Below are 72,089 nucleotides of genomic sequence, written 5' to 3'. Positions count from 1 at the left end.
AGACAAAGCTAACGCTGCAGCGCCGTGTCTTTTAATGAGAGCTCTTCAGTTCCACTGAGCGTCCTGGACATTAGAGACAGTTTATAAGAAGCACGGAAAAGTGAATGAAACGTATTTTCCGTAAAAAAATAAATAAATAAATAAATAAATAAAAAACTTTTGTTGTCAGTGCTGAGAGCAATTCGCCCCTTGTGCCGCCTTTGATCCTGGCAGGTAAAGCTTTGAAGGTGAAATAAAGCTTTGACAGTGCCTTTTGATGTTGGCTGTTTCCCCCCCACCTCTCCTGGGACACTATTATAAAACCACATTATAAACCACCCCCCCCCCCCCCATGCCATCCCATCCCTTCCCCTGCATGGCCCACAATTTGGAGCTGGTTGAAAACAAACCAAGTTCAGTGTGTCAGGGTAGTGTGTGTTTGTGGCACGACATAGGGAAGATGGCGGGGAGGGGGGGGGGGGGGGCGTTCACTCTACCTCCATTTTGGGGATTGTATCCCACAGCTATGTCTGCTTATATTATTAGTCATGGAATACAGGGCTTCATTTTGCATGGAGTGGGAAATGGCCTTTTCATGAGCTGAGGGTAATTTATTTAGATTGTGCAAATAAATCGTGGCGCCGTCAGTCGAGAGGCAGGCAGACTTATTTATGGCAACAGGAACAAAAAAAAAAAAAAAAAGAATCAGATCACTGACTCTGCTTGCCGCTGGTGTTTAAAGTCAGTTTATATATAACAAGGTCAGTCTAGACAAACGCCTCGATTTTTACGCCTTAAATGAGCGTCTGTGATTGTTTGGAGTTAGCAAGTGGCGTAATATTTGGGGAGACAACCTCTTTTTTGCCGGAGTGCAAGAACTGTCGTTGTGACGCGGGACAGAGCGTATGACCTCAGAATCCCCGACCGTCCCCGCCCCCCCGCGAATATCGCCTCGCGCGAGTCATAATGATGCACATAATGGCGCTGCATAAAATGTAAGTCAGAGCTATTTCAGCGCGACGCGGGATTATTATGGACTGGGAGAGAGAGCGGGCCGCTCCGGGCCGCTCCGGGCCTGTGATTGGGACTGTACGCGACGGCGCTCACCGCCGCCGAACCCACGCAGTCCGTCAGTACTGGCAGTTATTTTCGAAAACTGCGCTTTCAATCACGGTTAATGTGTGTGTGTGTGTGTGTGCTGGCGGGAGGGCTGAGAGGGAGAGTGAGATGTGTGTTTGTTTAAGACATAATGTTTATTTTCTTTTTTCTTTTTTTGGCTGTGTACTCTGTACAATTTTAGATTTGCAATCCAAACAATTCACACATGAAGTGAAGTGCGCATTAAGGGCACTTTTTATACACTTTGGTTTCACCATATAGAAATTACAGTGCTTTTTATATATGCCCCCCCCCCCCCCATTTCAGGCTACCATAATGTTTCCCTACCACTGCTCAGGTCGTTTCCTGCACCTCTTCTAAATGTGTGTTATGATAAATCCCGACCATACAAATAATATTTTTTGCATATTGTTTAGAGTATAATGTTAAATGTTCACTTTTGCCATTCTGTTGTTCTCGAACCCTTTCATTGATATTCACCAGTTCCCCCGGTCCTCAGTTACCCTAACAAAATCCCATTATACATGAAATAACCTGGAAAACACACACCATTTATTCATGCTGTCGTCGTGTCCGTTGTTCTTATTTCCCACCTCAGCTTCGAAAGTTCCCCCTCTATTAGTATTTAGATTTATTTATGAGCACTTTGGGCAATATCTACAAATGTACTGCAGCTCCTGCCAGTGGTGCAGCAACCTGAGAGAGAGGGAGGTTTCTAACGGAAACGGGACAGAACAGATGGGGCGCTCGTTTTGTTCCCGACCTGTGTGTGGGCCAGGTGACGCGCTGGCTAGCGTTTGCGAATGGCACCTTGCTGTAGCGCAGCGATGAAAATAAGGTGCTGTGTGGGAAGACTGGAGTCAACCGAAAGCGCCAAAAAAAAGTTTAAAAAAGTGAATTTTAAGGGAATAAAAATGAGATCCCGCTGGATTTTAGGAGGAGTTTTGGTGACGTGTGACCCCCAGCATTCAGACTGTACTGCAGGGGGGTACGCGGCCGCCAATCAAAACGGGTCGAGAGGCCAGAAGTTAATCTGCGGGGGGGCACTGGCTCATCGTTCGCTGTATGTTGTGTTGGAGACGTTTCCCCCGCCTCATCAATTTGCAGATGAACACGGACAGAGCCTAATTCGGGTTAAATCACTCTTATCACTCCAGATAGCGGTTACAGGGTATTTTATTGGGGCTGACATTGCTTAATAATTACATTAATAAGGTGGGACACATTGACGTTGCCTTTACTTCAGGAGGCTGGAACGCCCCGGTCTTGGTGTTTGTGCTCACGTGTGTCCCCCCCCCTGCCCCCCCCCCCTCTCTGTTTCAGAACACCGACGACCTGCTGGTGGCATCGGCGGAATGCCCCAGCGACGACGAGGACCTGGAGGAGTGTGAGCCGGGAACCGGTGAGTCCGTTCGGGCGGTTCCGCGGTCCTCCATTGCGGGCCCCGCCCGGTCCGACAGCGGCCCCCCCGGGGCCCACTTTGCCGTGACCCCCGCCTTCCCCTTTCCGCGTGCAGCTGTGATTGGTCGCGCCGCACACCTGGTCCAATCGGGGACCAATCGGTGACCACTCTGTGCCATCCGGAGGGCCAGTTCTTAGTCCTGAAAGGGCTAGCTGTGATGTAATTGGCCAGCTTTTCTGGCTCACCTGACAAAAAAAATTATCCAATTGGGTAAAACACTGAACTTAAGCCACCGGCAGCCTGTTGTGGGACAGGAACTGGTCACTAGTGTTCCGGATTGTTCTGCACAGTTAACTTCCTGCTCAGTGTTCATCAGGCGAACGTTCGGGCAGAGGGAGGGTGTTTCATTTCAGGGTACATTGCCTGAAATGTAAGATTTTATTTCAGAGCAAGGTGAACCGGCTGCCTGTTCGAGAACCGCCAAGACTGATCATGCAGAAAAGGAAGCAAATTAGGATTTCAACATCTATATTCCGTGTTTCTTTTCTTGTTCTCTCTCTCTCTCTCTCTCTCTCTCTCCTAGCCCTCAGCTAGCACTGACTATGGCCTACAGTTTTAATTGAGGATTTCATATTTGAGTCTGACATTTAAAAAAAAGATCTGATGTATGAAATTTTTATATTTAACAATATAGAAAATATTTCAGTAATTGACAATATGAGGAAAAACATAGCATTTTCACATAGAGCTGGATGGAGAAGAAATGACTACCTCTCCTAAAAATGCGGGTTAGTTATTGTGAGTGAGAAGGTTGTGGAATAACTGGGTGCAGGGGTGCCACCAGGGATTTTGGGCCCCATCACCCCAGAAAATCCTGTGTTCTAATATTTTTAGAGGGCCTTGGAATCACTCTAACCCCCACCACCCCTTTTTGGGGGGTCTATTTGAGCCCTTTCTGCCACAGCTTTGTGTTTTATGCTGGTGCACAGGTCCAGCATCAGCTTGGCATAGGCCTGGCATGGGCAGCTGTGCCCACCGATGATTCTCTCAGCGCTTTTCTGGTGTAATCTGTTCACTTGGGGCCTGGTTGTTTTTCATCTCCATCCTGTCCGGGGAGAGACATTTTTTCCAACACTGAACACAACAAGACAACCCGAGTTCCCCACAGAGGAGAGAACAGGAGCAGGGATGGATGGATGGAGGGAGGTGGGGAGGGAGGGAGGGAGGGAGACACAGAGGGAGACGCGGAGAGAGGAGTGGAAAGAGTAGTGAGATGGATCACAGTCAGAGGTCAGAGGAGGAGTAGAGAAGAGTGAAAAAGGGATGCAGGGAGAAAGAAAGTAGAGAAGGGGGCAGAGGCATGGGTATGAGAGAGAGGGAAAGAAGGGAAGATCGAGACGATGGCAAAAACAGAAAGAATAAAGGAAGAGTGTAACAGAGGAAGAGACAGAGAGTGAAAGGTATGAAAATAATAGATGGGGAGAGAGAGAGAGAGAGAGAGAGAACACAGTTGTCTCTCTCTTACAGAGCCGCAGCTCTAAAGTATGGTACGGTTGAGATCTGCGTAGCGTCTCTGGGGAATGAGGACGTAGCCGTCAGAGCGGCTCAGACTCGGGAATCTCTGGGTTCCCTCCCAAACGTGTAACGGCCTCTCTGCCCGCTTCCCTACCCAGGGGACTAATTAATCTTTGCCCTCGTTAGGCTCCCCCTAACTACATCATCCAGAAGAGGGCTGGATTTTTTTTTTTTTTTTTTTTAATGAGCTGAAATAAGAACGGAATGAACACGAGAGAGAATCTTTCTCTAAAAAAACCAGATGGAACACGACCCCGCCCCCAGCCCCCCGCCCCCCCCGCCTCCCGCACCCCCTGCGTCAGCTCAGGACGAAACAAACACAATTGCAGTGCACAGCAGACAGAGAGGGCAGCGCTAAATTAGAAATTAAATTACTGGTAAACGTTATAAGCTGCGCACCCCTGCCAGCCTGTGCAAGGTCAGGGCACCTTATAAATGAATGTGGGCAGCAGAACATGCTGGAGCAGAGTAAACGGTGCTCAAACAGCAGGCTGGAAAGCCTACTTTCTGCCTGTTAATAAAGGAGGAAAACATGGTCAAATAAGATAGATATACTCTGAGACAGCCAAAACAGACAAACTCTATGTTACACACACACACACACACACAAACAGCATGACTGGCTTTCTCCTATGGTCACAGTTATCTCAAACACACACACACACTGATGTGTGCATGCACATACACACACACACACACACGTGCACACACACGTGCACACACACACATACACAAACAGCCTGACTGGCTTCCTCCTATGGTCACAGTTATCTCAAACACACACACACACACACACTGATGTGTGCATACACACACACACACTGATGTGTTCATGCACACACACACACACACACACACACATGCACACAAGGCCATCACCCAGCAGGTGCCTCCTTGACTTTAGTGTAGCTGTTGTGGTACAAAGCATCAGATTATTGTTTTAAAAAGTATCTACATCAGATTAAATCTGTTCGTAGCAAACAAATAAATATTTGCCCGTTCCACCAAATAACGAAAACTCTTCTCCTTATCTCGTTCACGGCCCATCCTTGTCCCCAAACGCAATCAGTGTCGTGGCCATCACACCGTGAAACGCTGTTCCTCCCCATCCCTGACCTTTGACCTCTCAAAGGTCAAATCGATCGGAGCCGGGCAGTAACAGCGAAACGGGGCGCATGCAAACACACAGGGATTAAACAGAGGGTTCCGGTTCTGTCATTCTCCCTTTCACCTGCAGGGGGCTCCATCACCCAAACCCCTCTTACTTGCCTTCTTACATTTTTTTACATCAATTATGTTGCAATTAAAAATAATAATAACACTAGAGATTCAACCAAAGTATTTGGTGTTACCCTAGTAACAGACTCAGTGCATAACTGTATTAGCACATATTTTGGTTTCTCCAACATAACAAGGTCAAGACTTTTTATTTCTCCAAAATAAAAACAACATCCGTTATCTTTCAGAGTGAATTTCTAAAACTTCTGGAGAGATCATGTGATCCGTATTTGAACTAAGCTGAGTACAGCTGAGGCTCTTCCAGTCTTGTATCAGTACTGGTCAGACTCTCCAAAATGGATGCATGTATGGACTGGCAGTTAACTAGCCAGGTCACGTGACTAGTAGTCTCCTCTTTAATAATGCACTTGCCTCAGTGGTAAGTGGACTGCATTTATATAGCGCTTTTATCCAAAGCGCTTTACAATTGATGCCTCGCATTCACCAGAGCAATTAGGGGTTAGGTGTCTTGCTCAGGGACACTTCGACATGCCCAGGGCGGGGGATCGAACCGGCAACCCTCCGACTGCCAGACAACCGCTCTTACCTCCTGAGCTATGTCGCCCCAGTGATTTGAGATGATGTCATATTTGTAATAAATGCTCAAAAACCTGTATAAATTATAATAATGATAATAGTGAGGATACTAATAAAAATTATACTTAGGATAATAAAAGTAGTAGTGTTTGTTGTGACGATCACAGAAGTACACGTAGTGAAAAAAACATGGACGGACTATTCCAGACTTTCTCCTGGTGCTCCGTTTTCAGGCGGTTCTCGAAGCAGCATGAGGTCCCTAGCCGCCGAACGAGGTGTGGCTTTGTTGAGGTTTGGAGTGAAAACCTACAGAATAGTAGATCCCAAGAGACAGGGTTGGTTTACCCCTGGTCTAACATGATCAAAACAGACCACGCCTACCAGGGACCAGGGTCGGCCAATCACAGCTTGCACACGGGGAAGCGGGGCGTGTCCTTGTGATTTGTGTGTGAGGGAGGAGTACTGTTCCCCTGCCTTCACCAGGGCCTCTTCCGAGCCGGACGTGTTCATACGTCCGCTGAGGTGAAGGAATCAGAATGGTGGGCTTGATTGGGCCGGGGCTTGTTAGACGAATAGAATAGAGCGGTGGTCTCCAACCCTGGTCCTGGAGAGCTACAGGGTCTGCTGGTTTTCATAGTGACTCTGCACTTCATGAATCAATTAGAGCAGTTGATTACACGGTTAACTCAACTCACCTGGTGTCTTGGGTCTCAGTTGGGTGCTGATTTTGAAAACAAAAACCAGCAGACCCTGTAGCTCTCCAGGACCAGGGTTGGAAACCACTGGGATAGAGCATAAGGGTAGATGATGATCTATGCAAGCATGCTCCTAATGCACTTTAGAATTTACCGTCGTAGGCACAGATCAGGTGAGGCTTCTCCTGGTGTCGGACCTCCCCTGCCCGTTCGACCGTCCTTTAAATTCCCTGCAAGTGGAGGGCCCCCTTGTGGCCGGAGGACTCATTTTGTAACGACAGGCTCGCTAGCGACCGTCGTAAATGACAAATAATTACATTCAACACTCAAACAACGATTCAACAAGTCGAATCCTTTCGAGGGGATAATATTTGCTTTACATTTACATATTTCCGCCATTACGAAGATGCTGTTATCGAGAGAAATTCACACGCGTTTTTTTTTCTTTTTTTCTTTTCTCAATTCAATCCATTTACGCGCCGGCGAATAGGTTTTTAAGTACCCCGCTCCAGGGTGCGACAGCCGGACCCCAGCAGGGCTCGGATATGTGAGATACAAGCCCTGTTCCCGAACCCCTGTGCTCCACTGCCCCCCTCCTCCTTTGCTTCTAGCAAACATACATTTTCCAGGAAACTGTACCAGCAGGGAGGCGTCCAGTGTGCTTTAGGGAGCCAGATGCGTAATTAGTGGTTTGCAGGTTTGAATCCTGATGGCATTGGCGTTGCTCTTGGTTGTATCCTTGAGCATGGCCCTTAACTCAGCTTTTCGTCTCGTAAATATCCAGCTACATGTCCGTTTTAAATAGAAAATATGCAAAATGCTATGTAGCTCACCCTGGATAAAAGCATCTGGTATGTATGTAAATGCTTTGCATTACCGCCATTTAACAGACGCTCTTACCCAGAGCCAATTTACACAACTTGTATTTTAACGCCATTTAAAATATAACGGGATATATATACCATTATCCATTTATATAGCTGGATGATGTTTACTAAAGCAATTCAGGTTAAGTACCTTGCTCAAGGATGCAACAGCAGTGGCCTACCCGAGAATCAGTAAGGCTGTCTGCAGTCTTTAGATCACAAGCCCAGCTTCCTAACCATCGTACCTTTATAGTACACTGCCTTTATTTGCATTAAAATACTTAAGTATTGTACAAATCGAGTGTCCATTTTACTGTACGGGTAGTCAGATGATTGCGATCTGGGTCCGCCCGGCCAGTCTTTCTGAAAGGCACAGACGCAGGTGCTCCAGCTTATTCTAGAAACTTCCTCGCCTCCGCCAGAGGGAAGCTCACAGATAAGAGAGCGGGGCCTTTGCTTATCTCCAGCGACGAGCTGAGCGTATCTACGAAGCCGCAGACCTGGAAAATGTACTCCCCCCCCGTCCTGGATCGAACGGTCACACGCACGTTCGCTCGGCGACCGAAAGGAGAGGGAAGCGATCCCAGAGCGCGCTCATCTTCGTTTGACTTCCGGTTTATTCACCCGCTCTCACTTTAAATGAGATCTGTCTTCCTTCGCCCGGGCCCCTCCCTCCCCCTGCAGTGACAGGTAGGGTTCAGTGCTCCCCCCTCAGACGCTAACTCACCATCACGGATCGCCTGATCGTTGTCATGGAAAAGCGGCCATTTTGGCTGCAGCAGGTTTCTTTCTGGGGAGGGTGTGGGGGGTGGGTGGGTGGGGTGGGGTGGGGTGTCTTAACTTCTTAACACTTGACTAACCAATTTCTTTTCAAAAGTGCTTCTCGTTCTCAAAAGTAAGTATATCTCTTGCTAGGGCTACAGCAGCCAAGTTCTAGTAGTGATCAAACTGTTCTGTGTCTTCTATTGACATTTTTTTTTTTTTTTGAGAGGATTTGCAAACCTTTATGAATAACCACCCTCACATGAAATTCTAAAACTGTGGAGCTTCTGGTTCTGTTGTGTGTGGGGCGTGCAGTCCCATTAATGCTAGGTCTCAATTTGGGGGGGGACCAAGACAGCCCAAAGTTTCCCTTTCGCACCCAACCCTGCCCCCCCTCGCCCCCCACCCCGTATCCCTGCTAACTGTTAGCTGTGCTGATTGACCTCATCAACATGGAAAGGAATCTCAGAAAAAAAATACAGACATACATACATATACACACATACACAACACACACACACACACCCACAGTATCCACATTCATTCCATGTATAGTATTATTCCAAACCCAGTACATTTTTAATGACTTATAAGACTAAGAAAATAGGTCATAATTAAAAATAATTGAATTCTCTCTCCCACTTACCTTTCCTCTGTGTTCAAAATGAAAATCATTTCTCTGTTAATTAACTAAAACATTATTATAGACTTGCAGGATGTTCTCCAAAGCAAATCGTGTCGCAGTGTTGCAAAGCAGTGCAGTTTTAAGGCTCGATATTCTTGACTGTTTTAAGCAACTGACCCCATATTATGAGTATTATATATATACCTGCTGTAGGCAGTCCTGCAGTTGGGTACTGTATACAAATGCTCCAAGTTTACTCTTAAGAGAATGTACCAGTTTAAGGTTCATTTTGCTCCAGAATTATTATGTTTTTTGATCTGTATGATAAATTGCACATTGTTTTAAAAATGTTTTCGCGCAGAGCCGCTCGGTAGGACGGTAGAATATCCGCCCGGCCCCTCAGAGCGTTTGGGCGCATGGTCGCTGGACCGCGGCGAATGGGCCAAACATTACAGAGACGGCGCAGGCCGTGCTGATTTCTCAGATGAAAAAGCGGCGATCTGTGCAGCACCGTGATAACGTTTGGTTTAAGAAAATTAATTTTAATGCCCTCCCACCAAAGCGTTTTCAATGCTTGCTTCCAGGGAAGGTGCAGCGTTACTGAAGGTGCATTCAAAGGGAGGGGTTTTCACATTGTACTGGGAGGTTATTGAGTAGTTTTCTGTACTGGGGGAGATCATGTGGTTGGCAGGTCATCCAATAATCTCTGATTGAACCTGTTTGTTATTCCAAGATTAAATAATTAAAAGTGAACGGCAACAGCATCAATAACAAGAAAGAGGGAATATGTTGACATTCTGTAAAAACACACACGCACACACACATACACACACACACACACACACACACACAAATGAAGTATAAAGAAAAATACATTTTAAAAAAGGCAGTGGGGGGAAGTTGTTTTTTTTTCCTTTCCAAGAACAATCTTACACAGCTTTGTTTTTTGTAATTTTTTTTTTCATGCTAAAATCATGCGGCCAATTTGTTGATGTAAGTGACCTGAACTCCGTGGTTTGCTATCTTATTTAACCAAGCAAAACAAAGACAACTAGGCTGAAGAGTAGCCAGAGAGCCCAGGAAGTACCAGATAATAGCCGTTGAACTGTTTATAGTAGTCCTTAAGAATTTTGTCTAAGTACAATAGAAGTGTACTTATGTAAGTGTTAAGTAGTCAAGGGATAAACTGTAGCTTGTAGATGTTTCCTTTTTAATACATATATATGCCTACATACATATCTATATATCTGTTAGCAAGCTGAATGTAGTTAGCTTATCTCCTTAAATAGAACACTAGAAACTAAATTGAATCTAACTAGCTGTATAACTAACCAGATTGATAAGTCTAATAGTGCTGTTCAAATGAAGGCCTTACTGTGCTGATGTTTTTCTTTGGACTGTTGCTGTTCCTGTTTGGTCCAGAGGGGGCGCTCTCAGTGCACTACTGACGCTCTTTTCCTCTGCCCTCTCTGTTCTTGTCCTAGGAGGCGAATTAGTGTTGCCCATAATTACAGTGGACTCCCTAGACCCCCCGTCTATCGCCACTCGCTACCCTGTCATTCCCCCGCCCCCCACCTACCGCCCCTTCCTCACCCTGCTCGAGACCACCAAAGAGTCCCTGACCCTGGCCAACGGCCGGCCCCCCTGCCCCCTGGACCAGGAGGACTGTGAGGACCCCATCGAGGTGTCCGCCTACGGCTCGGGGGAGATGACCGAGTCGGACGACGAGGACTATTACAAAAACTCGCCCCTCGTCACCGACAGGACGGTCCTGCCCCCGCCCCCCGCCGCGGAGGGCGGGGTCCAGAACCCCCGCGACCGCCACTTCTCCCGCCCCCCCGACTCCCACCGCCCCCCCTCCAGCACCCCCACCGCCAACCCCGACCAGCTGGCCCGCCACAAACCGGGCAGCAGCACCGGCGGCGGCGGCGGGGGGGGTCGCATCCCCGCCGGCAAAATGAACACCCGCGACCAGGTGCTGCTGCCCCCAGCCCCCCCCTCCCGCGACCCCGACCACGGCGGCCGCCACCGGCACGCCCCGGGAATAACCTACCCCCCGAATTTCCACCATGTGCCCACAGCCAACCCCACGGCGCCGGAGCGGGGCCCCCCGGGGGCAGTGGAGGTGTTCCGCGAGTCCAGCAGCACCACGGGCATGGTGGTGGGCATCGTGGCGGCCGCCGCCCTCTGCATCCTCATCCTCCTCTACGCCATGTACAAGTACCGCAACCGCGAGGAGGGCTCCTACCAGGTGGACCAGACGCGCAACTACATCAGCAACTCGGCCTCGCAGAGCAACGGCGCCGTCGTCAAGGAGAAGCAGCCGGGCACCGCCAAGACCGCCACCAAGAACAAGAAGAACAAGGACAAGGAGTACTACGTCTGAGACCGGCCCCCGGGGAGAGACGGAGAGAGAGGGATGGAAGGGAGGGAAGGGAGGGGAGGGAAGGAGAGAGACAGAGAGAGGGACAGAGAGAGAGAGGGAAGGAGGAGGAGAGAGGCGCACGGGCCATGGTATTTTCGGAGCAATCCACTTTCACCTCAGCCATCCCACTCCCCGCGGTACAATCTTCCACGGTCGCCAAAAAACTCCTCCTTCCCTGTTTCTCCACCCCTCCGCCTGCTTTGATGGAGAGAAAGGGGGAGGAGTCGTAGGAAGAAAGGAGAAGCTCTCATTCTTTGTTCATTCAGATTCCCCCCCTTATTTTGGCATGTGCGCCACCCCACCCTTCACTACCACTTCCCCCCCCGACCCCCCTGACCCCCCCCGACTCCACTCTAGCCCCTTTCATCTTCAATAAATTTTCTTTTTTTTCTTTACTTTTATTTACTCTTTTGAATGCAGATTGACTTATGCATTCCGTTCACTGACTCACTTAATCATGCACCATTCTTTCTTTGTTTTGTTTGTTTTTCATTACAACTGTCATCCAACATCTGTTTCGTGCACAAGCTCACATGCTCATCTTCTCAGTAAGTACAATGCCGGGTTGGCATTAGGTGGGCAGAGAGAGAGAGAGAGAGACCTCGAGACCAGGCAGGGTTCGTTTGTGCCAAGGGCCACGCCCGTTTCCTGTATTTTGGCAGAGCGATTCCATCGCTGTTTGGAGAGAAATATTCGGGCGAGAAACAAGAGGATGTGTACAAAGCCGACCGATAGCGGTGAGAGAAATAGGCAGAGAGCTTTCTCACGAGAAAAGCCTTCGCTTTGGCGCTGAGGACACTTCCTGTCCAAACAGGAAGCACAGAGACAGGCAGAAAAGAGACTGGACAGCAAAATTCCTGGCAGAAACACACACAGGAGGAAGAAAAAAGTATAAACTAGATCTTGGATTTTACACAGCTCTGCCACATCAAAGTACTGCCAACAACAAGTGTCAAATAACCTAGCACGTTAGCTTTTTTGTCCTCTCTCGCAGTCTCTCTCTCTCTTCCTCTCACTCTCCCATTCTCTCTCTCCCTCCTTCTCCTTGTTCATGGTGCTAGGGAGCTGATGCAACGTTATCCTGCTGTGTTTCGAGCATGTAGTATTCATTTATGAAAAGAACATACAACTGTCTTCTGTGCAAAAATCAAAAATAAGTGACAGCGTTAACACAAAAAAAAAAAAAAAAGTACAAAAGTGAGCACAACTCAAAATCGAGGAAAAGCTACATTCAGCCACCAAACTTCGAGGCCAAACCCTGCTCTGGCAGCGCTCTTCGATGTCCAATCGGGCTCTTCGTCGACCCATCATCGAGCCCAGGAGGGAAAAAAAAAACGTGTTTCAGAACTTACCTATCACAGAAAAACAGACCTGCAGCCGCAAATGAATTTGTTCTATATAATTATATATATGTATAGACGTTTGAGGAATCTATGGATTTACCAGAAACGGAAAATTAATATTTGTGTGTGTGCGTGTGTGTGTGTGTGTGTCACCAAACGGGAAAGGAGAGAAAGACTGGTTGAGGGTGTGAGACTTATTTCCCCTTGCGCACACAGTGAAAATGGAGTCGTTTTTGACGGAAAGGTAGGGGACGGAAAAGAAAATGGCGGATTGTTTTTTTCCGGAACACGGGGCGAAAGACTTTTTTTTCCGGAGATTCTTCAGTTCGCTCACTTGCGTCTCCGCAGAGGGTATACTGTACTTAACCTTGCATCGAGAAAATGGCCGTCTCTCGCTTCTCCTGTCGAGACTAAAGACAACCGAAGGGGGGAACAAAAAGGTTGAACAATTTCAACGAGGAAAAAAAAAAAAACAAGAAAACAAACACAATGAAGGTGAGAAGTAACACCTTTGGAGATCAGATTGAACTCTAGTATTCCAATTTTCTCGTCTCCATAGAAAAAAAAAACTGTACCATGGCAACAAAAGGAAAAAAAAAATATATAAAAAAGTTTGTGAAATGTCTAAATATTTGAATCTCTCATCCCATTACTACAGATAATGTGTTTTCCCTGTTAACATTCCTCTTTGGAAAAAAAAAAAAAAAGAAAAGTCTGGGGATATGAAATTTGTATGTTTTTTTTTTTTCTTAATTGAACGACGTGACTTGGGTAATGAATATCTTAAACCATTTTCTCCCCGGAAGAGGGAGGACAGATTCTCTCTCCCCAACATGAGTACCCCCCCCCCCCCCCCCACCCACCCCCTCCCCAATCCTGCCATTCCCCCATTTTCTATTCTCCATTCCCTCTGGCGGTCTATGTGTAACTCCAGTCAGACTGAACCAGCAGGGGGCCCGTTTCACATTGTTTGTTTTCCATTTTATACTTTTAAAAATTATTTTATATTTATTACGGAGATGGAACAAAAAAACCGGTTCTGCGTCAGGAGTCTTAGCTGTGCTCATTCATCTCTCAGTCTATCCCTCCTCGTTCATTTCGTTTAGTTTTACGCCCTTGACATCGAAGACATAACTCTTCCCAGTAGCTTCCTGTTCTTACTAAATGTTATTGTAAAGTGTTTCAGTGAGATGAATCTAAATCTGTGTACATTAAGAGGGGAAATACAATTGGTTATATACTTCTTACCCCTTGTGTTGTGTGCTTTGTGTCTCGATCCGGCCACGTACGGATGTTTTATTGGGTGGGTGGTATGCGTCGTTCGTTCTTCATATTTAAAATGGCTTTGCACTAGTATGCACCACAGTGCCTACCAGACCATTCGCACATACTGCAAGATTACCTGCTGCTGCTTCTCGCATTTTGCATTAATTGTTTATTATACAATTTTCATATTTTCAAATGTATTATTCAGCAGCTGTTTATTATTCAGCGGCATGGTGTCAGGCATCACGCTGGATATTAATGGGGAGTTCCCTTATGGGGATTTTCTCAGTCAGCTATCTACCTTGCAGGTATGACATCAGCATCTAAAGTCCTCTTCTTGCTGTGAAGTCATTCCATGCTGGGAAAGTGCTCAGCAACACCTCTTCTCTTCACACACACACACACACACACACACACACACACACACATTCGTATACACATGCGTACACACCCACACACACACACATACACACTCACACACACACACATGCACACACATACAGATGCAAGTAAGCGCACTCTCAGACACACACACACACACACACACACACTCGCATATACACATACATACTTACCCTCATACCCTTGCATACACACACACACACACATGCACACACACATTTGTGCATGTGGCTGCTGCTGTTGTGTATGCGCTGTCCCGCTCTGGGGAGATCCAGTGTCCCTGCAGCCCGTCCATCTGCCAGCCTAAAAATTGGGGGGATTTCAGGCTTCCGGACGAAGATCCAGCTGTCACTCCGCGCCTCGGGACCGGCTCCAAACGCGGTCTCGAAGTTACCAACCCCCAGGGCGGGGCTTACGACACCCGGGCTTCAACCAATCAGGATCCAGGGAGAATTTCGACGAGCTCCGGTTCCCTCATCCTCTAACCGTCACGCGTCTCTCCAGCTCACACCGCTGCTTCAGCTGAACGTCGTAAACGCTCACCTTTCGCAGCAAAATGCCAACCCAGACATTACCCAGATAAACATCGCCGACTGTTGGCAGAGATCTCCTAATGAGCTAATTAGGCCCCCTTTTAATTTAATTGGACGGAAGGTTCAGAATCCTAACGGGAGCGTGAGTGAACGGAATTTCTTCGCGGCTGTTTATTGACGTCCTGATATTGAGGCAATATTTGCCGTGGGACTGGGAATTAATTACAAGCCGAGCCGGTCTACGTGTATCGAAACATATGCATTATGTATGAATTGTGTAAAACTATACGTACTGTGAGGACGCAGTGCCGGAGTCGCTACCGTGCGAGGTGGTGTGTTCGCTGCACGGGGCCCCAGATGGCCTCTTCCACTGTAATTCTTATTACTGTCTTCTTGCATCATCTCTATTTCATGAATAATAAACTCCCAGAGGAAGGCCCTGAGACTTTCAAATGACGCGCAAGGCAGGAATGTTGACTTCAGTTCCAGGATCAGGGGGCCTCGGCTCTGCAGTGATCGCAGTTCTCCTCGTTCGTGTCTGCATTTCATCACCAAAAAAAAAAAAAAATTTAATTTGAATAAATTTCATTATTCGGCAAGGCTACAAAGTGGCCTGAGATTATGATAGGGCCACAGAAAAAAAACAAGCCAAGGGCAAAGGCCAAAATCTCGTAATCTTAATAAGAGTCACGCAGCAGAGCTCCGTTCTTTAATGCATATTAATGCACAGCCATGATTTTATAATCAATTCATTCCTTAGTGCTCTCTGAATTTTAACTGAACTCCCCTGGCACAGGTGGGAGAGTCAGAACACAGTATTTAACCTTTTGAAAAATAGTTTTTTGGAATGTTTTTTAAAAAAAGTCAAGTGTTCTGGAACTCTCTTGCTTTGAATTACCAGTAATGATTGTTACATCAGCATTAGAATGCTCAGTTAGCAACATGCTAATCACATAGTTGTGATTTCACAAATAGAAAAATTGTTTTCAGAGCTATGAGGACAGTGACCTCATCTGCCGTCAATACCTTTTGTGGGGTGTGGAGGGTCTCACCTTTCAGTGGGAACCTGAAATAAATTTCATCATAGTCTGAGCTGTATACCTCAGCCATTCATTCTGCTCACACAATGCCATGACGTTTGAAAGCTGGCCAGCTTTTTCCAGATTGATTATAAATCATGTTTATTCAACAACTACATTTAAACAAAAACAGTAAAAATGTGTTTGGAGGCATTTAAGCAATTTCACAGGGAAATCACAAAAATACGTAAGACTTATGTCTAAAAATGGAAAAATCATGAATATTCATTTTTATTTCAGATTTATTACAAATTGTGTTTATTCCACAACTACATAAAAAAAAATAGTAAAAATATGTTTGGAGACTTTTATGATAAAAAAAATCAATTTTACGGGAAAATCAACAAAATACATAAGACTATAGTTTTGTTATATGTCCAAAAATGGAAAAATCATGAATATTCTTTTTTTTTAATCATGTTTATTCAAAAACTAAATTTAAACAAAAATAGGAATTTATGATGAAAAAGCAATTTCACAGGGAAATCACCAAAATACATAAGACTTATGTCTAAAAAGTAAAGAACGACGAAAATGCTGAATGTTTGTTTTATCAATTCAGATTAACAACCACAATTAAATACATTTGTTTTTAATGTGTTCGGAGACATGGAAATAAAACAATTATCTTACTGAACATCACCTAAATACAAAATACTTTAGTTTTATGTCCATAAAGTGAAAAGATGGGGGGGGGGGGGGGGGGGGGGATCCAGAAGAATTACTAATACATCAGTATATAGCGGAATGGCATAAGAGTGCAAAAATGTGGTTGTCCAAATCAACAAGTAACTCTTGCTCTAACCCATTCTCTAAGTGCTAAACAAAAACTTAGCCCTATCTCAACCCTGACCCTAACCATAATTCCAGTCATAACCCTAATTCTAACCATAACCTATATCCTAAACCCTTACCCTAATCCTACCCACAACCCTAACTATAATTCTAACCCTAAGGTAATTCTAACCAAAAGAGTCATCTTATAGGTGTGATATATATTTTCTCTTTCAAGCAAATGAACAATTTCCTTAATTTTTCATTTTTGCGATTGCGATCATTTTGTCTTGTGTATTATAGCGTGACCAGCAGGCAAATCTGTGTCACATTTTAATGTAGGCAAGAGTTCAGCCATCTAAGAAAGCATGTCAAGTTCGGTAAGGCAGAACAGCAAGAAGAAATTAGAGGTCAAAGCCAAGTAAAGAGTAAAGAGAAAAGAAAAGAAAATCCTAACTAAAACAATAGGGTCCTGGCACCCACAGTGCGTAGACCTCTAATTATTTTTCTCAGGGGCAATCATCCCAGCTGGAAATTCCAACTCAAAAGCTGTTTGTGGGTTTTTTGGGGGTAAATTGATCTCGTTCTGTTCGTGAGAAACAAGCCAAAGTGTTTTCAATCACACGCAACCCAAAATCAGTCAACAGCCAAAGGTGTAAATTCTATAATACAAGCTACATAAATTCTATAATACAATACATAAATCATACAAACCAGCGGATGCATAAGCATTCTGCTGCTCCCCGTTATATGTTTTATGAAACTGTGAACGCACTGCAGGGTGAGATATTTTCCAGATGTGCTGCAATATAATTCCTTCTCCAGGAAGCTATTTAAAGTGCATTAAACACTATTGTCTGTATTGCTTGCACTTGGCCCATGTTTGATTTGGACAAATATTAATTTTGATAAGCCACTGTTTCATTCTTTCAACAGATTATATTTTATGAATTTAGTCATTCAAAGCAAACACCCACAAAGCCCTGTTAGATGAATCACTGAATTTCTCTGGAAACAGCACACTCGACAAAAATAACTGAAATTCATAATATTAGTTGGTGGGTTGCCTTAAAAAAGGGAAAAATTTATTTATTTATTTATTTATTTATTGGCAATGCATGGTTTTAATCTTGTGTAGCCTACTCTATAGCACTGAAAAGAAACACATTGAACAAACTCATTTTTGTTATCCAGTTAAGAACGTGTATGGATGTGGAATAAAGCCAGGCGTTCCTAAAAATGCGATCAAGCAAACAAAAAAAATGTTGGGAAATAAAAAAATAAAAAATTATTTATTTGGGCTTATAATGCACAAGGCGAATGACCAGCCGTGCAGCAGAGAAAGCAACTGCACTGCCGTCTATGCACTGGCGACGTGTTTCGAGAACCTCTTTCTCACGCAGCACGCCTACATTCCAAAATTCAATTTTTTTCAGCGCTTCAGTGTTTTCCCAACTTTTCTTTTTGTCGTTATCTATTCAACCAATCAGGGTGTCCTATTTACAGCTTCATCCAAAGGCACTTTTTTTCAGTGAACGCTGAGGAAAACACCAGCACTGTGATCCAAGCCGGAACTGCAAAGAGCTTTTTTTTTTTTTACTCGCTTCCAGGAGTCCGTCACCCTTTCGTTTTAGGCTAATAATTCTCCGCGAAATAACTTGCTCGCTCCAGGCTAAGGGGCTGTTCGGCCCGACGTTCGGCACTGCTGAGTGAGCTCGCACCGTTCCCTTTGCTGGCTTTGCTGCTCCATCGCTTCCTGAGCACCCGAGAGCTGTCACTCACCAGCCTGTCTTTCTTCCCCGTCCTCTACCCCTGATAGGGGAACAACCTTCCCCAGTCAGTCAGGAAGATGCATTTTCTGGACGTGAGGTGGTGTCGACGCATCTTCCTGGAAAATTCAGTGAGAAAAAATACACAGAGAGGGTGTCTAGTCCATGGAAATGAAAATGAAGTTATGAGGAATAAGGACAGCACTCTTCTTGAAATAATTTATTAAGTCAAGGGCGGGTGGGGATGTGAGTCTTTTATTTTAATTTCTTCCTGAGGATATAGTAAATTATTCCTAGAAGAGTGCTGTCCTTAAGCCACTTAACTTCATTATCTTACTGACTGTTGTCTGCAAACATCTGAAAAATAGCCTTCCAGATTATACCTCAATGTTTCTTTTTTTATTAACCATTCTCTCTGTTCAGCATGCAAGACTTATTCCACCTGCATGGCACACTTATATGTTTTGTAACTTTGTCTATCGCTAGCTGTAGTGATGTTTGCTTTGGCTAAAAGAGTCTGTCAAATGGCTACATTGCAAATTGTGCAACCAACACTCATCCCTATAATAATATTCTGTGAAATAATCTTCCAGAGAGAATGGATTTATCTTAAAATATGTTTTAAAAAATAAACTGAAAGAGCTGAGGATCATCAATTCTTTCGGGGTCTGTTATTTTGAGATAAAAAGATCTCAGGATATGTATCCTATAAACACAGTTATCTTGATTACGATCAGGATATAATCAGCTCACAAATTAGAAATTTAATACCAAAATTTCATATCCCGATCATGAAATGCTTTACTCAGAATTTCAAACTCATCGAGAAAAAAAATAAAACATTGTAGACACTAAAAATATTTAATGATTATTTTACAGTGGCTATTATGTGCTGACATTAAGCAAAAATATATAAATAAAAATATTAAAAAGCTGGAAGAATAATCCAGCATTCTAAAAAAACTGGACATAAACACTCGCAGCACAACAATAGGAAACAATTAGCTAAATCCTACAGTGCTTTGAATTGTTTCATTGGGGTGCAAGCATTAAGAATGATGTTTTCAGCCAGAAAAGCTGCAGTAATAGCACCATTCTCACTGGAAACATTACAGAAGCACACAATTCGTAGGCGCGCGTGTGGCGTTACCCGCACAACAGAGACCCAGAGGGTTCTAGCATTCGTTCCGTAGGGCAGAATGCGGTCCAATGGGGATTCAAGGAGCGTGCTCTCGTGTACAGAGATCATATGTGATTGGTCCCAGTAGGACGCCTGCGATCCTATGAGCACGCTCGGTTATTACAGGCTACACTAATTAGCCCGTGAGCCTGGTTGCCGCAGTGACGTACAGTATGGCATTCAGGAACGGAACACGTTTGCTGCAGCGGTTCAGAACTAGCCCCCCCCCTCCCCTCCTCTCCCCTCCCCTCCCACCCTCCCCCCCACCCCTCACTGTTACTAGGAAGGGGAGAAGTTGGTCCATGTGTGCAATGCTCCAACGGGCACGCAGCCCACACCCGTCAATCAAGGGAAAGGCCGCCCCCCTCCCCCCCCCCTCCCCCCCCCGCCCAATCCGGTGTCGGCGGGCGTGCCGAGGCAGACGGAAGTGATTAGCACGCCCTCGCGGCCGCGGTACAACCAGACCCACAGTTTACCAGTCAAACAGCGCGCTTCCCACAGGGGCCCCCGCTGGGTCTCTGCGACTGCGAGATGTGAGAGACCACAGCAGAACGCACGCGTCTGAGCATGGGGGGGCGGGGGGGGGGGGGGGATGCTGCAGAGGGATGTTTCTTACACGCACAAACACACCCACGCACGCACGCACACATGCGCACACACATATACACGTACACACACGAACGCATGCACACACACACACACATATACACACACATACACACACACGCATGCACACACATTCACACGCGCACACACACACACACACATGCACACACACACCTTCCTCCTCAAGGCATGACTGACATGGGGGCCGCTTGGCCAATCTGTCTGTCAATCAGCCTGTCAGCACTTGAGTGAAAGGGACTGGTCGACTGCCCTTATCAAGACATAATGACAGGAAATGCATGGGGATGAGAGAGAGAGAGAGAGAGAGAGAGAGAGAGAGAGGGAGGGAGAGGCAAAGACACAGAGAAAGAGAGAGATGAGAAAACAAAAGAGGTAGTGAAAGAGGGAGAGAGAACTGATGAAGAGAAACATCAGAGGCTGAGAATTTTCCTTTTTTCTAGCACACCATTTTTCCCCCTCTATATCGTGGTTGTCATGGGAACTGAGCCCCGTCTCCTTCTCAGTGTTATGGTCAAACAGGCTACAGCAAACAGCAGTAGACAGCAGCAGACCTGCGGATATGGACATCACAGACACTGCACCACAGACAGAGTATCACAGACATAGTACCACAAACACAGTACCACAGACACTCCACTACAGATACTGCACCACAGACACAGTACTACAGACACAGTACCACAGACACTCCACTACAGATACTGCACCACAGACACAGTACTACAAACACAGTACCACAGACACTGTACCACATACACAGTAACACAGACACTCCACTACAGAAACAGTCCCACAGACACAGTACTACAGACTCTGCAACACAGACATAGTACTACAAACACTACACCACACACAGTGCACCACAGACACAGTACCACAAACATAGTACCACAGACACAGTACCACAGACACTCCACCACAGATACTGTACCACAGACACTGTATCATAGATACTGCATTGCAGACACTGTGCCACAGACACTACTGTGTATACTGTAGCTACATAAATGTCATATGAACACAGTAGACAATATACATCCAATAAAAGCACGTATACTAGCAGATTCCCTGGATCTCTTCCCCCTTTACTGACTGAACAGGCCCGTGACTGAATACACATCCAGCCTCATCTCTGAAGGACTTGGGAACACATCTGGTCAACAGAACCGCTCTGCACATGGTGAGCACGCCCTCCACAGCCTGGAGGTTACAGACGAGGAAGAGGAGGAGGAGGAGGAGGAGGAGGAGGAGAAGGAGGAGGAGGAGGAGGAAGTAGAGAGCCTAGTGCCGAATGCAAGAATTGCGAGCGACAGCAAAAATACTGAGACCTGCGGAGGGAAAGAGAGGTAAATATTTTCAGAAAAAAAAGGTGAAAGAATGAGAGAGACAGAAGGAGAGAAAGGAAAAAAATGAGTTACCCTTTTAATGGGGATTGTGGATCCTGCGCCCCCACACCCCCCCCCCCCCCTCCCAACGCCATGACAACAATTGATTATCAGGTGAAGGCTGTGAACGAGCAGCTCAGATCTCATTTGGATAAGAGGTGAGGCCGGGCGCGAGGGGGCCGGTCCGTCATCACTGCCAGGCCAGCGAAACGAGCTCAGAGAATCCATTTTACTAGGCCCCGCCCACAACGGCCTGCGGCGCCTCCCGCCGCCGCTCCCCAAGAACGGTCAGCCGTCGGCAAGCCGTCCGCCGTGAATCACAATAAAGAGCGAAGACCCTTTGGAGGGGGCGTCGCCACGGGGGAACACAACAGGGTCCGCACGGCGGTTTCACACGGATAGAGATTCGTATCTGCGCGTTTACGGAGATATAAATTCACGTCCGTATCAGACACCAGCTCCTCGTGAGCGCTTCTCACTCGCTCCGTATTCTAGGCATGTCCACTGCCTCCTGTTTATTTATTTTTGTTTTTGTTTTTTTGTTCTGTGTTTTCTTTCTCTTTCTCTGTGACATTCAAGTTAGTATTCCTCCTTCGGTACGCTACAATAAGTTGATTTCCCGGGAAGCACCAGTGCCACATTGTGTTTGTAAATGGCGGAGGAAAAGCAATGTTTTTTGTTGCTTTATTTTTTTTTTTCTCCACAAGCTCATTTACATTATAATCGATATTCTGAACTCAAAACAATATTCAGAGGGTGAATGGAGACAAATGACAATGTTTTATTAGTCATCCGTCCCCCGTCCCTCCGTTAGGTTCACCAGGAGAGTAGCCACAGAAAAAGGCTTTGTGCTCTAAGTGCAGAATCAACGCTGGAATTCATAAAAGACATAAATTAACCAGGTCACAACCAGCGAGTGAACACAGACCTCTGTCTAGCCTGAAGGAGACACTTTCTGCATCGGGCAACTGAATTAATGGGTTCCTGTGGTGGGTCCACAAGAAAATAAGTCAAGGGCAAGTGTCTATTTTGGCTGTCCGTTTATTTCAAATTTATGTTTTTGTTCTTTTATTGATTCGTTCATACATTCTGGAGGAGCACATAGAGCATCACCCCATGTTATTTGAATGTGTGTGTGGGCAATATTTGCAAATGTTTTTATCTATCATTTAATTTTAAGTTGCTTTAGGTTTTTAATGTGAGATTTTTCCATGGGGCTCCTGCCCCTTGCCTCGCCCTGAGTCCACGGGATCGCTCCAGCCTTGTCCCTCGCTCCACGATCTTGGACTGCTTCAGCCCTGTTCCTCCCCTGCCCATGCCCTGACACAGTCTGGAGCTCCAGATGCATCACCCAGCTCCTCTAAACTGCACTACACTGAACTACACCATTTGCTCTTCTAGTATTCCTGTTAGCTACCACCTCAGCTGTAACCTGCTCAATTTGTTAATTTATTTACAACCACGTAGGCCAAAGAAACCGGATGAGGTGAGTTAACTGTGTAATCAACTGATCTAACTGATCAATTAAGTGCAGAGTAAAAAACCAAAACCAGCAGACTCTGTGGCTCTCCAGGATCTGGATCTGGCCCCCCCTGCACTGTGGCCTACCATGGAACCCTGAGCGCCGTCAACGCTGAGCAGTGACTGACAGCCTGGGTCGTAATGTTACCGCGGGGGGGGGGGTCAGGCGCCCGTCATCAGGGTTTTCCCCCTTAGCCACCCTCTACCTGCAGCTCCTCCAGCTCCTCGCTATCCGCCGGCAGTCCGACGGCACGTCAGCGAGCCGTCAGCGAGCGAAATCGGTCCGATCTCCCCTCCCCTCCCCGCCCTCACCCCGCATTACACTCGGTTAGCAACCGCTTTCATCCCCCGCCACTTATGAATACAAAGAGAACGCGAGCGCGTCCACCTGAGTCAGGGCAACGGAGTCAGATCTGGCTAATGGCATTCTCAGAGCAGGGGAGTGCATCCGCACCCGCGAACGTAAGCAAGCAAGTCAACTACGCTGAACTAGAGCCACAAACACAAATCATTTACATACGGAGGTATTGCGATTTATGGCATAACTAGCCATAAAAATTAAGATAAATAAAAAACAAATGGCATGACATGAATTGGTTACCTAAGAATGGGAGGATTTTGGTGATTAGAAGGGAGTCTGGGTTTTCAGTCTATGTCAAACCAGGTCAAGCAGAATTTCTTCAGAAGCACTTTTCCAAAGCATCTTTTCCTAACCGATGACCACATCTTACAGTTTCTGTATACAGGCCAGGTCTCTTTTGAAAACAAGATCCTCAAGAGAGATACCTGGTAAAATAAAGGTCAGATAAGAAATAATAATAGTGAAGAACAAAAGAAAAGAATTAATGTATCTTTGAATATCTGTAGCCAAGACACACTGATATTTTTTCTACAGCTAATTTCTCTAAGCTCTTGGATCAGATGATACAGGATTATTTTTTTCCTGTTACAGCTTGACTGCATTTGCTCAGTTCAGAAGAACACGCTCTCTAAATTCCTCCCAGTTTTTCCAGTCTGTCCCGTTCCTCATCGCAAAATCAATTTTAACGCTCTTGTTATTTCGGCGTACGAACGGAATGAGGAACATCCGCACGCACATAAAGGCTTTCTTTCGGGGGATCTGGGCTGACGAGGTGACCGGCGTTGTTGGACCTGCCTAACTTTTATATGGCATTGTTATCGCTTTGTCGATATTTCACGGCGTATGATGCTGAATGAACCAGTTTACAGCACACAGGGTCTTCACTAGAGACTGGGCCATGCCACACATCTCTCTCTCTCTCCCTCTCCCTCTCCCTCTCTCTCTCTCTCTCTCTCTGTCTCTCTGTCTCTCTCTCTCTCTGTCTCTCTCTCTCTCTCTATCTATCTCTCTCTCTCTCTCTTTCTCTCTCTCTCGGCACATTTAATCATTTTTTTTTAATTTTTAGACGTGAAGCACCTCATGAACCACCTCATGAACCTGGCTTGTAACTCACTCACTCCCTCGCTCACTCGCTCATTTGCTCACTCGCTCACTCACTCATTCACTTCATTCACTCACGTTCAGCAGGCTGAAGATTGTCCACAAGGGGGAGCCATTAGCAGTCATAGGTGCTTTGCATGTGTGCCCTTGTTATTTAGCTCTTGTCTGCACTGGGCAGGTCGACGGAGCCCACATGCCCTTTTGCAGTAATGCTCTGTTTTCACATTCATAAGGTGAACAAACATTGATCACTGCCCTCACTCACCACTCAGTATGGTGATGCATTCTGCATAATTTCCACCTGCATTAATTCTGTACCGAAACAGATTTTGGGTTCTAGACACCCACACACATCCTTCACAGACTAGCATTTTTTAAAATTCTCGCTTCTTCAGGTTCTTGCAGGCTAGACGTTGTGAATGATGTCACTTCCCTCAGTTACCTTCCAACAGTCCCTTTGGCAATTTCCTGGCATTACGAAAAACTGCCCAATTTGGTCTGCACACATATGAAAGTGTGTTCAAAGGCATGCAACCACACAGGCATGTGGAAAAAAACAAGCATGCACTCAAACAAGTATCTACATGCATTTTCGCAAACATGCACAAAAGCATTTTCAAAAGCACGCACACAAACATGCACATACACACACAGAAGCACATGCACACACACAAGCACAAGCACACACACACACACACATTATCCATAAGGCTGGAGAGATATGGCTCGGGGGGAGGGAAAAAGGGAGACTGACAGACGGTAAACTGTGTTTGCTCTCCCCTCATGCCCCGGGGCGGGGGTGTCAGGGGGCGGGGACGTCTGAGTTATGTAGGGGTTCTGTAATCAGGGGCGTAAATTCTTCCCTCTATCAGCCAGAGAGCTGTCATCCATGCTAATGGCCTACTCACTCTCCCCCTCTCTCCCCTGCCCAGGAAATGAACCAGGAAGATGGAGGAGAGGAGAGGAGAGGAGAGGAGAGGAGAGGAGAGGAAATAAGAGGAGAGGAGAGGAGAGGAGAGGTGAGGAGGGGAGGTGAGGGAAGAGGTGATGAGAGGGGAGGAGAAGAGAGGAGAGGGGAGGAAGGGAGGGGAGGAGATGGGAGGAGAGGAGAGGAGGGGAGAGAGGAGGAGAAGAGAGGAGAGGAGAAGAGGGGAGAGAGGAGGAAAAGAGAGGAGAGGAGAGAAGATGAGAGGAGAGGGGAGGAAATGAAAGGAGAGGAGAGGAGAGGAGAGGAGAGGTGAGGAGGGGAGGTGAGGGAAGGGGTGATGAGAGGGGAGGAGAAGAGAGGAGAGGGGAGGGGATGGGAGGAGAGGAGAGGAAAGAGGAGGAGAAGAGAGGAGAGGAGAGGGGAGGAAGGGAGGGGAGGAGATGGAAGGAGAGGAGAGGAGGGGAGAGAGGAGGAGAAGAGAGGAGAGGAGAGGAGAGAAGAGAGGAGGAGAAGAGAGGAGAGGAGAGGAAAGGAGAGGAGGGGGTGTGATGCTTGAAACTGCAGCTCAGGCTTGCGCTGCTTGGTATGTTTCAGGCCATAGTGTCATAGTGTACACAGGCCCGTGGTTCTCAAAGTGAGGGACAAGTTCCGGTGGCACAGAGGTGAACAGAATTAAATAGGGTGTGACAGTCTCTGCGATGAGACAGGTGTAACTAAAGGCACATTTCTTTCCAGGGAACTGCTTTGGTATACAGAATATGAAAATGTAGTTAAACTGATTTCCGAAGTGAATTCCCCTTTGAATAAGAAGGGGCGAATGCAACATCTCGTCGCATTAGGTCAGGGGTGTCCAATGTTACCCGAAAAGGGCTGATGTGGGGGCAGGTTTGCGTTTCAGCCTAGCACTACAACACCTGACTCAGCTAATTAACTAATCACGGCCTTCAATCAAGACCTTAATAAGTGGATTCAGGTGTCGCACTGCTGGGCTGAGACAAACACCTGCACCCTACCCCAGCCCTGTTTCGGATAACACCGGGGACCCCCGGGTTAGGTACTTGTGCTTAAGCACTTTGATTTGATTTGGTGGAGAGCCTCAAAGGGGGAGTGCTGCCCGGCCATCTGAATCATTTGGGTTTCTGGCTCAGCGAGCAGCGCCGAGACAGAGCCGGGCGCAGTCAGTTCCGCGTTCAGCCGAGTGGTTCAGTCCCGATTAGGAAACTCGAGCCGCTCCCTCTGAAGCCGAGCCAAAGTCCACATCCTGCCGCGGCTAATGTTTCCAGCGCTAGCCGTACGCCCCCGCGCGAGTGACAGGCGATTTTGGCACCGATCGTTTTTAACGGGGCTGCACCGGGTTTTCTGAAATGCGTTTCTGTCCGGGGTTGCTGTACTACTCCGTGTTCTTTCATTGCCAGCCACAGAGGAACCGCAGTTTTCTGACAACTTAGAGGATGAGTCAATCTATCACCGCGGCCCTGACAACACTATGCTAAAAAAACACCAAAAAAAAAAAAAACCCACAATGCCCGAGCAATGAAGAAAGTGCTGATGCCACAGTAAAGACAGAACTCCCTCTATCCAGTACCCCAAACTTTTCCTTTGTCACACGACATATATCATTATCTTAAATAATATTCCAAAAACGATTCCCCTGTCGACATCTTTGGTACAAGCTTTGCAGCTTTTTTTTAATGCTTCCCTCCTCATTTTCTTCTTAAATTTGGTTTAGAAGGAGACTGTAGACAAGCACACGCCCTCCTCTGAAGCACACAATCTCTCATCAGCGTCGTTTTTTCACACCACAGCCCACAAGCCAAGCTTGCACAGACATGAGTTGCAGGAAGACACTTCATATGCAGCTTTACCAAGCAGGCTGCAGTCACCCTATTGACCAGCAGGGGTCACTAGAGAGTGATGAGATGAGGAGCTTGGCCAACCGGATTCACCCTAACCCTGGGCTGCAGCTAATTATATGTCCTTCTGGAGGATCCGTGTGTGCACTGGGGCAGTGCCTTAACAGAGTGATCCACCCAACAAACCCCTTATGTTTCATTTTTATAAAACTGAATGGATTTAAACCATGTGCATATCAAAGGGATCCATCTGACCTAGTTTAATGTTGAAACTGAATTTATGAATGTGAATTCTCATTTTTTCAATGTATTCATAAATGTACTTTTTATTTTAGGTCATCTAGATTTGACATTGTATTTTCTATTGTAATATCCTGTGAATTATAAGTTCTCCTTATTATTATTATTATTATTATTAGCAATAATAATAATAATAATAATGGCTGATGATAATGGCAATGATGAGGATATGAATCAGGAAAAAACCATCAGCATCGAAAAAGCATCACCATCATCATCAACAGCATCATCAGCATCATCAACCTCATCATCAACATCATCATGAACAACAATACACAGATACAAAGGAATCCTTAGTCATAAGAACCTGGGCAAGTACAGAAAGCTGAACATGTCTGTGTGTAAAAAAACACGATGTTCACGCCCTCAGAAGCACAGACATGTCCCAGAACACAATGTTTGAGTGTAAAGACAGTATGATCAGGTCCCCATTAACACACGGGTATGTCCCTGAACACAATGTTTGAGTGTAAAGACAGTATAGTCAGGTTCTCAGAAGCACAGAAATGTCCGTGAATACAATGTTTGTGTGTAAAGACACTGTGTCCAGGTCCTCAGAAGCACAGTGTCCCTGTCCCTCTCTCCTCTTGTCACCCTGCATCGGTGGATACCTGCTTAAAGCTCTCAGCACACACAGTCCAGCATCTCACAGCCTTTCCTTTTAAAGACACGTTCTGTCAGCACGATTTCATTTTGCCACACAGACGTCAGGGTTAGTTATTTAAGTACCGGGGGGATGCGCAAGAGCGTGCACGCTTGGTTTAATTCCGGGAGCGGTTTGTAACGTCTTAATTAAATCCACCATCGCGCATGACTGGATCTCTGGGCCTCTCTCATTCAAGGCTGAAGACGACTGGGAAAGAAAAGAAAAAATAACCTGAGAGGCCTCGACCAAGGACTCTTTTCTCTACCGCACTTTTCTTACACACACAGCTCAACGCGCCTTCGGAAACTGAGCTTTGCCACCGGAACAACGAAAATAAAGATTCCTAAATCATCTACCTCATCTCTGTTTAGGTCATGCGTTCGCCTACACCAGGTCAAAGCAGACTCGCCAAATACCTGTTTTCTTACCTTATAAGGAAAATATGACAAAATAAAGTGGGAAAAGGCATATAAATGAAACATGGGTTTCCATGGGACCTGCTAAATCTGCTGGCTGAGGGCTCCCACTTCTATAACAGGGCTAACTGACACATTCATCCAACAGTCAGCACACAGTTAGCAATGCTGTGGTCATTTAACACACAGGAGTGTGTAAAAACCTTCTGAAGGTTTGAAATCAGGAATTTATTTAGTACAATATTAATATGAAGGCTAATGAATTGCAATGAATATTTGTGGCTAAGTCAATTGGCATAACCATCCAGCAAATCTCACAAAGTCAGAGGCTTCTGTAGTTTACACACACACACACACACACACCTGTAATAGACTACTCAAAGATAATATATATATATATATATATATATATATAATTGCACCAGGCCTAATAAGTGAGAATGCAGGGTGCTAAAATACAATCCGGAGGAGTATTGAACTCAAGGACAAAAGCATTATGCTGGAAAGGCAAATAATCATAAAAATTCAGAAACAGACTGAGCAACCTGGTAAAAGGCTGACATTTTTCACACTATTCAAAGGAATTATAAAGCCAGATATCTCTTTGAATTCCAAATAACATTGAGAAAAAATGTGCTGCATGATAATGAAGCAACATTGGCCAAATGAATTATACTCATCGTCCAAAAAAAAATGTTAGTTATCGTGAAATGATTAGGCCAATATAATAGCACATAATATATTTGCCAGCATCCCAGAACTGGGATTTATGTTTGTTTCACCCTAAAATCAACAACCAATTCAGACCAAAATGATTTTCACTTTGAATAAATTTGCAAAAGTTTGTAAAGTTTTCACTTTGTCATTATGGGGTATTGTGTGTAGATTGATGAGAATAAAAATGAATTTAATCCGTTTTAGAATAAGACTGTAACGTAACAAAATTGAATACTTTTCGAAGGCACTTGATGGCATGTTCTCCATGGTACATCACATCCTTATGTTCTTCTGACTCATCTCAGCTGGACCCACCAACTACTGGCACTGGCTCCTCAAAGTAAATATCCTGGGCACCTCAAACTATAGCACTGAGTAAATATGCCCTATTTTAGCCAATTGTAATGTATGAACTGTGAATGTGAAATGTGAGATGTCTTGTTTTTCTTTTTTGCAGTATGATATCTCTGATCTAAGACAATTTGCTCCCTTGGGAGACAATAAAGTCAACCTTAACCTTATCTCTGAATATGACTGACATGCTGTAATAAATTAATTCTACTATGAACATATAATAAAGAAAATATATACAGATTTTTTTTTCCAAGTTGAATAATGTTCATCTGTGTCTGTGTTCCATGAACCTCAAAACATTCCACAACAGCTTTGGAAAAAATGTCTGCAAACAGCAAATTCTGATTTTTGTATTTTTTATTTTTTTAACATAGGCTATCTCACCATATCTATGACCGCATTAGAACATCAAAGCAAAATTTACCTTGGAGCAATATTTGTCTTGGTGGATCTTGGCTTCAAAGCACCCACTTTCACAAACACCCACCAAGACAAATTCCAAATTACTTTGCCAAGCAAGCCCAGAATCATGTGACTCACAATGACCTGAATTCATCATTCAGATACATTTAGCTAGAAACGTACTCCAAAGCGAAATAACACGGACCACAACATATATTTGTTTTTTCATTAAAATCGGCCGTTCTAATTGTTCAAAGCACAAACAGAATGACTGCTAGAACTGCAGACAGGAACGTGCTTAATTTTCAGTCTCAAACGCATGTACAGTGTGTCACTTAATTTGCACGTTCATGCGAAAAATTTCCACCATTCCACCTCCCAAATCCCGTTTTTGTCACGGTTGTGCAGTCGCCCCACAGAACCTAACGGGACCCAAGGGGCGAAGCCCGCTACTGCCAGAGTGAGCAACGGAGTGAAAAATAGCACACGAACGGGCCAAGATCTGTCTGAGGCTAAGTCAGGAGAGATAAGCGATGGCGGATGTAGCTGATGGCATCGGTGCCGCTCTCTCATCGCAACACATATCCCGGCGGAGCGATAGCGCAGCCGTCTTTCAGAAGAAATCACCGTATGATATTTCAGCCTTCGAGGATTACTGATTACGCCGTTACCTTCGCTCCTTAAAAACCCAAGTTAGGCTAAATATAAATTTTTTTTAAAAAATGTGAAATAGAGTTAAAGCCTTTAGCGGATGCTCATATCCGCTACAGTGCCACGAACAAGTATTTGCCCTCTTCCTGCTTTCCTCTGTTATTGCAAATTTGTCATATTGAATGGTTTCAGACCTTTGGAGAAAGTGTAATACTAGATAAAGGGAACCTGAGTACGCATGAAACATATTTTTAAAACATTATTATTTCATTTATTTAATGAAAAAAAAGTTATCAAACACCCACTTCACACATGTGAAAAAGTAATTGCCCCTGTAGTTGCTCAGTCAACCACTTTAACCAAATTTTATCGTTAATTACATACAGCTGATTGAACACAGACGGGTTTGATTGCAGCCTGCCCTGTTGAATCTACACCTCACGCATATTGACCCTTACCATCAGAGTGAAGTAGACACCACTAAAGTTTCTAAAAGCACACTATGTCATGATCAAAGGAAATTCCAGAAGGTTCCAGAATTCCAGAATGCAGCGTCACACTGAGGGGCACTATAGCAGGCAACAACAGGATGAAGCCGTCTTTGATTGGTCCTTTCTTCTGCTCAGACTTTCACAACTGCCCTGGATCACCTTATTGAGGTGTCAGGTTTACAAGCTCCACAGGGTCAGAATGCACGTTGAGTATGTACAACTGGGCCATGCGTTTGCAGTGCATCAGCCTGGCGTTGTCATTTGCGTTTGTGTACTTGGGTAGGGTATGTTTCCGGCTTCACAGAGAATAATAGGTATTTTTAGTTTATTCTTATTTTTTATGGTCGAAAAATAAGCACAGTCCTACAGAAAAGGGAACATGAACATTGTTTCATTGAATATTCTGTTTGTAAATCAGTATCTGATATGTAAATTTTATGTTTAAGGACATCAGTCTGTGGTATCCATGTTGTGATGGCAACAGTGCCATCTGCTGAATATTTTTTTGTGGGGAGTACAAAAATTCACTAATTCTTCTCAGGACGTAGTTTAATACCTTGCATTTCCAATCATTAAAATGAAATGCATCAGAACTACTACTTTTTATTCCAATATGAATTTGAATTAATGTAGTTGTTAATGATGAATTAATGATGTACAAATACATTAACAAAGCTGTGCATATTAACTTTTCAGTAGTTATTGGTTAACAACTACATTAGTTAATGCCAGTTTGTGTGACCTTATTGTAAAGTGTTACCCAGCTCATAATGAGAAAGGTTATGTGCTGCTCCTAGACCTGATCCTAGACCAACAGTCCTACCTGGAGATGCTTTGCGAATACTGGCCCAGATTTCACAACAATGTGCTTGCACACATTTGAGTCAGAGGAAGACAGCAGTTCACCTGTAGCTTTAGCAAGCAGACTGTGGGCATAAGATCGACCAGCAGGGGAAGCTACAGAACGATGAGGCCCAGATCCCATGCAATTGGGCAATGCCAGTTCAGCTTTAGCATGATTGGGATCTGATCCAGGACTATGGGGCCCATTGGCAAACTAGAACAGTGCCTTAACAGGATAAACCAACCCTCAATGAGTCAGGATTTAAGAAGCATATGTTCTGGGCCCCGGGAACCTAGATGCTATTTGACTATGCTGACATTTATTCCAGAGAGTTCAGCTCTGACGGATGCAGGAACATATTCCACCACCAGGGGGCACACGTGAAACAAGGCAAGTTTGAGTCTTTGGACGGCTGAAATTGTCTGGTGACCCATTACCGAGCATTGTGCTTTTGGTGTGCGCGTGTGTGCGCGTTTTTGTAGGTGTGTGCATGTGTGTGTGTGTGTGGTCTGAGGATGTAAAGCAGGTAGAGTGGAGCTCTGGGTGTCTTGCTAGGCAAGTGGCGAAGCCTTGAATTTGATTCATGTTGGCAGCCGGTGAATGCCGGTGACGGGGGGGATGAGATACGGGTTTGGAAAGGTTGAGCGCCAGCCGAACAGCCGCGTGGCACTGAGCGTGCGCATTCAGACGCGCGAAGTGAGCGGGAATTAATTATTAATCAGTCAGTGAATAGAGCCTAAATCAACAACAGTAGAAATGTTGAGCGAATCTGTCTTGTAAATCCCAGCGATATGAGGAAGAAGAAAAAAAATCTTCTCTCTAAATTCAACTCAATGCTTTGATCAGTCTTGTTTTCTACACCAGTATCGGGCACTGTTCTTTCTGAAGGATGAACAGGGAAATTAAGTCTTTTTCTTTCCGATTTTGGCTGAAAGAAATCTTTTTAGGGTCGATCTTATCTTTCAAAAAAATAGCGCAACAAAAGCAGCACTGGATGTGAACGCTTGTATGACACCGCTGTGTAGAGTTATAATAAAGCCAGCTCTGAGAAAAAAATTCACGTAGTTTTGGACAGATAATACACATTTCCTTATGCCAAGAGAATTTAAAAAGACAGGACTATAAAGTTTGTGAGCAAATGATTTTTCACAAACAAGTACAATGGAGGCAGTCTTGTTCTTTAAGGAGGAAATTCACACTTGAGAGCCACTAAGTGTTTTATGTGCTTTTGGGATTAATTCTGTAAGAGTGCACTCACCTCAGATCCGTACCTGCAATGCTTGTGAAGGTACAGGTGAGAGGCTTGGGGTCCAAAATAAAACTGTCCAGTGTCCACATCAACACCCGCTCTTCTCCCAGACTGCAAGGAGAATTAGAAAGGAGTGCAGTTTGCAGTTATTTCTTACACACGCTATCTGAGAAAGGTCAGAGACACTACATTTAATCGTATAACAGTTTGCAGGTATTTGAAAAAAAAAGGCTTTTTTATATCACAGGGAGCAGCAGACACATTTATCCACGTTATTAATTTATTTATAAATTTGACAGATGCACTCACCCACAGAAGGCCAATACATCCAGGCAAATGAAACACCTGTTACAGCAACAACAACAACGACTAGAGGCTAGAAGGCACCTCAAGAGGCTTCTAGCACCTGTTAATAAAACAAAAACAAAAAATGCACTCCAAAAAAATTTGAAATTTTATCTGAAATTAACCTTGACCAGTCGCCGTTTCAGACTGCAGTTTCCTGATGACTCAGGGTAGCTACATTTCCGCATGTCATCAAATTCTATTGATGGCCAAAAAGGGATTTGAAGGCAGTTCCATTAATTTCCAATGAGACCACAGAACGGGGCCCAGAGGATATCTGTTCAGCTCCTAAGGGATATCTTTTAAGCTGATATTTTCATAATTGTATAATATTACACTAAATTTTACTGCAGCACACCTCACAGAACAGCTGCTCAGTGTATTAACCCTTTTAGGTGTGAGGTCACAAATACGTGATTAGAATGTTAACTTAACTGAACATTCTAATGCTGATGTAACAATCACGACTGGTAACTGAAAGCAGTGGAGTTCTAGAACACTGGGAAAAAAAACACTCTTCAAAGGGTTAAAGTGTGGAGCCCGTGTTGGGGCCCGTGTTGGTGCCCATGCCTACACTCATTCTCGATGATGTCACTGATTTTATCGTAGCTTTACTTACCCCCAGCTCTAGTGGTAATTTTTCTAACCGTTTTTAATAAACCTTCTGTCATTTTGGCTAAAAGTACCTGCTAAATGGCTAAACTTTAAATGGAAATTGCACTCAAGACTTTGGGGACATTGGGGAACACGCTCCTCTTATGCAATTTATATTTGACATTTTGGCTACACTTTAGATGAGGGTGCAGTAACTGATGCTTAATAAAACATTATTAACTTGAAATATTGCCTTCCTTGATTATTAAACATACTCATCTGAGCACAGCATCCTGCAACCTTAGGCAAAATATTCTCTAACTTCGGCTGACTTAAGAAGTTAATAAAACGACACAACATATCTACTAGAGTGTACTGATGATATTTACTTGTATACAATATATACATGCATGCAGTATATACACTCAGTATATATATGCAATACTCAGGACATGTTATGTTGTGAGATCACAGAAAAGAAATGTGGAAGACACAATTTCAGGGTTGTGTTAAATTTTATTTGGTCTTTTCTCTTTTTTTATGTTCCACAGGTTAAACCTCATAAAAGTATTTAAAACAAAAGTTACACACATATCAAACATGTATGCACACACACACTCACTCTCGCGCTCTCTCTCTCTTTAACACACACACACACAAGCACACACAAACAAACACAGACAAATGTAGATTAGGCCCAGCCCAGTGCGAGATTTCACTAACACAGAAGAAGACAACGACCGTAAAGGCATTCCTCAAAACCCGGCAATCAACATTTTATTTATACAGGTAAGAAACAAAAATCTGGAAGCTATTATCCGGGCTTTGAGAAAATGCGACATAAATCTTTATATAGCCTATGTTTAAATATAAAATATATTCAACAGAGGAATGTTTCACAAACAAAAAGAAAGCAAGTATTCCACCAAGATAGAGTCAAGGCAATGCACATGGTGACCATTCTGAGGCAAAGTGATGGACAGAAAAGAACTAACCAATCAGACTCTTGTCTTCCATTCACGTGAGAAGAAAACTTGCCAATCAGTAAGCACTTTGTTCAAAATCGGTGTGCTTATCTCACTTTTCACCAAATGTTGTCTTATAGGCATATATCTGCTTGATTGATCCAAACTTAATTTGACATAATTGGAGTCTCTGATTGGTCTGTTATTCTCCAGTAGCATGCCTGTATTGGAAGACTTTAAAAACAGAATGACAGCAGCATAGACTCTGTGGAAGTTGAGGAAGATATCAGTTGGATTTCCAAATTTGGTTGTGAGATGACATTGTGTTTGCAATGTTTCTTCGAACATTTTACTACAAACAAGTTTGGCCAAAGTCACAGAAATAGGTTCCAGACACATCACATAAAAAACTTAATAGCCCTGATGATTATATGACTATTTCTTATGGAGGATATATGATGACATGTAGTACATCTCCTCCATAAGAAATCATGGAGAATATAAATGTCACACATTTTAAAAATGTTCCGAATGAAAGTACTGAAATCACCGATCCGTTTAATGCTGCCACCATTCCTGATAAAATGAACGTGAATGACCAGCCATAATTACAATTCTTTGTAAAAACTGGACAAAAGAACGTGAAGGGAAGGATTACCCAAATGTTTTGGAAAAAATGGTCACTGAACCAAAAAAAAAAAAAAAAACTGTGACTGGGAGCACCCACTCCTCTATCTTGGTAGATCACATGTCTCATAAGCATATATTTCTGTATGAATGCCTGTGAGGAACGAGCGTCCATTTTGATTTCATGCATAAAATGTCCCCCTAAAATGACCGGATCTGAGACACTTCATCATTTCTGTTACACAGAAGCACCAAAGGGGAGCGGGAACGATCGGCCGATAAACCAAATACACGTTTCCGTTGGAGCCGTGAAATCAGGCCCACAAGGTTTTTGTCCCCTACAGGCATCCATAGTAAAGTCTTTAAAACTCCAGTGAAGACCTAATAAAGAAAGCAGAGTTGCTGGAATTAGGGAAGCAATCGAGCGTTCTCACAGGGACCAGAGCTCTCGTTGAATCATCCAGTGTAAAAAGGCCACTTTAAAAAATAAAAATAAACTTTTTTAAATAACAGTATTTGCTTTCTAAAATTATTTTCTTCGCAAAACCGAATGTCCAGTGAAATGCCAACTGACGCACGCGATGGTCATTACGAATACTTCTCGTTTTTTGTTGTTAAGTTACACAGCGGTAGAGAGACGGCCTCTCGTTACACTGCAGCATTACGAAGGGAACTGGAAAGGCCCCAGGTTTCGCAGCACTGTTTCAGGAAGTAGCATAGCGGTTAATGTAATGTTTTATTTATGAATGAGACCGAGCGACCATAATTCAAGTAGCTGTGCCTGGTCAGACACTGAAGACCTGCAGATAACCCTCACCTCCCCCCTCCTCTCCCCAATGTACTTTTAGTCTTGCCGTTGTTTCATCTGAATACTCTCTATGTTTCCATCAGAATTTCACAGTGGATTTACCGTGGAGCGCAAAACACTGAACAGTGGTATCGTGTGATTTGAGCAGCACACAGTTCCTGGCCAACTAATGACCAATTCGCAAGCGAGAACGCGATCTGTGAAAACTTCAACTCGTTCCATTCGCCTTAGTGTGTACTTTAGAACAGTCATTTCCACAACTGTATAAGTGGAATCTCAGCTTTATAAATGCAACAAAACTTTTCCGATTTTAATGCACACAACACTAGTGTCCACTTGGCACGTCACACGCAGTTTGGACGTTGATATTTCAAAAGCAAAAAACAAACTCATGGGTACGGAAACATAGGCGTGAGTATGAAAGCAACACAGGGGCTGAATATTGTCCTCTGAAGAAATACAAATAGGCCGTGAAGGGGAAATTAGGCCCTGATACCGCGCTGTGGGAAATCTCTGCTCTACTAACACAGGGATTTCCCAATTCCGGTCCGGGGGAGCTGCAGGATCTGCTGGATTTCCTCCTCAGTCTGCACTTCAGTAAAAAAAAAATTAAATCCACTTAATTACACAGTTAGCTCACGTCCCCTAGTTTCTGGGGTCTGAACTGGTTTCTGGGGTCTAACCCGGTTTCTGATTTTAAGGTGAAACGGAAAACCAGGAGCAGACCCAGCAGCCCCTCTTGGAGCAGGACTGATGACACCGGTGTTAACGGCACACCTCCCCCCCAACATGAACACAGAGAGCCAGAGTAGAAGCGTTGTCATGGAGATGGATTTAGATTCTGGCGAAGGCATCGCTGCATATTTGTTTCACCTTGTTGTGCGAGCAGCCGACAAAGGTAAGAGGACGAAAAACAGCTGGACTTACGCATCTGGTGCGATTGAACTGTCTCCAGGCCCACCGTGACAAGGCCAGCCAAACACTTTTCCTGAGTTTAAATTTCAAGAAACAAAACGCTAATTCAATTTTTCCAAATTAAAAAAAAAATAATTTAAGCTCCAGTGTGTTAAGACTATATTTTAATTTTTTAAAGAAAACAATGAGTGAGCACCGTTGTCAAGTGAACATCATGAAATATATTAAAAGTAAAAAGCAAGTGCTTCAACAGATTGTTGAGGCTATTTTGATTAGCTTTTCTCATTGTATTTTTTCCCACAAAAGTAAGGAACAGTGTAGAGCAAATCTATAGTTATTTAAGACCAGAAGAAAGGAATGTTCCATGACCACCAGTGTAAGCCATCAAACTGGCTAATTAGTAAAAATTCTCTGGCCATACAGGTGACTAAGGACTGAAACTGCATGAGATCAGTTTGAAATGCAGGCAACATTAACTATGGGCTCCTCTGCACAGGCCTAGGATTTGGGCATAATTAGTTAACCCTTTAAAGCGTGAGATCACAATGTTATTAGAATGCTCTCAGCTGAACATTCTAATACTAATGATGTAACAATCACTACTGGAAATGGCCACTATTTCAAGAAAGCAATGGAGTTCTAGAACACCGACTTGGAATTATTAAAAAAATAAATAATAATTCCATAAAACCTACTCTTAAAAGGGTTAATACAGTTAAGCACAGTAAGAAGCACAGCTAATTAACCGCTTTAATGGCTAACGTGCTAGTCCGCAGCCGAAGACACGCCCCTTTAGCACACTTTATAAACTGGATGACGGTCTCTGTAAGCCCGGCTCCTCAGCCCCACAGTTGGGTTCCAGCTGTCCAGCCAATGGGGGACGGCCGGCGACAGGCTACGCTGATCTGCGGTGACGGCAGGAGCAGCGCCTGAGAGAGCCACGCGTCCACGCCGCCTATCGCCCGCTCGTTATTCGCGCCCTGTCGCCACGCCGACCGCCCGCCGCTGAGTGCGCTCAGACGGACCCGGAATCTGGAATTCCCGTCTAAAGCGGAACTTCAGACGCATTTCACAGCGCCGCCTAAAGCGACGTGGAGAAAACTTAAAACGCAGGACAGGTGGCAAATAAACCGCCTCTGTGTGTGTGTGTGTGTGTGTGTGTGTGTGCGCGTGTGTGTTTGGGGGGCTTCTAAGAGACTGCACTGTCCACTGCAAATGAGGTAGGTACTGTTCCAGATCTCAGAGTTGTAAATGGGCGATTCGTGAGTTACAGTAATGTGCATTTGCTGCCAATTCTTTTTTTTTTTTTTTTAAAAGGTTCAGGGGTTCCTAGCATTGCAGCCACCTGGAGGAACTTTGCCCTGCACAGTTTAACGTGTTCGGCCGTAAGAGCTCCTGAACCTTTTTTTCCACGAAGAGAAAACAGGTAAGTGCAGACTGACTACCTGCGCTCTTCTGAAACAAATCCGGCGTTTTTTCATAAAAACCTGCGTTGGACCGGATTATACGGGCCTGTTCTAACAGCGGGGCTCAAGCTGCGATGTCAACCTGACCCTTTTCTTCCTGATCCTTCAAAGAGAGAACGGGAGGGGCTGGTGTCCTCTGAGGGGAAACTCCACGGGCACATATCTTTGGCACCGGAAAAAGAAAAGCGATATCGAATTGCACTGCACCTTCGGAGTGATTGTCGATGCCCTTTTCCCTTTTGATCTAACGCTGCCCCCCAGACATTGGTGACGGCTGCGTCAGACGCGGAAGTATTGATGCTATATTCATACGGGCATAATGTGAGAGGATGTCTCGCTGTCACAGACACGACTGGGTTTGCTGGGGAGAGAGAGGACTGCACGTTGCGATTTACATCATATCCTTAAAGTGTTATCCATACGGACACAGGTAAGCTTTACCTTTGGGCTGCCTTTACTGACGGGATGCTGAGATCACAGAGACAACTATGGAAATAATAATAATAATAATAATAATAATGATAATAATAATAATAATAATAATAATAATAACCATAGAATTATTATTATCATCATACTGAAAACTGCAATAACACTAACTATGAAATTATAGAAATAATTATGCAAAATTAAGAAGTACATATTTTCCCTGTAAATATGACTGTGGCCCAAGAGGAAGTCAATGTTTGGGAGCACCAGGTTTTAATGGCGATGCACGGCAAGACTGAGATGGAAAAATGAAAATTAAGAGCTCAAATAATCACATGACAAAAAGGGTGAGATCACGTCTGCAATGAGAGGAAACGGAAAAGGAATGGCAAGGCACTGGCACTGTCGGAGAATCATGTGTGATGGCAGACTACAATACCCAGACTCCCTCACAGCTCTGTTTGGACAGTCAACTACCCCTCGTGTAGTCCGTCAATATCCTACAGCAAGGACCAGCTAAATTCTAAGTTTAAGAACTTTTCAAGGGAGTTCAAATATTTGTCCCCTCCATGCTGTTTCTTCCAAATAAATCCCATTTCAAAACAGCATTTAATTTGACTTTAATCGCGCTCCTAGGCCAAGGTTCTGTCCATGACATTATGCTGTTTATTACTGGAGTCAAGACACTCAGTGTATGTGTTGCCCAAGTGATCAAGCCAAGAATCCTGTCAATCAGACTTATCAAGGTCATCTACTTCAGCCTGTGCTTCTCAAATCCAGCAGAGGCACCAGCCCTGGGTTCAATTTAAACGAGCACGTTCCCGTGTTTGCTCTTTTCTTTCGACAGATTGTGAAACGGAGTCAAGCTGAAATGACGCTGGCACGTCAGGTGACAACAGCGCAGCCGCACGCAATCGTCGCGCTAACAACCCCGGGCGCTCTCTCTCTCTCTCGAAGGGTGTGACGTTACAAACAGTGCGATGTGAACAGGAGCGACCGTTCCCCTGTACCCATAGAAACGGGCTCCCTGGTTAGAAACGGGGCAGCGCAGGTGGCCGTATGTCCAGAGCAGGCAGTTGGCGTTCAGAAGCTCCGGAGCCCTGGATGATCGACGGCCGTCTCTCTCAGCCGGTGATTTAGACCGGTTATATCCACCGAGGCAGCCTCGGGGCCCCATAACAACTGCACCGAAATAACGAAGGCCCACTAGCACCCAAAAGGACAGGAAGTGACTGTCTCTCTGGCAAGGACAGAAAGGTCGTTCGAGGACCAGGCCCAGAGCCTAATTTACACTTCCTCGCAGCACACTTTCGTCAAGCGTCGTTCGACAAAACCAACGAATTATCAACTGGCAAAAAAAAAAAAAAAAAAAAAAAAAAGTGTCACAAGACGCTGTTTCTCAACATCGCGCGCCGCGGAAATTTTGTCACGTCGCAGACCCCGTCACGCTTCACCGGGCAGAGCGATCGGGCCGCTTACGAAACGTCAGCAAACGGTCAGCAGCTCGGCGGAGATAACCGAACCCTCCCCCCGCCGGCGTCCGCCGAAAGTATCGATGCCACGCCTTCGTTTTTGTCGAGCGACGCTTGTCAAAAAGCGTTTTCTGCGGCGAAGTGCGCATCGGTCTCAAGGGATCCCGCGGCACTGCTTCAGAAACCCGCGCAGCTTTCAAACGCCTCGTGTCGCCTCCGTCTGCATTCGTTTTTACAAGGAGAAAAGCTGGGAATTCTGGGAAATGGATTAAAAACAACGCGCCTCGGGTGCTGAGCGCCTCCAGTGTTACTGATTTACAGGAAGGGATCAGAGACAGCGATCTGCGAGCAGACGTATCCACCTTCGTTACGACAGGCGTGAAAAGCCGACTGATTAGAGGAAAGGGGGGGAGGGGGGGATCTGCCCTGCAGGTGTGTGTCTACAGATCTGTACTGAGGAGGAGGGGGGAGCTGGGGGGGATAGGGGTCCCCCTCTTGATCTTTGGAATAAATTCATGCGCAAACTTGGGAACTTTTCCACTCCTCCCTGTCTCGTGTTAGAGCCCCTCTAAAAGGCGGCCATGTTGGATTTGGGGTTTCGGGGCGGAGACCCCGCTCTCCGTACGGACACAGTGCTTCCTGAAAGGGAGTTATCAGGGTGACGGGATAGAGGCGGGACAAGGACGGGAGCAGGTTTCGGCTCCTCTGTCGCCCCCGTCTGCCCCTCCGCCGGGGCCCCTGTTAACGCACCTCCCTCCCCGGGACGGCCCCCCCGGGACGGGCCCCCGCGGCGCGGGCGTCTCAGAACCTGTCGTTGGTGAGCTGCGTCGGGGACTTCCAGGGGCTGAGCCCCGTGGCCAACGCCCGGCCCGGGACCCGCCTCTCTTTGGCGTCTAGCGGCGGGCTGCCCCCCCGCCAGCCCAGGTCGATGAGGGGGGGCTCCGCCAGGGACTTGGGCGCCACCCTGAGGGCGGACAGGGAGGGGCTGACGTTGGTGGAGCAGGGGGCGGAGCGGGAGGCGCGGAACGGGGCGGAGAAGGGGTCGAAGGGGGAGGGGACGTCCAGGGCCCCGAAGGGGTCCGCTCTCTGGGCGAAGGGGTCGCAGTCCGGGGTGGGGAAGAGGTCGCAGTTCGTGAAGGGGTTGGTCGGGGAGGGCTGGTGTCCCAGGTGGTGACACGGGGGACCCCCCCCCGCCCGGGCCGCGGCGCGCCCCGCCCCGCCGGCAGAGATGAAGCTCCAGGGGTCGATTCGGGGGCGCACGGAGGGCGGGCGGGGCCGGGGGATCACGTTCACCTCCAGCCGGCGCGTCTTTGGGCTCCAGAGGCGGGGGTCGGGGAAGAGGGCGAGCGGGGGCTGGGCTGAGCTGTCCCGCTCCGTGAGGTCCTGGGTGAAAAAGGGGAGGTCCAGAACTAGAGGGGAAGAGGCGAGAGAGGCGGGGATTAAACAGCACTGTCAGGCGACACAGACTCCAGGATAAAGTCCAACAGGAGGAGGACAACAGCCATTTTTAACAGAGACGCTCATGGGAGTTGAAGTTCAGAAATTAAGGTTGTGGTATACACGTTCAATGGCCCTGTACTTCATCTCCCATCAATCTCTGTCATGTTTCAAGGGCCTCGTTTCTTTCAGACTCGGCACAAATTGAATTCGAAGTTCGAGCGCACGCTCAAATACGTATTCCTGCAGTCACATGAAGACCGTGGCCTTCTTCAAAGTACTGGTACGGGTCTTTCAGCATTAAGCTACGTGAGAAACCATTAAGCCGGCTCGGAAATCACCAAGCACACAATTTATACACAGAACCGTGGGTAAGCTGGGTTAAAGATGAGGTCCCTGTGGCCTACTGACCACAGGATCTGCAGATTAACACCGCAGATCACACTTGTAGCTAATGATGTTCAATCTTATCGACGGTGGAAATTGATAAACGCCTGGAGCAGGCCAGGGCCTGGTGCTCTAGGTCTTTAAGACTGACTCTCAAATAAGACAGATTCATCACTGTGACACGTGATTTGGGTCTCGGGCAGGTGATGAGGGAGCTTTACAGCGGACAGCCAATGAGGCGGAGTCTGGCAGGCCGCCTGACCGCAGGCGGTCTCACGATTGGCCGAGAGGGAATCGGCAGGACGTGATGAATAAATATGTCAAACCAGTCAATTGGAAATCGATAAATGTCCTCAAAAACCAATTTCTCTCCCCAGCACAACCGGAGGAGCTGCAAACAGCAATCTGGCACCAGAAACAGCCAATAAGGACAGAGTCCAGAGTGTGTGTGTTGTCTGATTTTTGTCCTTACTGCCTGGCTGCCAGCGCTCTGCAAACTGTGTGTGTACACTGTGAGTTCTATTCCAGAAAAAGGCTGGCATTCAAGCAGTACTGGACACAGCCCACTGCCCTGGGCAGTGCTCTCAGATCAATCCTCATTAGTCATAATGCAATATTATGAGTGTTTATGACAGCGCGCAGTTTAATTTTAAATATATAATAATAATAGTCTTTCTCACCCAGCTGAGAGGACAGGTGACCGTGACTGGACCGCCTCCTCCGGTCGGGACTGGGCCCCCAGGGGTCACACGGCGGCTCCCCATTGGTCTGGGGGGCCCGCTCGCCCGGGCTGAGCCGGGGGGGTCCGTGAGAGTGGCGGGGTTGGGGTGGCGGAGGGGTGAGGGGCACGGGCTTGATTTCGGGGGGCTGCAGGGTCACATCGACGAGCGGTCGGGGGGAGTGGTCCGAGTGGGAGAAGATGATGAGGTCGTTCACCACGGGGGGGTCCGGGGCGGGGCCTTCGTCCGTCTCCGGGACGACGGGGTGGGAGCGGGGCGGGACTTTGGGCGGGGCCTCCAGGCAGCGGCCCAATGCGACGGAGGCCAGCAGGGAGCCCCCGTCCAACAGGGCCCGGTGAGTGACCCTCACGGCCCCGCCCACGGACCCCCTCTCAGGCCTGGGGGAGTCAGCCGGGGACCCCCCCTCCTCACTCCCAGAATCCCCCTGAGGTAGAACGGTCCTGGGAAGCTCCCTCATGGAGAAGCCTGAGGGGGGGGGGGGGGCACAGAGAGGGAATGAGAGGGAGAGAGAAGGAAAGAGAGAGTGAGAGAGAGCGATAGAGAGAGATGGAAAAAGAGAGTGAGAGCGACAGAGGGGGGGAGACAGACGGAAAGAGAGACAGAGAGGGAGAGTGATAGGGAGATATGTGAGAGAGACAGAGAGAGCGGAGAGACAGAGAGTGAATGAGCAGGGAGGAGAGAGAGTGAAGTGGGAGAGGGAACGAAATAGAGAGAGGGGGGAAAGTGATAGAGGGAGAGAGAGACAGAGAGGGAGAGAGTGATAGAGATAGAGGGGGCAGAGAGAGGGGGAGAGAAAATGAGGAAGAAAAACAGAAAGAGGAAGAGAAACAGAAGAAATGAGGAGGTAGAGAAAGAGATACAGAAATCCACAGTCAAACAACCGCAATGCTTAATGCTTTCTATGGTGCTTTGAATTGCATTTTAGAAACCAATATTCATTCTCCTTGGTTAAAATATGCATTTTACACAGGCGTTCAACATCTCATTTAAATATTAGTCTGTTCACTGGTCAATAGACCTGCCAATGTTGTGGAAACCGCATGTGTGTGTGTGTGTGTGTGTGTGTGTGTGTGTGTGCATGAGTGTGCGTGTACGTGTGTGAATGTACTTGCGTGTACGTGTGTATGTGTGTGCCTGAGCGAGTGTGTGTGTGGTGCGGGCGGGGGGGGGGGGGGGGGGGGTTGGTACCGTACCGTTTTGAGTAGACTGTGGTGAGGGGGGTCTGTACTCCTCAAACTCTGATGGAAAATTCCCATTCTCACTGCTGTCCATTTCCAGAAGCTTGGCTCTCATAGAGAGACTAAAATAAACACACACACACACACACACACAGGCACACACACACACGCACGCACACATGCACACAAACACACAAACACACACATAATCCACAGAGAGGAACACATGACAAAAATCAGGCATAAATACACAGTGTCTGTATAAACACTCTACATGAGGTTCACCACAAGTACTTTTCTTTTTTTTTTTTTTTAACTGCTTGTTTTTCAAAATGGCTGACAGAGTTTTGGGGAGGCAATGAGACAGTACCTGCTCTCCAGGGGACTGAGGCGCAGAACTTTGGGGCTCTTGGGGCTCTTGGGGCTCTGCGGGGCCCAGTGGGGGGTGAGGCGTCGCTCTCCGTTGGCCTGTTTCCCGGGCAGGGGCTCCAGGGGCCAGATGGGGCTCAGACCAAACGACCTGCTGTTCTGACTGGGACTCACTGGACAGGGAGGCAGAGGCACGCCCGTAAGGACACACAGGAACACACACAGGAACACACGCATGCACACACACACACACGTGCGCACACACACACACATAAACACAGACACACACAAACACACACCCACACACAGACACACACACACACACACACACACACACAGAACCACGACGGTGCTATCGGACAGGAGAGCGTGCGCTGAAACAGCCACCACAACATCTCCCCCCGGCTCAGTAAAATAAAGAACTGAAAGTTATCCCATTCCCTGTGAGCAGAGGGGCTAACTTCTGAGAGGCCCGCGTCCCTGTGTCTGGATTATCTCCAATCTCTTTAAGCACACACAGCGCCTCTGTGAATCTTCTCAGGTAAACCGCGGAAATGTCAAACGAGGTAAAGAGTTTCCTAACAGACCCAAAAAGGAGGGGGCGGCTGGTATTTCCAGAGCCATTTCTATCCCTGACGGATACACAGACAGTCACCCCCCCCCCCCCCCACCACCACACCCCCACCTCCTGCTGAAGCTCCTTACTGACACCTCCCTGTCGGCAAGGATGCAAGCCTTTAGGCCCAAATGTTCCACATCCACTGATATCCCACACATTTCACACCGTGAAACAGGAAATATGCTCACAAGCATAATTAAAGCAAGTTTGACGTGAGTCACTTTCGCAGGACTCTGGTACTCCGGCATGCTGTTCACGCTCCGTCTGCTAACACACCTGCTGCCACTGGACAAGCGGATTTAGCATTTGTGAGAATCTTAAGACATAAATCAGAGGATGGAAAGTACCAAGGAGCGTACATTCAGGACTGAGATGGTATTTAACACAGCTTCGAAACAGCCGTTGATGATGTCACTTTAGGTGTCTCCTCGCTTCTATATGACCCATACAGCTAAAGGTCCCAGGTTCGATTACCAGGGAAGGACACTGCCATTGTACCCTAGAGCGAGAGGTACTTAACCTTAATATCCAGCTGCATAAATGGATGCAATGTAAATGCTATGCAAAAGTTGGGCAAGTCGCTCTGGATCAGAGTGTCTGCTAAATGCCTGTAATGTATGCAAATGTGAGGACAGAATGTCCTGACCAGCGCGTGCTGACAGACTGCTCTGCCCAGCCCTGCGTGTGGTCTGTGATGGTGGTCTTTGAGTCTGCAGACCCCATGCGGAACCCGAGTCTTTGTAAAGTACCACGAATGACACCATGAGCTCCAGTAAATTACTGTTCCTGCAGCATTTCATCCAGATACTTTTTTTTTTGCACCTATGGTGTAGGTGTTCCAGCTGAAAGACAGATTAAAAGTGTAACTGGGTACAAAATGAATAAAACATATGAATCAAGGGACACTGCCTGCATGGTAAAAAATCTGTGATTTTTTTTTTTGTGTGTATTTTATTTTATTTTTTTACTGCTTTAAAGCTTAAGGCAGAGCTCCCCCATCTGGTGTGAAATGGAAACTGCAGAGAGATATTGAAAGGCTTGTCAGGGGAGGAGAGTGAGGACATGAAAACACTCTCTTCACTCTCACAGGGTGAGAGTGTGTCTGCGCGTGTGTGTGTGCGTGCGTGCGAGCGCGTGTGTGTGTGCGTGTGTGCATGTGGGAGCGCCAGCTTGCGTGCGTGTGCGTGTGCGTTCCGTCCGTGCGTGGACGCGGGCGAGCGAGAAAGACAGGAAGGGGGATGGCAGCGGCGCAGGAAGAGGCGATGACTCACGCTGGATGGCCCGGAATCGAGGTCCGAAGGAAGGGGAGGAGCCAGAGCCAGAGCCCAGGTCCGGAGAGTTCTTCCTCTTCTCCAGGCCCGGGGATGCCTGCACCGTGATCTTATGGATGAAGTCTGAGGAGAGACACACACACACACACGTCACCGCACCTCAAACCCAAACACACACACGCCACCGCACCTCAAACCCCAAACACACACACACATCACAAACAACCAGGGAGCACAGCCCAGCCAATCACAAACAACCGGGGAGCACAACCCAACCAATCACAAACAGCCGGGGAGCACAGTCCAGCCAATCACACGAGCAGCAGCAAACACACAGCTGCCACAAGGCGGGAACTCAGCAAAGAGAGAAAGATGAAAGGACAGCACAAGCCCGAGGAGAAGGCAAAATAAGAGAGGGATGGGAGAAAGGAGAGGAAGGAAGGGTATTTCCTAATGTATTACAGCCCTTTTCCAAAATTTTAACAGAAAATAAGCTTGATTTGTGTTCTTTGTTAGCTTCTTTATGAATAATAGAACTACTCCATAATAACGTTATAATAATAATACCATTAACTCTGTGTGTTACTGCGACGTCCAACTAAAATCCATAATTTCGGTTAATTTTTAAAACACCCGCTGACTATCGCCATAAAACCTAATGCGCCTTTTAAGAGCTGAGGCGGAAATATTAATTTATTCCAGGAAACTGCCTCAGGAACCTTGCTTGGGTTCAGCATTTTTAATTATAGTGCCAACAGCCTAAATATATTAGCAATCATGTTCATAGGGACAAGTGGATTACATCAGGTCTCTTCAGAGGGGTGTGAGGGTTCTCACAGGAGAACGGTGCTTGGGGGGGGGGGGTGGAAGGGGGGCATTAAACAGGCTACAGTAGGCCTTCCCCATAAGACCTGAGATGAATTAGAACGACAGAAAGCGAGGAGCTTGCTGGCTCCAGCTCAGCGCATGTGGAGGCAGGCACAGGGGCGGCCAGCTATTCTGGGCCTGGATCTGGTTGCCACGGAAGCAGGAGACCGGCGGACGGGAAGCCGGAGGGCGTGGCCGGCGGGATCTCCCTCTCATTAACCCCCCCCTGAAGCTCTCCACCCTGCAGCTGGAGAACGAGAGGACTGAGCACGGCCAAGCCCAAGCCACACAGACACAGGAGCACACGCGCACATATACACACGCACACACACACATGCACGCACATATACAAACAGACACAGGAGCACGCGTGCACATATACACACAGACACAGACACAGGAGCATGCGCACACGCATACACACACACACATACACAGGAGCACGTGCGCATGCATACACACACACACACATGCACGCGCATACACACACACACACATATATATATATATATACACACACACACATACGTATATATGTGTGTGTGTGTGTGTGTGAGTGAGTAGGTACTCGTGTATTTTGTTTCTTGAGAGTTTTTACATTTGCTTGCAGATTCAAGTCTGTACCGGGGTTGGGGGGTCATTTCCATTTAAATGCAGTCAACTCTGGAGATGAACTGAATTTCAATGAATCGTTTTACAATCCTCATAGAACATTTAGGGTATCTTTAAATTCATGAGCTGAATCTCAATGCGCTCCCCTGAGCCTGATGACGGAGCCCAGGCCTGGTTTCGTACGCTCGCCTGAGTCGTGTGCTCGACCGACTCAGCAGACCCCGGTGCCGTCGCGCATGTGAAACAGCGCCCCCTGGTGGGGCCCTTACCCTGGGGCATGCTGATCTTCTCCCCATTCTTGCCCTTGAGCTTGTGCTTCTTGAAGGTGCCCTTGCGCTTCTTGACGTTGGGCTTGTCCTGGTTCATGTGCAGGATGAGCAGGCTGAGCTCGCGCTCAAACACGTCCTGCTCCCACTGGGCCAGCTGCTGCTCCCGCTGCCGCAGGAACTCCTCGTGGGACTTCTGCTCCAGAGCAGCCCGCTTCAGCTCCTCCTCCCGCGAGCGCAGCTCCTGGACCGGAGGAGGGGGGAGCGCAGGGTCAGGCGCAGGTTCACACACACACACATCACAGGGTGACGCACAGGGTCAGGCGCAGGTTCACACACACACACATCACAGGGTGACGCACAGGGTCAGGTGCAGGGTCACACACACACACACATCACAGGGTGACACACAGGGTCAGGCGCAGGGTCACACACACACACACACACACATCACAGGGTGACACACAGGGTCAGGCACAGGGTCACGCGCACATGCAGGGGGTTCCATATACTGTACCACATGCACACGCACACACACACACACACACACACACACACACACGTACACACTCACACATCACAGAGTCACACACACCACATACTCGCACACACACATCCCTGGGTCACGTGCACGTGCAGGGGGATTGCATGTACTGTACCGCACGCACACGTGCACACACAAATGCGCATACACACACACACGCACACACACACACACATACATATCACAGGATCACCCGCATGCACAGGGGGTTCCATATACTGTACCAAATGCACACTCACACACACACACACGTACGCAGGCACGCACACACCCACACCCATGCACACACACACACAAACCCCTCACCTTCTCCTTGGCCCGGATCTCGTCGAACATGTCCTGGATCTCCAGTTTCCAGTCCTCCTGCAGGGAGTGGAAGGAGTCCTGGGGCATCTCCTCCATCACCTGCTGCTCCAGAGCCGTGAGCTGAGCCAAGATGGAGGCGAAGCTGGGCCTGCGGTGGGGGTCCTGATCCCAGCACTCTGCAGGGACAAGAACGGCATCAGTCTAACCTACACAAGCCTGTCTGTCTGTCCTAAAACCGCACACACAATGTACCACACACAAGCCTGTCTGTCCTAAAACCGCACACACAGTGTACCACACACAGCCACTGCTGTCCTAATACCGCACACACAATGTACCACACACAGCCACTGCTGTCCTAAAACTGCACACACAGTGTACCACACACTGCCACTGCTGTCCTAATACAGCACACACAATGTACCACACACTGCCACTGCTGTCCTAATACCGCACACACAATGTACCACACACTGCCACTGCTGTCCTAATACCGCACACACAATGTACCACACACAGCCACTGCTGTCCTAATACCGCACACACAATGTACCACACACAGCCACTGCTGTCCTAATACCGCACACACAATGTACCACACACAGCCACTGCTGTCCTAATACCACACACACAATGTACCACACACAGCCACTGCTGTCCTAAAACCGCACACACAATGTACCACACACAGCCACTGCTGTCCTAATACCGCACACACAATGTACCACACACAGCCACTGCTGTCCTAATACCATAGAGCTTACATTACCTGAGTAAATCTACCATAGATACCCACTAATTCCCCAATACCACACAGCACACATTATCAGAGTAAATCTACCATAGATATAGATTTTGTTTCAAGTTCATAGATAGTCACAGGAAATGGTAAGAACATACAGAGAGGCAGGAAGATACTTCATCCTAAGAGGCAGAGTAAGATTCTAGTTGGCCATGGCGCAGGAGACCAGCCGCCTCGGGGGAGGTGGGGTTGGGGGGTCAGTACAGGGGAGGCCTGCATTGCTCCACAGCGCCCCCTGCTGTCTGACTCACCGGACATGAGCTGGGCGAAGGGCTCGGGGCAGGTGGACGGGATGGGCAGGGTCAGCTTGTTGACGGCCACCCCGTACGCCACGGCCAGCCCGTCGATCCCTCTGTACGGCGCCTCGCCCGTCAGCAGTTCCCATAGCAACACGCCGTAACTGTGTAAGGGGTAGCACACACACACGCGCGCGCGCACACACACACACACACACAAACAAAAGAAAACATCTGTAACTCATGTGCTATAGTGAACACATATATGGACAAAAAAAAGGAGTCACAGGAGGGCACAAACACATGCATGTGCACGCACACAAACACACAAACACACACACACACGCGCACACACGCACGCATGCATGCACACACACACACAAATGTACACAGAAGTACACAAGCACACACACATGCACATAAACACACACACACACACACACACACAAACACACACGCATGCACGCATGCACACACACACAAATGTACACACACAAGTACACAAGCACACACACATGCACATAAACACACACATTTAAAAACACAGGGAAGTAGCACATGCATAAAATGCACACATGCACACACTGAAGGATGCATGAGAGAACCCCAGCACAGCACCGGCTGTGCACTGCACTGTACTGCACTGTGTGTACGTTACTGTGTGTACAGTCTCTGCAGAGCGGATGCACTCTGCGCTCTATTTTTATTTCACTGCAGTCGGCTGCACGGCTGCATAAGCACTGCGAACAGCCTCAAACCCCAGCCGCGAGCGAACAGGCAAACGCGCGCGCACACACACACACACACACACACACACCTCAGGGGCGGTGTGTGCGCACACACACACACACACACACACACACACACACCTCAGGGGCGGCGTGCGCGCGCTACACAGCGACACACACGCCGCGCCCAGGCACCGCGGCTTCACGCTTCGCCGAATGGCGGCTCGGAGGTCTGGCGCAGGCAGTTCCACCTCAGCGAGCCACAGCAAAGCCGGCGGAGCCACAGCCTCAATTAAGGAAAGCCACAAGTGGGGCTTGCAGCTCAGAGAGTTTATTTAGGAACTTTAATTATGGGATGTGCTTCGTGACTCGGCAACGGGGCAGTTCGTTTCTGGTGACCTTGAAACAAGGCGTCTGTCACAGCTCAGAGAACTCCACTCCAGCATTATGACCGGACCCCACAGAGCACACACAACCCTGACTGGAGGAACTGTAAGATTTAAATGGGGTTAAAGGAGAGGACACCTACAGCTGCTCTCTCAAAATATTAGTGTCCCCTCCCCCCGACCCCCCGACCCCGCTCCCTCTGTCCTGGACTGTATTTAACCCCATTCTGTGCTGGGTCACCCACATCCACACAAGGGCACTGAAATGATCTACTTCCAACAAAGCTGACGACACAGCCAAGACTCGAACCTGCAACCACGCGGGGGCGGTCTGTGCTGATGAGGGGGTCTGCTGACCGGGTCGCGGGGTTCGAATAGAAAAGAAATATAAAAGAAATTTTTTTTTCTTTTCTCTTCTCCCCCCCCACCATGTTTGTAGTCCACCCTCTCACCATGCTTTCTGACAGGGTATTTTCTGTATTTTTTGGCAGGTCAACCTTGCAGACATCATGAGACTCATGCAGAAAACATGCAGAGGTGAAATGGCAATGAAAGAGAAGTAATAATTTAGGCCTATCATTATTCAACAGTACATGCATTGCACATTCATCTGTGTATTTTATTTTGAGCACACACATCACACACAGGCCAGGTATAAATGCTAATTTGCACTCTCATGTGGAGTCAGCTGACAGGCACACAGCATGGACTGCCATTTCAGGACCCGCGGAATGGGGCCTGTAACCCTGTTCATTTCAGGTCAGAACCCTCTGCTGTAACCTTGACATCAAGGCCTTAAATTGAAACTGAAATATCCCGCTACACATAATGAATAGTTTATAATGATGAACAATGATAGCAATGCCTTAAAGTAGGACTTCCCTGTGAATATGATAGCACAGTTATCTCAGAGCTACTTTGATACTTAATGACTCCAGAACTGCGTGAGGTTCGGCTGAGCAGATAAGCCTTTTATCTGAGGCTGACTGAGAATCACTCCCACCAAAAACCGCCCTAAAAAATTCCCGGTCCACCCACCACCTCTCTTCCACTGTCCCACCACATCCCACGAACCGTTTCAAATGCACGATTCCAAACTCCACCTGAAGGCAAGGTACTCCAGCTACTGAACCCCTCCCCTGCCAGGTGGCCCCGCCCCACCACCCCACCACCCCTTCCCTCCTTTGTGACCCCCACCCCTCCACCCCTCCCCCTCCCAGGTGACCCCACCCCTCCACCCTTCCCCCACCAGGTAGCACTGCCCCTACACCCCCCCCCCCACCCCCCACCAGGTGCTCCCCCGCCCCCTCTCACCTCCACACGTCGCTGCCCTTGGAGAAGGTGGAGGACTTGATGACCTCCGGGGCCATCCAGGCGTAGGTGCCCGCCGTGCTCATCTTGGTGGTCTTGTGCCACTCCCGCGCCAGCCCAAAGTCCGTGATCTTCAGCGTCTTTCCCTCCATGCAGTCATTCTCTATGGGCTGGGCCAGGAGGACTGCGGGATGGATGGACACACACACACACACACACACACACACACATTACATTACATTACATTACAGGCATTTAGAGACGCTCTCCATTTATACAGCTGGATATATACTGAAGCAATGCAGCTTAAATACCATGGTCAAGGGTACAACGGCAGTGTCCTGCCTGGGAATTGAACCTGTGATCTTTAGGTTACAAGACCAGCTCCTTACCCATTATAGTACACTGCCACTCCACACACACACACACACACACACACACACACACGCAGACACACACACGCGCGTACACACACACACACGCACACACACACGAACACACAGACACACACATTAAGCCTTTCACTTCCTCTTCCTCTTTTTGTCTTCTCAGATCACCCAGTTCGCACATTGAACGCACACGGAGTTAAACATCCTGCAGGCTAATCCATAAGCTTCATATGAATTCGGCACGGAAGAAGACAGGAAATGAACCGCGTCCCATTTTCCTGCGCTCTGGGAATAAAACAATGGCAGGCGACACAGGCCGTGCTTATTTGTCCAGCTTTCCTGCTGCTCTGCTCACCTCTCACACCCTCGCCCTGGAACTGCCCCGGCAGCGTCTCTCCACAGGCTGAGCGGGCCGGGGAGACTAATGCCCCGAGGGCGTCAAAGGGGGGGACACTAATGACCGTCACACCCGCTGAGAACAACAGCGCCGTGCGACGTTTAAATGTTTCCCCGAGTCACTTCCTGTCCTGTCCGTTGGCCTGGCTTTAGTCCGTTTCCCCGGCCGTGCACTGAAGAGGACGCGGAGCTGGGCGTGTAGAAACCCAGCTGACTGCATGGCGGCAGGTCACGGACGTGGTGTGACTGAGGGCCTATAAACCAGAGGTGTGCGGGTTCAAATCCCTCCCGGGGTACTGCTGAAGGAGTATCCGTAATTGAGCTACTGATCTGCTTTGTTGAATTCAGGGGTTCTACAGCTGGATACTTATTTGAACATATAAACTATAAACTATCTCAGTCATCACAAAGTAAAAATACACCACACGCTCACATATAATAATTACTAATAATGAATAACTCATCAAAGAACACATCAAAGACAGCGAATGCAGTCACACGCGATAAGGCCCAAGGACGACACTTTCCATAAAAGTCAAAACGCCAAAGTGTCAGTTCAAAAATACTGTTTCCTTTGTCGCATGCTGAAGATCAGAGCTGAAATAAAAAATGGATGAAATTTTCCACACTGACTGATAAATAATGCACGGGTACTACAGGGGGAGATTTGTCACCGCGGGTCCTGTGGAAGACGGCTGGGACGGCGGAAACGGAGACGCCCACCACGGCGCTGACGGCAGCGCCACCTGCAGGCCCGCTGAGGCATCGCACAGGAACAGACGGGCGTTTCTCCTCTGAGCACAGAGGCCAGACTGAGCCACAGAGCTCTGACCGTAACTCAGGCAATCAGCGATAATATTTACTGATCGGAATGCACACGCTCACTCCCTCTCTCTCTCTCTCCCCCTCTCCCTCTCCCTCTCTCTCTCTCCCTGCATCTCTCTCTCTCTCCCTCCTCCGTAATTATACCATTCTCTCTGACATTTGCTTTGTTCTCTCTCCTCCCTCCCTTTGTGTCTGACTCCACCTTTCCTTGTATCTCTCTCTCTCTGTCTCCCCCTCCCTCTCTCTGTCCCTCCCTCTCTCTCCCTCTCCGGGCTGTGGTCCTGCATTTTGCCCGGTGGTTCAGACACGGTGCGTTTGACGTCACGGTGGAATGCGTGGTAGCGAAGCCGCCGCCGCTGTCCGGGGAGCGAGCGAGCGAGCGAGCGAGCGAGCGCATTGTGCAACAGGCCCCGCCCCCGGAGCGCCGGGCACAATGGGGCCGAGTCACAGCGCACCGCCGGGCCAACGCCGCCTTCGCCAGGCCGGACTTACGCACGGAACGGGCTCTGCCCCCCCCTGCCCCCCCCCCCCCCCCCCGGCAGGGAACGGCGCGCCTCGGCGCAGTGGCCTGACGGGACGGGTCTACGCCGACCCCGCCCCCGTCCGGACCGCGAGATGCCGTGCGGCCGGAACGTCTGCGGTGCCACTTCCTCTTTTCTGGTTCACATTTTTACATGCAGCTCCCGGCCAGACACTCACATTTAGTACAGACTTTCACACAACATCCACTTATGCAGCGAGACAGTTAGTACAGACTGACAGACTTTCACACAACATCCACTCATACAGAGGGATATTTAGTTCAGACTGACACAGCGCAAGCTTTCACACAACATACACTGATATCGCGGGATATTTAGTACAGACTGACACAGCGCAAGCTTGCACACAACATCACACTTACACAGAGGGACATTTAGTACAGACAGACACAGCGCAAGCTTTCACACAACATACACTTAAACAGAGGGACATTTAGTACAGACTTTCACACAACATCACACTTATACAGAGGGATATTTAGTACAGACAGACACAGCGCAAGCTTGCACACAACATCACACTTGTACAGAGGGATATTTAGTACAGACTGACACAGCACAAGCTTGCACACAACATCACACTTATACAGTGGGATATTTAGTTCAGACTGACACAGCGCAAGCTTGCACACAACATCCACTTATACAGTGGGATATTTACTGCTGTCGTTCAGGTTAAGCACCTTGCTCAAGGGTACGATGGAAGTGCCCTTCACAGGAATCAATCCCGCAACCTCCCAGCTCCCCAACCATTACACTAGTCTACCGCCTACATTACCATCCATTACACTGCAGTAATCATTACACACTGAAGGACCCTTACAGACCTGGAACACACGGCAAGAGACAAAGAGGCAAAGTTCTGTATCATTTCACATATGTCGACTTTACGATGCATCCATTTCACAGCAGTGGAATATGCTGGAAATATATCTGAAAGCACCAATATGTTTAATATTTGTCCATATAATGTGAGATGGCACTGGTGAAATATCTTCATAAACATTCACCTCCATACGTTTTCTGTACATTCTGAGTCCATAAGGAGAGGAGGGACCAATCGGAAACCGGACAGGGGCTGTGACAGAGGGACGGATAGCACAAGGCTGGTATACCTAAAATGTTCATTTGTAACACCAGACGCATTGGAGACTGAGCCTGAAATGTCACAACACAACCCACAATGTGCACAGTGGAAAAGGGCTTCTTTTGGAGCCAGCTCATTAGTAACCTTTTAAAAATGAAACAATGGTGGCAGTACACAGAGTAGATTAATCCCCCTAACACACACACACTACGAGAGAAGAGTATGATGAACAGTACCACATCTAACTAAAAGGCTATTTTAGTTGAACGACTTTGATATAGCTTCGCTAATTGCTAATTGAAGGGCTGTCTCAATTCTATATAATATAGGCTACACATATCAAAGCACACATCTTACAAAATAGTGAACAGCATGATATTCTATTTTTAAAAAGTGATAGGTCGCATAACATCGTACCACTTTAAAAAAAAAAAAAAAAAACTCCCTGCGATCTGCTCCTGTGACTTCGCAGTCAGGAAATGAAGCCTATTGGCTGAAAGCGTTCCTAAAATAAAGGGGGGAAAAGTCTCTCTCCTAAGACACAAATATAAACGCAGCAGTGGAAAAATCTATTCTTGAAATGGGGTCACTGCAGTTCAAAGGCCTGAGCCCTCGCGTGGTTCAGCTAACAGGGCTCGCCGATTGGCCACTGAAAAAAATAAATAAATAAAAAAAATCAAGCACGCCGTTGCCTACGGCGACAGACCCGAGTAGACGCCTCTCGAGCCCTGTTTCTCCAGGTGTCCGCTCCACGCTGACCGACGGTGAGCCCCTGCGGGCGCACGCGTCACACGCCAGCCCTTCTGCAATGCCTCACACGCAACAGCAGCACAAGATCCTCTTCCACTTCCTGTGCCCGCACGCCAGGGAGCATGTGCAGGGCACAACCCGCTCTGGCAACCCTCAGGGGCCTGCTCTCCATTCTCATCTCTTCCAATCCTCCCCAGTGAAGAGTACTGGCAAGCCATTGCAAACAACCCCTCCCTCTGGCAACCCAATGAAACCTACTCAATCACCACATTCTACATACGGTACTGCCCCTCACCGTCCTCACACGGATTACCCACACAGGTACATTACCCTATCCCATCTACCTCCTCATATTAAACCCTCATTCACAAGCCTCTGCACTCTACAATGCGCTCCCCAGTGATCACAAACAGGTCTGCCTTAGTCTGGGAACTTGTTCCAATTTAGACACATTTTAAACACACAACTTGGCGTACACCTGAGGAATCCACTAACGTCGCACCGGGCCATCCACGGCTGTGATAGGCTGGAGGCTGAGCACACGGCCTCCCCGCACTAATACAAGGACAGACCGACCGCAATCCCAGCAGCCCTGTGGAAGACAATGGCCGCCAAGCACCTCAGAGATGCCAGGACGTGTATGAGGGTTGCCAGAGTGGCTGGAATTCTCCTCTGGACTCCAACGGAGCAGGAAGCTGATGGAATCCCCCCTCCAGAAAGTGAAAGACCCAGCAGTTAAATCATGCCCCCTCCCCCCCCACCCCCCACCCCTCCCAAAGGCATTTTTGAGAGACGAGGCGTTTGCACCGGACGACGGACACGGCAAGCCGCAAACTGCGGCCGGTTCCAGGACGTCCGCCCCCCCCTGCTCTGCTCCGGTAACTGGCTCTGTCCGTCCCCTTATCAGCTGAGCCACACGCCTCAAATTCTTTCCTGTTGCCGAGAAACAGGAGCGAGCGGTCGCGTGGAGAATCCGAACCACTGATTCACTTCCGCGCAGCGGGGCGACCGCCAAGCGATCGCTAAGCGACCGTATGGCAGCGTAACGAGGCCACACGGGCACAGGAACCCACCGGCGATTTCAGCAAAGTCAATAAACACCGAAATTCTTTTTTTTTTTTTTTTTTACAGAAATCGGTTTTAGAATGCGGGTGTGAACGCGGCAGGAGACGCAGTCCTGGTCTCGTTAACCATGGAAACGAAGGCCTGAGCTACGTGCCCGCCTCTCATTTCGGGCCTGAGGCAGCAGCTAACTACGGTCCCACGCACGGAAGAGGGAAAAGCAGACCCACTGCGGGGTGCGGGGTGCATTCTGGGGAAATAACGCCGGGTTGGACAAACCAGGCGATTCAAGGACCGCTCTAGAAATCAACCGGCCCTTCAAATAAACACAACGTTTACGCTGACCTTTCGCCCCAAAACACTAGCACGAACGTCAGCTTTCGATTTCACGCAAACATGAAACAATAACCTAAACCTATTGCGTATACAGCGGGGCTGCCCAACCCTGTTCCTGGAGATCTGCCGTCCTCTAGGTTTTCACTCCAGCCCAAACAAAGCCACGCCCCATTCCACAGCCAGAGATCTCGCTCAGCTGCTTTTCAGTACAATCAGGTGTGCCAAGTTAGGGCTGAAATGAAAATGAAATCCACACGACAGCAGATCTCCGGGAACGGGGCGACATAGCTAAGGAGGTAAGACCGATTGTCTGGCAGTCGGAGGGTTGCCGGTTCAAACCCCGCCCTGGGCGTGTCGAAGTGTCCTTGAGCAAGACACCTAACCCCTAACCCCTAACTGCTCTGGCGAATGAGAGGCATCAATTGTAAAGCGCTTTGGATAAAAGCGCTATATAAATGCAGTCCATTTAACTGGGTTGAGCAGCCCTGGTACCACCGTATTTTTGAGAACGCCCTTCGGTGTCCACCGAAAGGGACAGTTTTCAGCCTCACAGAGATGCCGGCAGCCTGGCGTGTGACCCGGCCCACGATGCACCGCAGCCCTTCCTCCAGAAAAGCCATTAATCAGCAGTGGCGAGATAAGGTGCGGGTGAAACAGCGCAGACGGTGCTGAGCACGTCCATCGGACCTCGGCTCCAGCAGTTTCGCTGAACGCGCGCGTTGAGCGCAGACCGCACTCGTGTGTCTGGCGGCGGCGACGGCGGCGGCGGAGGCGGCGGTATAACGCCGTCGTCCTCGCGTCGTTTCGCCTTGCGTGAGCACTTTGCAGAAGAACAATCATAAAACATTTCTCCCCCCCCCCGCGGCAGGGCGACGAACGTGACCTCTTCCCTGCCAATGCCTCCTGCGAAACAGGAAGTCTGTGGGAGAGGAGGGGGGGGGGAAGGGGGGAAGGGGTGCTGGAGGAGGGGGGGAGGGAGCGGCAATAACAACTGAAAAGTCAGGCATCCATTTACTGCTGATTCTGCTGAGTGCTGAGTTAGGAAAGGACGAAGAACACAAGGGCTGCCACCATCATCATCATCATCATAATCATTATCATCATCATCATCATCGGTGGTAAACGCAAGCTAAGACTTCAATAAAATTTGGCAATGACAAAAGGAGGAGGACAGAGCTACTTTTACAAAGGGGGGGGGGGTGTCAATAAATGGAACAATGCTACTGAATATATGCTAATGCTATCCTACGAACGGAACACACAGAGTCAGCTATTGCTGTATCAGAGTTAGGCCGGTTATGGGGGGGGGTGTTTCCATGGAGAGGGGGGTTTCAGCTGGGCTCATTTCACCTCTCCTCTCTTCCCCACTCCTCCCCTCTTGTGTGCCCTCTTCCCCACTCCTCTCCTGCTCTCCCCTCTCCTCTCGTCCCCACTCCTCCCCTCTTCCCCACTCCTCTCCCGCTCTCCCCTCTCCTCTCGTCCCCGCTCCTCCCCTCTTCCCCACTCGTCTCCCGCTCTCCCCTCTCCTCTCGTCCCCGCTCCTCCCCTCTTCCCCACTCGTCTCCCGCTCTCCCCTCTCCTCTCGTCCCCGCTCCTCCCCTCTTCCCCACTCGTCTCCTGCTCTCCCCTCTCCTCTGGTCCCCGGCTCCCTCTCTGCCCGTAGGCGAGGGGAGAATTCCGGCAGCGGTGGGGGCTTTCCTGGGGAAGAAGGGGACCTTTGTTTCGGGCGGGACGGAGCTGCGAGCTGACCGACAGTTTTGGCTGCCTCCGCGGCCCCTCCACTGACACGGGCGGCGGGAGAGAGGGAGAGAGGGAGCGAGGGAGGGAGGGAAGGAGGGAGGGAGGGGAGATCAAGGGGAACAGGGACGAGAGAGAGATTCGCACGGGGAGGGAGGGAAGAGAAGAGCTCCGGTATTACTGGGAGGAAGGGGGGGGGGGGGTCATGACTGAATTTAATAAAATACTTTTCTTTTTTTTTTTTTAAGAAATGTATAATCAGTTTATAAAATGGACAACATACCCTGAAATGTGGATTATTTTTAGGCCAACTCAGCAACAAGCATGCCAGCTAGTGTGTTTTGGAAGAGTCTCTATTTATATCGTGGGGTCAGTCAGTTTATTTGCCAATGGAAAGAGATGGATGATTCTACTCTAGAGAGTCTCTTCCTAGCCAGAGGCCAGCTGTGCCTTCAGGTCTTTGTTCCTCATAATTAATTAAGGTCTTCGTTTGTGACCATTAACTAAGCCATTACTGAACAGACGTTTCCGGGGAAGAACTCGCTCAAATGTTTTTTCGACATGGGACAAGGGCACGAAAGCCTCGTGGGGACAGAGGACTGGGCTTGCCCCTCTGAGGTTGCGGGTTTGATTCCCAGGCGGGACACTGGTGTTCTGCACCCTTAAGCAACGTGCCTAACCTGATTTGTTCCTGTAAATACCTTAAAAATTGACGCTGTGTAAAACCCAGAAACCCGTATAACGCCATCTACTGAACACCTAAACTGTAAACATGATGACCGTGCTGAGGGCGAATAGTCCCTACCCATCATGCCTTTCACTCAGCCTGTGACAGGATCATAACCCCCCTGTGACCAGTCACCCATTAACTGTTGTTAATCGGTGACCACGTTTTTACAGATTAAAAACGCAGTCACAGCGGGACGGCGAAGGGAGTTGAAATTTAACTTGAGTTCAATCAGCATTCTGGTAAAAAAAAGACCTCTTATCGGCAACGGCGGAGGGGGTCAGCTCACTGACATCACAAGCCAGGGTTCCTCAACCCCCTCCCCAAACCCCCAAAGCGACTAACATACCCTTCTGCTTGTTTGCATTCTCCATCAACCTGGCTACAATGGTTTAAAAAATCTGAGGGTATGGCACCATTAACATGTACTTACCCTTACGGAAACAGAACACACTGAAACTATATTTAAAAAATTCAAACAAAATGTATTAAATGTTACACTGCTGTGACATGTATGTTTGACATAGTTTGATAAAAGTCATATACGAACAGTAGGCTATATTGCAGTACATTCCATTTCTGTAAGAGTACCATCCAGGTAAAGACACCCAAGAACAAAATTTACAAGACAACGGATTTCGCCTTCGCTCATATTTCTACAGACCTTCCTGTTTTCGCCGTGTTTTTAAGGAGCCTGTGTGGAGCAATCACATGGGGGGGACTGACTGCCAGGATCTCCCAGTGAACCGAGCTAAAGCTGGGTTGGAACTCTAGGCAACACCCAGGCTTCAGAGGCCTGCGTACCACAGCCACAGACAGGATATCACATGCTGCAATCCACAGGACCAGGCCGGAGGTTGCTTAAGCCTAAGAAGTTAAACCGCACTGCACAAGGACCGCAGTAAAAATATCAGCTAAGTCTGGAAAACCCTCCTCCCTTTCCTCCTAAAGCCTCTCCTTTTCCTCTCCCGCCTGGCCTCGCTCCGTCGTTTTTTTTTTTTTTTTTTCCTCCTTCTTTTTTCCATTTCTTTTTCCTCCCCTTTGTTCTGTCGAGGTTATAGTTCTGATATTTTTTGTTATTTTTGCCGCTGGTTTTTCCACGTGTGAAAAGAACATTTCTGTGTAGCAAACATCAGGAAGTAAAAAAGAAAAAAAAACAGAGAGACAGAGAGAGAGAGCGAGAGAGAGGGCGAGAGAGCGAGACAGAGAGAGAGAGAGAGAGAGAGAGAATGCCAAACTCTCATTAGGTGGTGGAGCTCTGAGACAAAGACGAACCCAAAAACCCCTCCAGCCAGTGGGGAGACCCTGCTAGGACCCAGCGCTGTTTGTTCAGTCTGGCGCACCAAACCTCCGCGACTTCAATAACATACTGCGGCGGCAGTTCACAACGGTAACTTCTCCACTTTTTCAAAACTGCTTTTGCGTAGAGCTTCATCGCAGTTCGTGATCACCCCCCCCCCCCCACACTGTGCGTTTCCCCCGAAGACCCGTCAGCGCGCGAACTAGACTGCACAAGCACTGTCTGTGACCTCTGACCCCGGAATAATGTCACCACCCATGACTGCGTGCTGTCAGCACCATCAGTATGGCCTTGCCATGTCAGACCTCTCGGGTCACAGAGTTCAGTTGCTTTTGCACCAGAGCATTGTGGGCACTTGAGTCAGGTAGGCAGGAGTTTCCATTTCTGTTTTTTTCTCCCTGAATAAGCCAATTAATGGGCAATCTGCTACCTTACTAGTGAAGCCAAATGAGACCACAGACTGATAAAGAAACATAATGGCCGCTGGAGTACTCTTGTCTGTTTTTATACTGCGATCACAAAGCGATTATGCCAGGTTTACAACTGCGCGTTGTTTGACAGCACTAAGGTGTAAAAAGAAAAAACAAAAAAAGACAGCACAGCCTGCACAATCCTCACACAACCCACGACCACAACAGCAGCCTACGCCTAACCACAACTCAAAACCCGAATACAAAGCGACAGGCAACAGTGAGCAGCCAAGAGGCTCAGTTACCAATCAACCTGGACAATAATCTCCAGACCATGTCTTGCCATTACTGATTAATGGCTTTTCTGCAGGAAGGGCTGCAGTGCATTGTGGGCTGGGTCACACAAGCTGCTGGCACCTGTGTGAGACTGAAGATTCGCCGAGCCAGCTGTACTTCCTGCCTAATTCGGGCAGTCCAATGCTGTCTCTTCTGGCCCAGTCTTCCCAGCTAACGCAAAAACGTTCTCACAAAGTCACCGGAACGTTCTGTCGGCGTTATAACGCTGCCGCTGCATTGCAGCAACGTTGCAGGAACGTTTCGCGCTAGCTGGGTTCAGGCAGATTTGAAGGCCCTGCCCCACAGACTGCCTGCTCTGAATAAGCCAGGCCCATTCAGGGGCCCAAAGGCCATTAGGACAGCATCACACACTATCATACCAGCACAGAAGCACCTGGCACAGCAGTCTCTGACACCCACTCTCGCTGCTTTTTCCCACCTCTCTATCTGTGAGCTCCGGACACACGCTGGCAGCATTTCCGAAAGAAAAGATAGGCATTCCCGCACCCCTGTGACCCCCCACACACCACCACCATTCCATACCCGCTTATCTGCCACATGCAGGCCAATTTGGAAATGTCAGGTGGTGGTGGTGGGGGGGGGGGGGGCACTCTTGGCAGAAATCTCAACCGTCACAGGGCAAGACCAAAAAGGTCTTATTACCTTTCAAGAATGTGGACCGCGTTTTGGAATACGGCGAACTGTAGAAATTCGCAATAGAAACAGCGAACCGGAGGATCTCGCATTAAAAACGGCAAACCGGAGGAACTCACAATAGAAACAGCGAACCGTAGGAACTTGCAATTTGCATTTACGGCCTCGTAAAAGACACCTGCGCTCCACGTGGGCGGCTCAACCAAACCCAGCTGACCGCCACGTTGCTCAGCTGTGGGAACTGGGGGATTTGAATTGCAAAACGGAACGAGTCGACGCGTGAAGCATCGCTAATATTGACCTGTCCCAGACAGGTCTGATGAGACGGGGCTTTTGTTGCACTTCGACAGCAGGTCTTGCCCAAGGGCTTTCGCTTCGCCCCAAGGCCGGGGCTTCTGTTTGCCGAATACTGAGCGAGCCCGCAATATGGGTCCCGCGGACGAGACACAAAAACCTTCTCACATGAAAACTTCTCTGACTAGAGAGACCTGTATTAAAGGCCCTACAGTTTGGTGCCACGAGTCCCGCAATATACATATGTGTGTGTGTGTGTGTGTGTGTGTGTGGGGGGCGGTAAAGGGGTTGATCCCAAATCTGACTGGACTGAAGAGGCCCAGTGAACTACCGCTGCTTGGCTTGGCTGTTTCCCACGATTCCCCACAATCTGGGCGTGTGAGTGCACTTGAGTGCGAGCTGTTAGTCTAAGAGTATAAGTGCACGTTTGACCGTGTGTGTGTGTGTGTGTGTGTGTGTGCGCACACAAGTACTCGGTTCTTCCTCTGCGTGAGTGTGTGGGAGGGCAGGGGGAGGTGTTGCTTTTGAGCCTGTGCACACACTAGTGAGTGTGGTTGTTAGTGGGTATGGAAGCTTGTGTGTATGTACTATTATGTGTGCTTAATTCTGCATGTGTTTGTGTAAGTGTCTGTGTCTGTGTGTGCGTGGGTCTGCATCTGTTCGTGTGTGGTGCGTGGGTGTGAGTGTCTGCATATGTCTGTGTCTGTCTGTGTGTGTGTGTGTGTGTGTCTGTCTGTGTGTGTGTGTGTGTGTGTCTGTGTCTGTCTGTCTGTCTGTGTGTGTGTGTGTGTGTGTCTGTCTGTCTGTCTGTCTGTCTGTCTGTCTGTCTGTGTGTGTGTGTGTGTGTCTGTGTGTGTCTGTGTGTACTCAGAGTGGGCCTCGCTCTCTCTCCTGTATTTACTTTGAACAGAATTCCAGTTATGGCTCTGGATGGGATCCAAGGCCCTCCTCAGAGTGAAAGATCTACAGTGAGCCTGTTTAATCAACATCGTCCACACAGCGCACCAACACTCACTCATACATACCAACTCATACGCACACCAACTCATACATACCAACTCATACGCACACCAACTCATACATACCAACTCATACGCACACTAACTCATACATACCAACTCATACGCACACTAACTCATACATACCAACTCATACGCACACCAACTCATACATACCAACTCATACGCACACCAACTCATACATACCAACTCATACGCACACTAACTCATACATACCAACTCATACGCACACCAACTCATACATACCAACTCATACGCACACTAACTCATACATACCAACTCATACGCACACTAACTCATACATGCCAACTCATACGCACACTAACTCATACATACTAACTCATACGCACACCAACTCATACATACCAACTCATACGCACACTAACTCATACATACCAACTCATACACAAACTAACTCATACATACCAACTCATACACAAACTAACTCATACATACCAACTCATACACAAACTAACTCATACATACCAACTCATACGCAAACTAACTCATACATACCAACTCATACGCACACCAACTCATACATACCAACTCATACGCACACCAACTCATACATACCAACTCATACGCACACCAACTCATACATACCAACTCATACGCACACTAACTCATACATACCAACTCATATGCACACTAACTCATACATACCAACTCATACACAAACTAACTCATACATACCAACTCATACACAAACTAACTCATACATACCAACTCATACACAAACTAACTCATACATACCAACTCATACACACACTAACTCATACATACCAACTCATACACAAACTCACTCATACATACCAACTCATACGCACACTAACTCATACATACCAACTCATACACAAACTAACTCATACATACCAACTCATACACAAACTAACTCATACATACCAACTCATACACAAACTAACTCATACATACCAACTCATACACAAACTAACTCATACATACCAACTCATACGCACACCAACTCATACATACCAACTCATACGCACACTAACTCATACATACCAACTCATACGCACACTAACTCATACATACCAACTCATACGCACACTAACTCATACATACCAACTTATATGCATACATACACCATCTTCCACACAATGCACTAGCTCATTTACTCACAAACTCATAAATACACTGTATCACACAAACACACACCATCTTCCACAGAGCGCACAAACTCACACACACACTAACTCACACACACACCAACTCATACACACACCAACTCATACACTGTACCACACTGACTCATACACATACTGTATCACAATCACACACACATCACTGTCCACAGTACACAATAACTCGTACACACTTACACAAACCCATACAAAAAGAAGTGCACACACACACACACACACACACACACACACACACACACACATAAAACCAATACCTGAAACACACTAATACACACACATACCACACACACACACACACACACACACTCACACACACTGTACCGCTGCATTCTCTTCCTCGAGTTACCGAATCTCTGAGCACACTCCACTCCACTCCTTAAGTGCGACTTTAAAGATCAAATAAATCCCAGTCCTCATCGAGCCCTGCAGCAGGAAAAAACCCCAAAAATCCCTCCTTCACCCCAAGTTCACGTTCGACTTTAAAATGCTAAGTGCTGACTGAACTCAGCTCAGGAACTAAAGTTCTTAGAGCAGAGGCCTTAAGAGAGATAACGACTGCACTGAGCAGCGGTCTCTAATAGCCCCATCAGTCAGCAATCCTTTCACCGGCCTACATCCAAATTATAAAAGGGGAAGTGAATACTCAGAATAAAAAAATCTGTTTTACTCTCCCTTAGTAACACCTCCAAATGTTTTTATTTATTTATTACTCAATGTAGAGTTACTGTTCATTTCATAAGACAATCATACGGGGGACCGGTGACAGTCTGCCAAGATCTGAGGAGTGGAACCATCTCCTCCCCCAAAGACACCATGAAAGACTTCTTTTGAAACATCCCAATGCAAAAAAACAAAAAACAAAACAGGATATTGCACAGTGGCATAGCAGAAGCAGAGGGACAGGTAGCAGCAGGTCAGAGACAAAGACGACAGCCAAAGCTCAAAAAACCAGAGGAACAGGCAGCGGTGATATTATCTACGGGCACAGATGGGGTCTGTGCTCTCACCGTGACCCCGCGTATAAACTGTGCACAAGAGCCCTCTTCACAAAAACCGAGGACTTTTTTCCCTGAGCCCAGTGAAAATAGTCAGTAATTTACTGAGGGTTCAATATTATAGACGGCAGTGGGGGGGGGAGGGGGAGGGGGCTAAGGGTATGAGGAAACAATGGTTGAGAGAGAGAGAGAGAGAGAGAGAGAGAGAGAGAACAGGAGAGAGATACGGAGAGAGAGAGACAGACAGAAAGAGACAGAGAGAGAGAGAGAGTGAGAGAGAACAGGAGAGCATAAATCTATCAGTCAGGGGCCAGGTAAAATCTAGGCTATAATCTGCAACAGCGCTGTCAGTCCAGCTGGCACTTCACAACAAAGTACTTCAACTGAACAGCACAAAAACAACTTTTTCCTTCTCCTGTTCTGTGGAACATGAGAATAAATACTGATGTGGTGTTTGGTCAAGCTCAAGACACAGCAAACGCACGAACCTTAGTGAAAATCTGACCCGACAAGCGAAACAGGTGCACGATTCCTTCATCCGGATCACCTGGAGCTACCGGTCACTTAGGTCAAAAGTCTGAACTTGACAGCACAAAACGGTGGTTATTACGACTGAAGAAAATATAGCTATTTTTAACATACTTTCACACGCCGTGACATATCGATATGAATCGTTTACTGGCCCCAGAGATGAAGAGCTCAGTCTTCCTTCATAATCCCTCCCATGAATTCCTGCTGAGAAAGTCCCATAATTAGCAAGTCCAGCTCAACACACCGGTTACTGCTGTGGCCTTGCCCTGGCCTTTGCCGTTCATATTACCTTCTTCTTCAGCATGTTTTATTTTATCTATTTTTTTGTGCCATTCTGAAATCTATTCAGACAGTTTGAGTGTTCTATCTGGTCTCCACTGAAACCCATATCATGCCTGAAGCACTGAAGCAAATCAGATAGGATATTTGTACATCTGTACACTCTCACTCTCTCTCTCTCTCTCTTATATATATATATATATATATATAAAATGTATTATTTTTTGTTTTTTTACAAAATCATATACAACAGCAGAGAGAGCTCCAGGCTGGACCTAAACACAAATATTCCTGTTCATCAGACTAATACTCTAAGGAATCAACTGCGGTCGTCAGATTTGTTGTTTGGAATTGCGATGACCGTTCAAACTCAGTTAATGTGACACAGGGTCCTATGATGCCCATGGTTGTTATGGGATGTCTTGAGGCTATCCAACTGAGTCGATTACCGTCCACAATCCTCAGCAGTATGTCAGCAAAATGTTTATATCACTGTGAGTTTCATACAATTCTTCAGGTTATACTAAGTCTCTTAATGTTCACTAATTCCAGTATCTCCATAAAGAGGTAAACATCGCTATAAATGAGGTTGCAATGGTTGTCATTATTCAACAAATTCCGGGGAAGGGTTGCCTTTTGTACTGACTTATGGGGAGACTGACTGTCTCGTGTTTTCATACTGTTTAAATATGTAAACCACACAATACAATACAATAAGTATTGTGTGGTTTACATACTGAAACAGTATGTTGGCTTTTATTTGGGAATCATACAGCATCCTTTTAGCAAATTGCTGATCATTGTCCAAGACAACAGCTTCTAGTATTGGGCAATATGGCTTCACGTGACACAATATACCCACGTGAAACCAATGGTGACCCAATGAATTCATTTACGTCAAGCCACAACACCTAAGATATCTAATGCTGCAAAACTACAATGTCTTCACACACATATGCATATAGATACACCCAAAATAGGGCTCCTAAATGCCAGAATGTTTGATAGCTTCATGAAGATGTTCCGTTAAAAACAAGACCACCCACTCTGCATTTCCAGATGCATCGCTACAATGTGAAATAACACCAGCAAAATGAACACAGTAAACACAAACGATTATGAATTAGGCTATGGCCCTAATAAATTACGACATCTATACATTATGACAGCTTAATAAATTACACTTTACACTACACGTCGGTCGGACTTACTGTTGTTAGACTTCAGGTCCCGATGGATGACAGGTACTATCGCCTCACTGTGCAGGTACAGCATGCCCCTCGCTATCTGCACGGCCCAGTTGACGAGGATGTGCGGGGGTATGCGGCGCCCAGCCAGCGCCCGGCTCAGGGGGCCACCGGAAGCGTATTCCATTATGAGACACAAGTTGGGTTCCTGTAAACAAACCCCTTTGAGCGCGATGATGTTTGGGTGAGTGAGCATGGCAAACAGCCGCGCCTCCTGTCGCACATTCTGGGCCGTCACGCTGATGTCCTCGTCCGGATCCTGGCGAGCTGCCTTCACGGCTACTAGGCCACCTCTCCAGGTTCCCCGGTAGACCTTGCCGAACCCGCCAACCCCTATAACCTCCTCCAAACTCAGTTCAGTAAAATCCACTGCTTCCGGTTCGAACTCTCCAACCACAACCGGACCAAGTTCCCCGACCACCGTCGAGCCCTGCAATTTGCCATAACCGCTTGGCTTGAACGAGACGTAGTTCGAGGGGAAAATGCCCACTTTGTTGTTGACCTTTCCCGCCCACCAGCCTTCGTCTCCTGATATCTCTGAGTCCAGAGACAGGACCTCCACCAAGTCGCCTTTTCGAAGAGTAAGCTCGTCTTTCCCAGACGCCTCATAGTCGAACAGAGCCGTCCACACGGGGTTGGTAAAGTTGCCCTTCTGCGATTGTTCGAGCCCTTTCCAGTTTGACAGTGGACCGCGAGCAAAAATATTCTTCAGTGGCTCCATGGACCTTCACACGACTTTTTCATTTAATGTGATTCGGGGAGATACCGCAAATAAAGTACAAAGCGTACTTTAAAGCGCCTCGCCTCGCTCCCTGTCCTTTCTGTTTATTTAAGCTCATGAGGAACAGGAAAAATACATCGCCTATATATAAGCAAATCCTCCACAAACTAGCTAAATGTATATCAAAACTTTGGTTTCAAACCTAGCCAGACACTCGTAGAAACGTAGGCATACAATACCTAGGTCTCCACTTGGTTTGACAGGCGCCAAACGAAAGGAAAAGTCCTGTGTATAAATAATTATGTCAAGTGTGCCAACGCGTAAAAATCCAAAATTGGCTCCATTCAGCGGCTTTCGGTGTAGACTTAAGAGTGTAACACGTCGTTTTTCGGCAACTGTTTTCTGACCAACCCTTACTTGTTTGCTAGCAAGTGACTTACGAAACACGAGGAACGTTAATAAATTAACCAGTGGATTGCAAACGCGTTTAAAACAAAGAACAATAGGCTACATTTCAATATCGCATAAAATCTATTTCAGTAGTAAAAATGCACAAGCGGGCGAGTCTCTCAAAATGAACTTGCTGAAAAACTACACAACACATTTTCAGACATCTCGATTTTTGTTGTCCATCTTGACTTTTCGATAAGCCTGTATTTTTAGCCATTCAGACCGCAGTCATCGCAAGCAGGAAGCACAGAGAAGTGGAGAAGAATAGCAGGAAAGAAGCATTCAGTTCTGCGTAAATGTGCTTTACGGCAACTTGTTCCCGAGTTGCCAAGACGGCTCTTTCTAGCTCCACGAACTCGGCAACGGTTCTTTTTCAAACTTGCTATATTTGTCAGCAAATTCCACATCCACGGTCATAGTTATATTTTAAATATAATTGTTGCCCACTTCCACTGATACTAGACGCGGGGTTCGTTGGCTGCTTAGCATTTCACATATTCCATACGTAGGCTGATTTCCTTTTAATTGAGTTTTAAACAGGAAGAACCATACAAAGTAGCCTGGGCAAATTCTTTTAAAGAGAAAGACACACAAATACGACCCCATTTGGTTCGTCACGCGTCACCATGTTCCTCTGTCGAGCGATGAGGTTTTATTCTTGTGATTGTAATATCCCAAACGCATGATATTAGTTTATAATCGCATTTTGTTGTCAGGTATAATCCTTTCCCGTCTCCAGTCGTCCAGACCGCGAACCACACTACGGCTCCGTTTACAGTTAGAAAAGAGGGTGGGGTTTCGTAACTTTTTTTTCCCCCACACAGGAAAAGAATAAAGTCACACGCACGCAGGCACGCACACACACACAAAACGACGCCAGCTTTGCCACATTGTAAATATAAAACCACAGTAATCTAAAGTAATCATTGTGGCGGTTCTGTTGAGGCCAAAAAATGGACGCAATTCATTGTAAAATATATTGTGGTTACACATCTGATCTGACATCACACCAGGGCATAAAATTCTTATCCCAGGGCTACAGAGACGGCCCACTCTTGGACATTATTCAGTTTGTCCCCTTCATTTAACATAATTATTACTTTATAAGAATGTGTGGAAATGTTACAACTAAAATGTATATAATTAGCATTTTTTTTTGAACCATCTGTGATATGCTTAGCCACATCTAAACAGTCTAGTTGTGTAAATAGTTATTAAATATTGATTTGGAAAATTATTCTCAACAAAAAGGTGGGGAAATTGTACCATTGTCTGTGATGTCATTTGACAGAGCGAAAGAGCAAAGACATTGCGATGATGCTCAGCGCAATCCAGACCTGCTATTAAAATGCCTCGATCCAGCATGGGAAGATTAGTGCGGCGTCCCCCGTCTGTCCAAATCTAGTCCCGTGATCCTTTCTAAGGAAGGGACACAAGCGAGTCGCCCCCGCCCTGCACCGTAGATACGGAAGCGGTGCGCTTCCTTCTCTGTGCCCCCAGTAAGCGTTAGTGGGCACACGCTAGACCACTCACACCTACCCCCCTCCCCACCAAGCCCAAACAACACCCCCACCCCCCCCCCACCCCCCGCCTTAAGCCTGTTGCTGAGTCATCTATTCTACAGGAAGGGTGCATTTGTTTTTACCATTTGGTAGAGGCTGAGAGAGGGTCACTCCATTTACAATATCTGCAACAACATGG

The 72,089-nt window shown here is 47.3% G+C and overlaps 2 protein-coding genes across 4 annotated transcripts in view; one reads left to right on the top strand and one right to left on the bottom strand.

The window, feature by feature from the left end:
• Positions 1-13,087, top strand: part of nrxn2b (neurexin 2b) — a 631,318-nt gene extending 618,231 nt beyond the window's left edge. For all 3 annotated transcript variants that reach the window (XM_035408766.1, XM_035408765.1, XM_035408763.1), the window contains 2 exons: positions 2,422-2,500; positions 10,323-13,087. In XM_035408766.1, coding sequence (XP_035264657.1) covers positions 2,422-2,500; positions 10,323-11,224 — 981 coding nt within the window. In that variant the 3' untranslated portion in view covers positions 11,225-13,087. The remainder of the gene's footprint in view (positions 1-2,421; positions 2,501-10,322) is intronic.
• A 22,055-nt stretch (positions 13,088-35,142) lies between these two features.
• LOC118224319 (mitogen-activated protein kinase kinase kinase 11) lies at positions 35,143-69,938 on the bottom strand. The gene is made up of 10 exons (XM_035411738.1): positions 69,182-69,938; positions 53,139-53,319; positions 50,726-50,874; positions 49,673-49,848; positions 48,826-49,066; positions 47,078-47,200; positions 45,189-45,360; positions 44,834-44,940; positions 43,581-44,105; positions 35,143-42,485 (listed from the first exon to the last, which is right to left on the bottom strand). The coding sequence occupies exons 1-10, from the start codon at positions 69,936-69,938 to the stop codon at positions 41,878-41,880; spliced, it is 3,039 nt and encodes a 1,012-aa protein (XP_035267629.1). The 3' UTR covers positions 35,143-41,877.
• Between the last annotated feature and the right edge of the window lie 2,151 nt (positions 69,939-72,089).

The sequence above is a fragment of the Anguilla anguilla genome, chromosome 3 (assembly GCF_013347855.1).
Source record: "Anguilla anguilla isolate fAngAng1 chromosome 3, fAngAng1.pri, whole genome shotgun sequence".
In the NCBI taxonomy this organism is placed as follows: Eukaryota; Metazoa; Chordata; class Actinopteri; order Anguilliformes; family Anguillidae; genus Anguilla; species Anguilla anguilla.
Note: the sequence above shows the minus strand (reverse complement) of the source record. Positions and strands in the feature narration are given on the sequence as shown.

Bases quoted from the DNA above. Each gene is read 5' to 3' on its own strand.
- LOC118224319 (XM_035411738.1), bottom strand. From the start codon at position 69,938: ATGGAGCCACTGAAGAATATTTTTGCTCGCGGTCCACTGTCAAACTGG. The intron at 49,849-50,725 runs GTGAGTCAGACA...TTGTCCCTGCAG, and splicing joins CTTCGCCCAGCTCATGTCCG to AGTGCTGGGATCAGGACCCC. The intron at 44,106-44,833 runs GTACGGTACCAA...CCCCCCCCTCAG, and splicing joins ACCACAGTCTACTCAAAACG to GCTTCTCCATGAGGGAGCTT.